Here is a 62,551-nt window from a genome sequence, read left to right on the forward strand (position 1 = left end):
GTTAGGTTTTGTTATTTATTTATTTTTGTAAGACAAACGGACAAAATTCATAAGCCAGCAAGCAGTGATTTTGATTTCACATTTGGTTCCTTTGATTCTCATTTTTTGTTTTTTTGTTTTTTGTATTTTATGCATTTCATTATTATTAAAAATAATTATTTTATTTAACATGTATATAATATAATGATTAATCATATTTAATTTATTATATTTTTTTTGTAGTATTTATGTTTATATCTTTTATTTTTATTATTTAATTATGACATCATAAGTTGTCCTATTTGACCCAATTTATTGATCTGCTGATATGTCACACATATAAAAAAGCGATTCTCTTTCCAGCTCAGTTTTAAGAACACTATCAATAGAAGCCACCGACCTGCAAGAGCCTTACTTCACGCCTTTTGCTTCTACAATCCATTGCCAATATATGATTTTATTTATATTGCAGTTGTTTTCGTTTAAAAATAAATAAAATCATATATTGACAAACACTTTAATTCGATTTAGAGCAAATTCTTTACACGGTGAGTAGTTAAAATCATGAAGGAGTCCAATAGTTTAATTTGGAGATATTGAGTATTTTCATGTATTTTTTTTCTATATTTCACTAAATATTAACCATAGTGTGTATATATATATGTATGTGTGTGTATGTAGGTATGTATGTATGTATGTATATACTTAATTATGAAATGAGTTGAATTTTTTTATAATATAAGCAATGGTTTTTCCTTGGCAGCTTTCTCTATTAGAGAAAGAAAACACTAAAACTGTAATTGATAATTGTCAAAATTTATAATTATTTTGATAAATTTCATAAGTTATTTCAATAGAATTCTATTGCATTTGGATTTTCAAGTTATACCAAAATTATTTTAATTGATAAAAGATAAAAATACTTCAAAAATCAATATATCTATATTTATACTACTTATAAAAGAGCAAATTCTCATTTTTTCTGGAATTTTCATTGGACATTTTCTACCCCTCTTCTCTAAGCACACAACGGGCATAAAGAGGGCATATATGTCATTTACTCTCATTTCAAAATCTGCCCACTTATAACTGTTCATAAACTACCCACTTATAAGTTATAACTGTTCAGAAACTGCCCATGAATTATAAACAGATTCGTCTTAGAGATACTGCCACGTGCAAATGCACGTACACGTTTACTAGTTATAGGAAGGGGTAGACTAGTTATCTAGCAAAGATAATTGGGTAACCAGAGTTTTTCAAAAGGGTAGTTTAAGTGGTGGTTTGGACTTTGGAAGTGCTCTGCTGCACTATGCAGCCCCAATATCAGTTTCTATTCATGTGGCTAGTTTCAACTAGATGCAACTTGGGTTAGGAATTTGTTGAATTGTCAATGGGCCCAAGCATGAACCTGAGCTCAATGTGGTTGAAATTCTTCAAATTGGGCAACCCCACTTGCACCACTACTACATCCAACCCAGCAGTCCCTCACTCCTGCCAAAACCATGTGCTCAAAAAGAAAGTCTTTATGTTTTCCCTTGATTTCTTTCTTTTTAATTAAGAAAATGTAGACTTAGACTAATTGGGTTAGTCCCAATTTTAAGTCAGATCTAGACTAGACATATTACTGTGAAGGCTTCTTTGGCAATGTTTGGTATCATTTGTGTTCATTGCATTTATACATTATAAATCGAAAAAAAAAAGAAACATTATGGACATGAAGTGTGATGGAACAATTATTTATTGTATTTTATTACATATAAGCATGCATCTTTAGGCACCATTAAGCATCACATAGGCAAAATGAAAACACAATAATAAAAATATCAAAATGATGTTTCCTCTAAAAAGAGTTTCAAATGATTCGAGATAAGAAAAGTACAAAACGTTTGTACTTAATTAGCCTAATAAATAAGATATATGCATCAACGCTTATGTGATGTTGATGTATCACTAAAATAGAATCACAATAAACACACAACACCATAATGGTAAAGACCCACTTTTTCTAGTCAATTGCTTGGACAATTTTCCATGTGAATAGAGACCATTTAAGTAGCAATTTGTTGTTTCCTCTTCTTGAGCACTAATTATGTTGCTGAAAAATTGAAATATCACTAAGTGCAATTTCTGTACAACAACCTCCATTTTGGGGGGTGTTTGAATATGACGCAGTGTGGAAGCAATGAGAATCGAACCTGGCTATGCAAGCACCGGGCGTTCGCTAGCACCTAGCGGAAAACACCGATTTCTCTAGGAGAGATAAAAGGTGGCGAAAATAGGAAGAAGAGAACTTGAAGAAATTCTGAAAATCTAAAGTATGAATTGATTAATAACTTTGGGAAAATAGCAGTATTTATAATAAAAGGACTAGGAAAGAACATGAATCTTGATCTTGATCTTGATCCTCTTGGGCTGTCTTGATAAGGTTGAACCCTCTTGGATTTCTTGGGCTTGATCTTCCATCGTCCGATCTCCCTGGCTCTCCTTATGCATGAATCTGGGAGTCTTGGATTTCTTGATGCTTCTTGGATTCTTTGTTGGATCTTGATTGGAGTCTTGAGTTCTTGCTAATCTTGGAAGAGTCTTGATAATCTTGGATTCTTGATAAGTCTTGGAGTCTTGGATTAAGTCTTGATGGATCTTGAATTATCCTTTCTTGACTTATCTTGGACTCTTGACCTTATCCTAAGAGCTGCTGCCCCTAGGGGTGAGATGGGCCTTGGGATGGGCCTCCCTCATTCTCCCCCACTTAGGAGAACTCGACCCCGAGTCGTGACGATGATAGGCAAGTGTTATCTCTGGCAGGTACCGGTGAAGGTCAACAACGTTGAAGGTCTTGGATATACCCATATGATCTGGTAGGTCCACTATATAGGCATTATCATTAATCTTCTTCAGGATCTTGTATGAACCATACTTCCGAGGCTTCAACTTGTTGTAGGCACCTACGGGAATTCTTTCCTTCCTTAAGAAGACCATAACCTCATCACCTACATCAAACACTTGAGGTCGACGGTGTTTGTTTGCGGCCATCTTGTACTTGGCGTTGGATTGCTCTAGCTTCTGCTTCACGGTGTCTTGGACGGACTGGATTTGTTCTGCCATCTGCTATGTTGAGATACTGGTGCTGGGTACCTTGGGTAGTTTCACTAAATCCAGCGCATGGTTAGGGACCTTCATGTACACGATGGAGAATGGGGATCTACCTGTAGAACTATGCACTGCATTGTTATAGGCGAACTCAACCTGGGCTATGGCGAAGTCCCACTGTTTCGGCCGTTCCCGGCATATGCTGCGAATTAAATTCCCTAAGGTTCGATTTACCACTTCTGTTTGTCCATCTATCTGCAGATGGGTTGTACTGCTGAAATTAAGTGATGAATCAAACAACCTCCACAGGGTCATCCAAAAGTGACTGAGGAACTGTGTGTCACGATCTGAAGTGATGGTCTTGGGTACCCCATGTAAGCGAACAATCTCCCTGAAAAATAATTTGGTTGTTGCGGATGCATCTACTGTTTTCTTGCATGGGAGGAAATGAGCCATTTTTGAGAACCTATCAACCACCACGAAGACGGAGTCCATGTTCCTCTAGGTCTTTGGCAAGCCTAGCACAAAATCCATGGACAAGTCTTCCCATATAGTAGTAGGAACGGGTAGGGGCATGTAGAGACATGTGTTCTAGGTTTGTCCCTTAGTTGTCTGACAAACATAGCACCTGCTTACGATGGTAGACACGTCCCTTCTCAATTTCGGCCAGTAATATCGCCCCTTAACAGCTTATATTGTTTTGTCATTTCCCAAGTGTCTTGCTAGTCCACCCCCATGCAAATCCCTGATGATCTTTTCGCGGAGAGAGGTGCAAGGGATACACAGTTGTTCCCCTTTCATAAGGAACCCGTCATAAATAAAGAAGTCTTCTGCTGACTGCTTATTCACACATTTCTCCCATACCTGTTGGAAGTCTTCATCTTGGGCATATAAGTGTTTTAGGCACTCAAAACCCACAATCTCAACGCTGAGGGTCTTGATGAGAGCTACACGCCTACTAAGTGCATCAGCCACTTTATTTTGCTGTCCTGTCTTACACACAATTTTATATGGGAACTTGTCTAGGAAAGCAGAACATCTGGCATGTAAATCACTTCTTAATTGCTTTTACCCACTAAGATATTTTAGGGCCTGGTGGTCAGTATAGAGAACAAATTCTTTTGCAATTAAATAGTGTTCCCATGTTTTTAAGGTTCTTATCACAACATAAAACTCCTTATCATAAATAGACCACTTTCTCCTGGCTTCACATAATTTTTCACTAAAGAAAGCAATGAGTCTTTTCTCTTGGGACAATACAACCCCTATGCCAACTCCACTGGCGTCACATTCAACTTCAAATAATTTATTGAAATCTGGTAAGGCAAGAACAGGAGTAGTACATAACTTTTCTTTTATGAGAGCAAAACTTTGCTCTTGTTCTTCTCCCCATTGAAATTTTCCCTTTTTCAAGCATTCAGTAATGGGAGCCATGATACTACTAAAATTCTTAATAAAACGCCTATAGAAGGTTGCCAACCCATGAAATCACCTAACATCTGTGATAGTGGATGGGGTCGGCCACTCCCTAATGGCTTTCACCTTTTTCTCATCTACTTTCACACTATCCTTGCTTATAATAAATCCCAGGAATAATAAATTACCATTCATAAAGATGCATTTCTTCAAATTAGCATATAATTTATTTTCCCTCAATGTTTTCAGGACCTCCCTAATATATCCCACATGCTCAGTGATAGATTTGTTGTATATCAAAATATCATCAAAATAGACTACCACAAATTTACCAATGAAGGGGTGCAATACTTGGTTCATCGGCCTCATGAAAGTGCTGGGTGCGTTGGTTAGTCCAAAGGGCATGACCAACCACTCAAACAAGCCATCTCTAGTTTTGAAGGCTGTCTTCCATTCATCTCTGGGACGGATCTTGATTTGATGATATCCACTCTTGAGATCTATTTTTGAGAAAACTACAGCTCCGCTTAGTTGGTCCAGCATGTTGTCCAACCTAGGAATGAGAAATTTGTACCCACTGGTGATCTTGTTAATGGCCCTGCTGTCGATACACATTCTCCAACTGCCATCCTTCTTAGGTGTTAATAAGGCAGGTATTGCACAAGGACTCATGCTGATTTGAATGTGTCCCTTTTTCAATAATTCTTCTACCTTTTCTCATAAAATTTCATTCTCCTTAGGACTCATCCTGTAATGTGGGAGGTTAGGTAGACTAGCACCTGGAACAAAATCAATATGGTACTGTATTTCTCTCATGGGTGGGACTTCATTTGGTAACTCTTCTGAAACTATATCATTAAATTCATCCAATAGTCCTTGTATTTCAGCTGGAATTGTATTTTCATCATTAACATCTTCTCCTTTTACTACTAACAAATGTATCTCATGAGTATCCTTGCATTTTTTAACAAATTCAGCATGATGATGGGTGATGGTAAGGAAATTTTTCTCATGTGCCTTTGGAGTATTTGTAATACTTTTTTCTACTATGGTTAACAAAGTATAACATGTACCTTCTTTTTCAAGTTGATAGGTATTCTTCCTACCCATGTGCCTTGCATCTGTATCAAATTGCCAAGGCCTCCCTAACAAAATATGGCAAGCATCCATATCTACAATATCACAATATGCTTCACCATGGTACTTACCAATTGAAAAAGGTACCTTGCAGCGTTCTTCCACTCGTACGCCGCCTCCTTCCTTGATCCACCCAATTGTGTATGGGTTGGGATGTTTTTCAGGAATCAGCTGTAATTGTTGGATGACATCCCTGCAAATAATATTTTCCTGACTATCACTGTCAATAATTTTCACTTGACAGTACATCTGGTACGAAATAATCTATGCCTTTGAGAAGTATCCTTATTTTTCTGGGACAACATTAATTTTCTTACCACACAAGTATACTCCTCATGTTCATATGGACCCTCTTCATCCTCCCCATCAGGTCCACAATATACTTCTTCCTCAACATCTTCTTCCTCTTCCCTTTCTACCATATTAACTGCCTTCCTCCTAGGACAGTCACTGGATCTATGTCCAACCTCATTACATTTAAAACATTTAATAGGAGCAGGCCTTGCATAAGGGTTACTGGGTTTAGGAGGGTTGGAAGGATTACCTCGAGTATGTCCTCCTGTAGTAGCCTTACCGGCGTTACTTGTACTTGCCAGGTGAGAAGGTTGTACTGTCGGAACTGATTTGTTCCTGTCGACAGTTGCCGGTCTGTTGTCGCTCCCGCTGTACCGGCGATAATTATCATTGCGTGCCTTGTCCTGGAACATTAATTCTGCTTTCAAGGTTAGGTTCCTTGCTTCCTGCACACTAAGAACCATCTGTACACCAATTTTATCTTTGATAGACGGTCTTAAACCGCTTAGATAACGGGTTGCCTGCTAGTTATCACTTTCAGATAATTGATTTCTTTAAGCTAATCTCAAAAATTCAGATGTATATTCATTAGCACTACGAGAACCCTGAGCACACCTCTGATAAGATTCAAACATATATTGTTCATAGTTAGGAGGTAAAAATCTACCTTTGATTAATTATTTCATGCGCCTCCAGGTTCGAACAGGACCCCTTCCTTCTCTCATCCAGGTCTCTCTCATCCGTTCCCACCAAACAGATGTGCCTCCCTTTAATCGGAAAGCTACTAATTTTACCCTTCGTTCCTCTGGTATTTCCATATAATCAAAGAACCTATCGACATCTGTGATCCAATCCAGAAGTCCCTCTATACCAAGATCTCCACTAAAAGTAGGAATATCTACCTTGAGTTTAAATTCATCATTATTCCTACGGGGGTTGAAATTACCTTGATTGTGCCAATTTCTACCGTTTCTGTCGTTGCCGGGAAGAGATGAAGCACCACCAAATTCGAAATCGTCATCACTGTCGTCGTCAAGAACTGGACGTCGGGACACAGTAACGACAGGTGGTCTGTCGTGGTCGTCTCCTGCGATCTGCTGTGGATTTTCCCGGATTCGTGGGACAACCTCCCGTAACAAGGTTTGCAGTTGTTCAGTCACCTCTGCCAACTGTCGTTCGATGTTACGTGTGGTTGTACGCTGCTCTTCGATTGCTCTCCAAACAGCTGGGAACCCCTGATATCCGTCATGGGGTGGGTTGCGACTGCTACCGTCTGGGTTGGACATGACTGGGCGAATTCCTTGCTCTGATACCACCTGACGCAGCGTGGAAGCAATGAGAACCGGAGCTGGTTATGCAAGCACCGGGCGTTCGCTAGCACCTAGCGAAAAACACCGATTTCTCTAGGAGAGATAAAAGGTGGCGAAAATAGGAAGAAGAGAACTTGAAGAAATTCTGAAAATCTGAAGTATGAATTGATTAATAACTTTGGGAAAATAGCAGTATTTATAATACATTTGGAAATTGTAAAAGGACTAGGAAAGAACATGAATCTTGATCTTGATCTTGATCCTCTTGGGTTGTCTTGATAAGGTCGAACCCTCTTGGATTTCTTGGGCTTGTCTTCCACCGTCCGATCTCCCTGACTCTCCTTATGCATGAATCTGGGAGTCTTGGATTTCTTGATGCTTCTTGGAGTCTTTGTTGGATCTTGATTGGAGTCTTGAGTTCTTGCTAATCTTGGAAGAGTCTTGATAATCTTGGATTCTTGGATTAAGTCTTGATGGATCTTGAATTATCCTTTCTTAACTTATCTTGGACTCTTGACCTTATCCTAGGAGCTGCTGCCCCTAGGGGTGAGATGGGCCTTGGGATGGGCCAATATGAATGATTTTGCTGATATGACAGTTGTTTTCTTTTTTATTAATAGATAAATTTTCTAGAAAATAGGTCATGAGATGACTATAGGAAGAAGTTGAATAATACAAATACATACATATATACATAAATTCCACTTTTTAATAAAGAGATAGACTTATGCTTCAATTTTTTCCCTCAAGTCCTTTTCTACTCTTTCATGCTGGAAAGGAGTCATTTAATAATGTCGGTCCTTAGTGGAAATATTTCTACTCAGAACTATTTACTAGTCGATTCCAATCCTCTGAACCTGCCAACAATGATGGAGAGCCAACCTCATGGGCCCATAAAAAAAGAAAAACTCATGGTCCCAAAACTTGAAAATTTTCTGAAATATCAAAAGATGTGGCCAAATTGCTTATTGTAATCTTTGTTTTTCTTTCCAAGTAAAGAAGCAGAAAACAAAGCTTTACTCACAAAAGTGTAAAAAGAGTAATAGACATAACTGAAAACTTTGAATTACAGTGAAACAAACGGATCATTAAAAGAAATTGATGATTCGGATTTCAATGTGCCCTTTGCAAACTCCTTTCCTAACAGTAAAATTCAAACGAGCAAGGAGCAACCAAAACTTTTAGAGAAATCATTTATTCTCTTCTTTTGTTTTTGTTTTACCCAGTAGAGCACCAGTTTTTAGGAGGCCTAGGAAATAGGATGGTTGCAAGTACTACGGTAACCCGTACCCAAACGCACTAAGCTGTGAATAGAAATATGGCATGAACTATGTTTTCTACGGTTCATCCAAACGGTGTACCAAAAAATGAAGAAGAACATCTAGAGGGACGCTTTACCCTTATCCTTAGTGCCATGCTTATGATTGCTCCATCCCAAATTCTCCTTTGTGCCTGTTGGGTCAGCAAAATTGTGAGCCCAAATTGTTGAAAATACACTAGTTGAATTAGGGTTTCCACCCCTTTTTTTCTTTTCAATTTTACATGATAATTGCTCTTGGGTTAATCTAAACCGTCTATGGCGATCGGGTAAATTCAAATTGATCGATGACTAACACCTGTCAACATCTTGATCAACTCACATAGAAGATTCATCTTCTTAAGGGTGATTAACTCTACTGTTCAAGTATAGTAGGTTCATCTCATCCTAGGTAGAAGACCTAAAATGTAATGAACCCATGGAGATGGAGATAAATGCTTATGTCACACAGCCCCAATAAATGCGTCAACATTTGTAAATTCTTAGGACTCTCTAGAGTAGTAGTAAGCATATAGTAAAGGGGGGGGGGATGTGGTGACAAAGTACAGGTGAATCACTTGAGAAGAAAGGCACAAATGGGCTTCTCTCGTTCTCCCTCAAATGCTCACCTTTTCTCACAGATCCACAACCAGAGTGCCCACTTTGGAAATGATAGTTAAACTCACTCATCATTTGCTCTCCACAAAGTGTAAAAAACCTAATTTTATTTTATTTTAATGTATAATAAAAAAATAGGCATTGTGTGTTACTATTATTGTAATGGAATGGGGTTGGGACGAGTACATTACAAGGATAGAAGTAGAGGACATGAGAGCATGTGAGTGCCAAACACCACTACCACCAAAAACAAACTCACACACACACGGACATGCAGATACTCGCTATGAGATGGAACACCCAGCACCACAACAAAGATACACACCCACAACATAAAGGAAGGACTGGCTCAAGAAAATGCTTAGACTTTCTCATGATGACGTCTAATGATGCAATCCACATGAACCCATCATGTAGGCAATAACGTGAAAATGCTTTTTAGTTTTTTCTTTGGAAAATGAAGAGCAAGGGTCAGAATTTGAGTGTTTGTGGTGGTAGCAGGTAGTAGTGCTAAATTCATAATTCTAGTTGATTCTTTATATTGGATTGGATTGGACCTGATCCATTCATAATGAATTTATATTGGATTGGGTTGAATTGAAATAATATCTGGTCTATTGATAGAAGATGAGAATTAATATAGGTGTCAATGGATCAGGTTTGAATTAGAATTAATCTGAATTCAAACAAATTTGAACAGATTGGATGGTTCAGACATTGAATTAGATTGGATCTGGTCCATTTGTAATGAACTCACATAGGGCTAAATCAGATTGGACCAAATCTCGTCGAATTAACACCCCTAACCCATTTTATCCCACTTGTCTCTTAAATGGCACTCTATCACCTCATAAAATTAACAAGTAATTTCCCTTTCTTTTCTTTGGGTCCGTTTGGTTCATGATTGAAATTAGAATCAAAATCTTTGGAATCGGAATTGGAATTGCCTAATGCCCCCCATTGGACCAAATCCCGTCGAATTAACACCCCTAACCCGTTTTATCCGACTTGTCTCTTAAATGGCACTCTATCACCTCATAAAATTAACAAGTAATTTCCCTTTCTTTTCTTTGGGTCTGTTTGGTTCATGATTGAAATTAGAATCAAAATCTCTGGAATCAGAATTGGAATTGCCTAATGCACCCCCCCCCCAGCTTGTTTCACTCCGATGGGAATGGAGCCAGATTTCATAGGATATGCATGACTCCTGAGGAAGGTTGGCATCAGGTAAAGAGAAATAGGGTTTGGGGACTTTTAAGTAGGTGTTTGGCATTGGTACTGCCATATAGGTGCTTTTTGAGAAAACAACACTGGTTTTGTTTTGTACCAGTGCTAGCAATAACGTTTTCAACATTGATCCATATTATCCAACGTCCAAGATGATGCCACATTAATGCCACATCATTGTATCATTGGTAGCAATGCACTGTTTTTTTAGAAAACATTGAATTTGGTATTGCTCTAAACCATACTTTCCCGATTTCTAAGGCATGGTTTGGATCAACGTTTTTTTTTTTTGAAAAAACGGTATCAAATTAACAAAAGGGTATTGTTTGAAACACCATTTTCTCTGAAGTGATGACTACATGACATCGTTTTCTGAGAAATCAGCATTGATGCCAAACATCGCCTAAATTGTCTACATTTTTAGTCGGCTGGAATGAGATTCTCATTCCCAAGGGGAGGATGAAATGGGAAAATATCATTCCACCAAAAATGGGTATAAATCTCATTCTGCCCAAGACTTGAATAAAAAGGATCATTCTTATTCCAATTCCAAACCCCTATCCCTATGAACCAAACAGACCTTTAATTATTATTTCTGATTAATCACCTACCACAGCCGGGTTAGTTAATAACCCCTTTTTTATTGGACAATGTTACCTTAACCGGGTTAGTTAATAGGGCTGTTAACAGTACGATACCTCATTTGACATCCGATCCAATTATTTTTGAATTTCGATAATCCATTTTATTAACAGATCATTCAGGATTGGCCACATAGTCAGATTCTGATCCAAACCCGACCCAATTAAACATCATCAATCATTCAATGCAGAAATGATAGGGTTAGTTAAGCTTCCTTTCAGAAAAGAACCCTTGCCACATGTTCATAACTCTCCTACGTCAGCTCTGTACCTCTCTTTTGTATTAAAGCTTTTCCAATGTGATATTAACGATGTAACTTTTCAATTTTTAATCTAGAGAAACCCAAAATAAATATTATAATTTCAACATGTGGCCATAGTGTTATAAATTGTATTCATTGTCTGAATCTGAAATCAAATCTGATCCAACTATATGGAAATCTGAATGGTTGAATCCAATCACTTTATAATTGGTTCAATAAGGAATCACCTCAATCAGAGATCAATCACATCCAATAACCCAGTAGTTCAGATTGTCACTTACCATGTCTTCCATAGCAAAATGTTGTATATTTATTAAAGAATCATAGGTTCAAAAGAAATTGTTTTGAATCCGTCTTATTAAGCTTATTTTTAACAAGGTTTTAAAAATTGATCCGGAAACGGAACCGTTCTAATTACTGGTGTTTTGATCAACGGTTCGACTGTCCAGATCGAACGGTTCGAACGGTTTGTAATAAGGCAAACTAGCAAGTAGTTATATATATTATATATGAGAAAAGAGAAGTGGAGAAAAGAGTTTTTGTCGGCTAGAAAAAAGAAAAGAAGGAAAGAAAGAAAGGAAGGAGAAAGGAAAAAAAAAAAAAAAAAGAAAGGGGAAGAAAGAAAAGGAAGGAAAGAGGGAAAGAGGGAAGAAGAAGAATAGGAGGAGAATCATTTGATGTTCACTGGCGACGGCAATGACAAGATGGCCATGGCGGTACCAGCATGGATGACAGATTTGAGATCTAAGATATGAGAACTCGAATCTCAGATCTAAGATCGATTTTTCATTTTTTTCTTAGATCTCAAATCTGAGATTTGAGAAAAATCTGCAACTTCTTCTTCTTCTTCTCTCTCTAGATATCAGATCTCAGACTCAGAGAGTTAGAGTCAAATGAATCGACACTTTGATTGCTCGGGTCAGTAGTTTTTTGACGAAGTCGACGGGTTTTGACCTAAGGACGGGTCAAGGGTGAAATGGAACTGGTTGCTTGGACAGTTTCCGTGCCAAACAGTCCGACCGTCCGGGTTAACAACAGTTCAAAAACATTGATTTTTAGTTCATTTTATTGATAATATAACATTCTGGATTTTTTTATATATTTAATATATAATTTTATCTATGAATAAGATTTGATTAAAATTTAAGGATCCATTTGGTTTGTGGTTAGAATTAGAATCAAAATCAAAATCCTTCGAAATCGGAATTGGAATAATCTATTCCCTAGTCTGTTTGGTTCAGACAAGAGTCGGAATGGGAATTGAAATAACCTAAAATGGCATTTCATTCCACTAGGAATAAAGTGGCCCATTCCTATTCTAATTCTAGACCCCTATTTATGCAAGCTAAATGGGACCTAAATATTAGATCACACTCTTTTCGTAGAAAATATTAGAAGACATTTGAATCTAGGCTCATGCATCCCAACCTAAGCAAAATGTTAATATGTGGGAGCATTGTTCATTTTATATGGTACCACAATGAAATGTGACCATACAACTCGCTTGTATTGGTGTGTATGCCACTTTATAACCCTTGATTTTACTTTACCTCAACTCCCAAGAAATGAAAGGCTGGGGTGTTTCTATCAAGGTTCAAAGTATCAGAAACGCTATACATATCGGAAAGGTAAATTTAAGAGATATATTGGGATATGCTTTGGATATACAGAGATACGGACGAAAAATTAAGATACACATGTAAATGCTATAAATACTCCAATAAATCATAAATAAACATCAATATCACTAAATATAAGACATAAATGGGCTATTTATGCATAAAAATAACATGTTTTAATGGATTTTATGAAAAAAACATATTATAATCAATATATGGAAACAAAAACATACTATTTAATAAAGTACTCAATTCAATTCTAATGTATTTGCTTGTTTATTCTAAAAATTAAATTAAAATTAAGAAAAGTAAATATGTAATAGAAAAATTGAATGGATTTATGGACATAATAGATCAACTAATTATTTTGCATGTTTCATTCTAATTTTCTAAAAATTAAATAATTATTTATTTTTATTCAAATAATTATTTTGGATGTTTTATTAATTTATTCTAAAAATTAAATTAAAATTAAGAAAAGTAAATATGTAACAAAAAATTTGAATGGATTTATGGACATAATAGATCAAGTAATTATTTTGCATGTTTCATTCTATTTTTCTAAAAACTGAATAATTATTTATTTTTATTCAAATAATTATTTTGGATGTTTTATTCTAAATATTAAATTAAAATTAAGAAACGTAAATATGTAATAGAAAAATTACATGGATTTATGGACATAATAGATCAAGTAATTATTTTGCATGTTTCATTCTAATTTTCTAAAAATTGGATAATTATTTATTTTTATTCAAATAATTATTTTGGATGTTTTATTCTAAATATTTAATTAAAATTAAAAAATGTAAATATGTAACAGAAAAATTGAATGGATTTATGGACATAATAGATCAAGTAATTATTTTGCATATTTCATTCTAATTTTCTAAAAACTGGATAATTATTTATTTTTATTCAAATAATTATTTTGGATGTTTTATTCTAAATATTAAATTATAATTAAGAAAAGTAAATATGTAAAAGAAAATTGAATGTATTTATGGACATAATATATCAAGTAATTATTTTTCATGTTTCATTCTAATTTTCTAAAAACTGAATAGTTATTTATTTTTATTCAAATAATTATTTTGCTTGTTTTATTCTAAAAATTATATTAAAATTAGGAAAAGTAAATATGTAACAGAAAAATTGAATATATTTATGGACATAATAGATCAAGTAATTATTTTGCATATTTTATCCTAAAATTTAAATTAAAATTAAGAAAAGTAAATATGAACAGAAAAATTCAATGAATTTGATTTATGGACATGGTAGATCATCCATAGATCTACAACATACTCAGCTTATAGGGTTAGATCATATAAAATTAAAGAAATTATATATATATATATATATATATATAATTCCAAAAATTAAAAAAAATCAATTATTTAGAAAAAAATTCAATTGATTTATGGGCATGGTAGATCATCCATAGATCTACAGCATACTCAGCCTATAGGGTTAAATCACATAAAATTAAAGAAATTATATATTTTTTATTTATTCCAAAAATTAAAAAAAAACAATTATTTAGAAAAAATTCAATTGATCTATGAACATGGTAGATCATCAATAAATCTACAACATAATCAATTTCTAGAGGTAGATAAAAGAAAAACCTAAAAATTTCATCTTTATCAGATTTTTTATTATTCTGGAATTTCTTCAAATATTCACAAAGATTTACATATAGCAGCAAAATAAGTGGGATTTTTTTATAAGAATAGCGTATCAACATACATAAAAATGTTTTCAAGCATCCAAACTAAAAAGAAAAAAAAAAAGAAAACCAAAAAACCAAAAAAAACAAAAAAAATGGCTGAAAATGTAAAAAAATTTGAAAAAAAAATCCTATTTTCGCTATTTTTTAAACAATCTTGAGAAACTTGTTGAATATTTCAATTTTGTAGGTGTTTTGATGGATTTTTTTTCTACATTTGAGTCTCTAGGAATGTAAAGAAAGTTTCTAGAGGGTTTGGGGAAGAAAGAGGGCTTCTTAAATGGGTTTAGAAGCCCTCTTTCGAATGTTATCCTATTTGTAAAAGGAATTTGTTGCGTATCTACTCAGCCAAAACATACCGAAACGGGCTGATACCAGCCTGATGCGAAGTCGATACTATTTCAGCACGGCAAAAAGAGAGAAACGGTACCTTCAATTTAGGGTCATCTCTCATGCCAGTAAGTCGAAAAACCGATACGCATCAGGCGATACGGGCTGATAGGCTGATACGTGACGAAATTTTAAACCTTAGTTTCTATAGCCTATAGAATCGACACATTAGTATAACTCGATATATCCTCCACACTCCCACACTCCATAGGGCTAGTCTATCCCCAAACCCATAACACCCTCTCCAGCCTTGGTGAAGGTAAAATTCAATCCCAAGTCTCTGCACCAACTAGCTAGATACCTTATCAATCAAGCTAGATTGCATCTTCATCGCTATTTGGTTAGGGTCAGGTCATCCTTAATTAGAATTGGGTTTGAGTCGAGATGGACTTGTTTTGTATAGATGGATAGATAGGGGCAGAGCTAGGATTTTTTCTTAGAGGGATGAAAACTAATAAACTAGGATTGAGGAGGCCAAAAGCTAACAAAAGATGGATGGAGCCAAAATGCAAGTGGGAACTAAATGGGTATTGTGGAACTTAAGGCATGGGGGGCCACCACCCCTAGCTATATATACAGGTTGGGTCGGATTTGATGTTCTCTTCTCACTTAGCCTGGTTGGATCTGGTTCAGGCTGAACGAAACCCATGCCAAAACCGACAAGTTGACATCCCCAATCCAATCCAATCCGTTTGCAGCCCTATGAGCAAGGGCTTTGGGGCTAAAACCTGCTCCACGAGTAAAGTAAAAAAGTTATGCATTAGGTCTGAATTTGTGATGCATAACTTTTTGGCACCTTAATACTAAAAGTTGGTGAATTCAGAAATGGATGAATTTGAAATTTTCGAATTCCTTAAGACTGTATTTGGTTTGAAGGAAAAAAAATAGTGAAGGGAATCATTTTAGAGTCCTCAGATGAAATCCTCCATGGGGTACAATCGTAGAAGTGATGTGTGAATGGCGCATGTCTCAGCAGAATTCTGAGATATTCTGCTAGGGACTACGAATTTATGAAAATTTCTCGATTTCTGTTAGGGATTTCTAATAAATTTAACATATAAGTATGGGAGATATTCCTGATACACAGTTGAAAATTATACTCTCAAGAGTGCAAAATTTTTGCTTTGAAGAAATCTGGGCTCTTCAACCACACCATTTGGGTGGACAGAGATGAAGATTCAGCTCAACTGGTTCAGCTGCTATGAAGCACTCTAGATAAATTACTTAAAGAGACTGAAGAAGACAGACTTTTAAATGATTTGACTGAGTCGATTTGTCTCTCGAGATTTTTCATCAAACATAGTTTATAGGCTGTTCACGTGGAGTCACCTGGAAAAGCCGCGAGCCACTGCGATTCAGTCCTCCCAAACAGGTTTTGACGCACTAATCGAAGGCTGGCTCGTTGGTGTTTTAATTGGTTTGTTGTAGTGTTGACGTGGAATCGAATCCCGCAATCAGTGATTTGGAGAAAAAGGAATCAAAAAGGGGAAATTATTAATGGTGCATGACACCAAATAAAAAGAAAAAGAAAAAAAAAAGTTCCGGATGCAATGAAAACATTAAACTGGAAATCTGATCTGATGTGTGGGCCTGGGCCCCTTCTAAATTTTAACAAATCATCAAACCCAGGCCCGCCCAAGTTGAAAGAGGTGGGACCCTATAATGTTAGAATTGCACCATGTATAGTGTGGCAATACCAGTGGAAGCTAGAATCCAGCATTGATGTGCACACAAAAAGTTTGTTAGGCATCATTAAAATGGAATCTTCTTCTGATTATAACATTTTCATGACTTCATAGCCTTTTTACAGTGTACGGTCAGAACAGCTTAGTAGTCTCTAAGAAGCAAAGGCAGCCTAGTGCCCAGCATTCTCAATGCTTGGGGTGTCAGAGTCTAGATTGGCAGGACACTTGTTGATACAAAGTTCTATAAACACATCGACAGATAATAGGTATTTTGGTCCATCTTCAGAAGCATTGGAAGCAGTAACTACAGCTTCATTTTGAGTGCGGCAACTGGTCTCTCTCCAACTTGTGAATAATGATGAACATCACTGATTCATCTGTGTCCAGCTGGTTTTGGATCAATGGAGGGTAGAATTTTCAGAAGCCAAGGCATCATAGTCTAGTGGACGATTCACCACCAACAACCGCTGCAAATGGGACTCCCTGTTGCAAGAGCTACTTCTCTTCCCTCATCTCTGCCTTTATTCTAGATATAAAAATAAGAACTTAATAACATTAATTCAATTCAATTCAAGGTTCAAAGTATTGATACATCTTTGAATCATACTCCTTTTATTATTTTTTCTTTTAATTTCTGTTTTGAATATATTTTTATATATATTATTTAAAAAAAAAATAGCTTCCGAAAACACTTATAAACAAATGTATCAAAGACCAAAAGATACAATACAATGCATCTGGTACGAGATATACCATATGGATACTTAAAACCTTGACTTCAATTCATTTGATAAATCTCTAATGATCATACGGGTTTAGCCACAATGTCACATGAATTCTGTCCTCATCTGGAATTTGGGGAGGGTCTTATGCTCATATTGGGCTAAGAAGCTAGAAGCCCAAATGATTCCATACTGAGAATGTTACAATAAATTACTTTCATAGTCGTTTTTGTGTTTGTAAGGATCCATACTAAATGCAATCGTATTCAAGTCTATCATTTTACTAGAGGTGTAAATCAGGCTATCTCAACATCGGGATTAGCCTATTATTATAGCATGTAAGCCATATCAAGGCTTGGATTTTCAGGCCTACAGGCCGGTACAGTACGATACGACACAATACGACAAAGTGTTGTGTAATTTTTTAATTTCATTTTATTCTTTCATATATAAACAACTGTATATATCAAAATTCATATAAAATAAAAATTTAAGACTTTTTTTTATTTTGTTAATTTATTTTAAATTTTTTGTTTTTTCATCTTTTTAAATGACTTGGCCCAAGGCCCAGCCCGTGACATGGTACGGCTCGACCTAGGACCGCATGGGCTTGTTCCATGGGCCATGCTGGGCCTGACCTGTGAAGAATCCCAAAGGAGGCAAACATGGCCCATGGAAGCCTGCCAGCTGGCACAGCATGGCCCACTAAAGCATAGGTGGCCTGCAAAATGGTGTTGTGCCAGCCCGTCACAGCCCGATTTCTACCTCTACATTTTATCAACTCAAGTGCATCCAATTCTACTTGGATATCAATTACTAGCAAGATTGAGAGTTCCATGACACCGAGATGGACCACTTGGCATTCAGCCTCCTAAACTGAATTACAGAAAATACTAGAAGAGACTCGTGCGCTGCACAGACTGGTATTAAAAAGATACCCATGTTACATTGAATTTCTTAACTTGTGGCCTTGCGGGTGAGATTAAATAGCCTTATATTTAAATTCTTATTTTTTAAAATTCAAAAAAAAAAACCCACAAAATTCTAAAAGGATTGAGAAGCAATGTGAGGAATCTGATATAAACAACTGCATTTTAGTAAGAATTGAGTACAGAGATTCTTCCTTTCTGCTTTGACAAGGGCACCCACAGGTGTTAATAAATTCAAGTGTTTTAATTAAATTTTCTTTCGCCTTGTTCGATCCAATCCGGATCTCCTACTTACAAGAATCCTACCCACAAGATGACTGTAGTGATGTGGGGATAGGAGATCCGACACTGTTCGACCATATCTCTATTTGGTCCATTTACTATTGTAATTTCTTGGTTATTTCAGATTTGATTTATAGTAATAGTTTATTATTTAAACCAAATTCTACTCTCCTATCTCCAACAGAGGGTGCTCAGATTGCACGCCTCCATAGATGGATGGTTCAAAACCTAGTCACAGTTGCACTTAGAGTTGGAGAGGGGGGAGACCAATGGGTCTGAAGCCTGTGAGTTGTTTACTTCAGTTTGTGGTAGATCCATGGAGCTGAAGAAAAGATCCAGTCCCAGGTTAGCTAGACAGTAGGAGACCACTTGGGTTGCTATCAATATCTCTGAAGTCTGAACACCCAATTTGCTCCTGCACTTCCATTATCTCCCTCTCCCAACATAAAATTAAAAGCATTTAAGGTCAACCATCTCTCCCTTTTGTCAGCCCAGCTCCCACCCAGGGAATTTCGCCACGACACCACCCATCATTGAGCAAAGTAATAAACCTCTGAACTCTGGACATTCACCGAGAGGATATTCAACGGGCAAGATGGCCAAACCGCTCACGAAAAGCCTCACTCCATGAGCATATTTTTTATTTGACACTGAGCTTTGGCAGGTTACTGTCAGTTATCCACATGTCGTTGCTTTTTAAAACTGTTCACGTTTTAGCCCAGAACAAAGTATTAATTGTTATTGTTAAATAAACCTTCCCAGCCAAAAGTTTCATGGAAGCTGGAACATGTGATGTGCTCAGTTCAGAACAGTTCATAAGACCCAACACATAATGTCTGCTACAAAGCTACTTCTCCACCTTGCCAAAGAGAAGGAATCTGTGAATGACAGATTGATCACCTTTGTGTCCTCAAGGCTCCATTGTTTGTAGTGGAAATCCGAATCGGATGCAAAATTTGTATTTTTCCATTCCCATGCATTTAAATAATATAGCTGGACAAACAATAATCCTAATAAAACAGACAATTTGTTCAAGCCATTAAAAAAAAGTTTGGATATGAATACAGTAAACGGGTTATCATCTAATTTATCAGATATTTCCCATTGATTGAATATGTTTATGAGAGAATAACAAAGTGGTTTTTATTATTAGAAGTGATGATCATGATATGGGATTCCTTGTGTGCTTGATAGTTGATACAGTGAATTTCAGACTGCCCGGGGCCGGGATATGTATGCCATGCTTCTGAGCATTCGAAAGCAAAGGTTAAACTCCTGAAAACTGAATATGGAAATCAAGTCTGATTTTCTAGCTGGTTCAAGTTACTGAACTCTTCTACATGAAAGCTGCAACTGAGAAGATTAAGCTCATTTCATGTAACCTTTACTTAATGGTTAACACCCTACTCTGCCTCCCAACATGGGTTTTGTATATACGTATTTAAAAAAGCAATACAGAAAATACATAAAAATATTCCATCACCTTCATGAACTAGTGGTGTTTAATTGAAACAGGGAAAAAAACAAAAAAGGAAACTTGATCTATACAACCATATCACACAAAAATACATCATAGCAGTAGGCTGAGAGCCTGAGACCATAAGCAGTCAATGTAATTTGATCTATATATAGACGGTTCTTAAATGGAATGAATGGACTTCACCCTCTGTATTGCTTGTTTCACTTTAGCCAACGGTTCCTCATATAATATGGCTGGGTCATCAAACTGGGAAGCTGAGCTTGGTTCACCGAGAAATGCCCGGAAAGAGTCTGCCACAGAATATGAGAGAGACTGGAGGTTGTATCCTCCTTCAAGAAAGAATATGCAGCGGCCCCCACACAACTCTTTAGCTAGTTGCTTGATGTTTGATGCAAGCATGTAGTATGTACCGGTTGTAAATTGCAGGTTGGCAAGCGGATCCAACACATGGGCATCATAACTGAGAAGAAAAAAAAATACCAAAACCAACTTAAGTGGGTGAAAAGAGGATCAGGAACTATAAGGCTGATTCAACTACTTATAATTGCATATGCAGAACAATTATAGTAATTTGGAATTTTTTTTTCCTTTTGCAAATTATTTTGCCTGACCAGATGGGTTAGTCTTAGATATCGAGTCACTATAATCAGAATACTGTTCATTTCATCATGTAGTTATAGAAAAGCAAGGATACAAGAATTTCAATTAATTTTTTAAGCATACAAATATATTAGGGAAGAAGTAACTCACCCTGCTGAGACAAGAATGATATCTGGTTTGAACCTTTGGGCACATGGCACTATGACTTCTTCAAAAACAGATCTCATTGTAGCATCACCAGAGCCTCCTGGTAAAGGTAGATTCAATGTTGTTCCTTCACCACGCCCAAGACCCACCTCATCAATCTTACCGGTACCAGGGTAACTTCCATCCTACATCAACAAATAAGTTGCATACTCTGTTTTAAAACATTGATATTTATCTTTATACTTATGCTTTAGACATATTTGAAGCCATTTAAGGTATTATTTAGCATTTATGGCTTCTTAATAAGTATTAAATGGTTTTCAAGGATGTGATGGCTACCTCTAAAGCTCCTGGTATTCATAAATTACAATTATGTAATCATCTATTCATTTATATGCTTTTTCTACATAAAGATATACTCTTATATTTGTACTTCATTTTGGTTTAATTAATGTGGTAGCTCATGAGGCTTAGGCCTCACATCTTGAGGCTTACACCTCACACGTCCAAAGGCTCTGGCACCTTGCCTCGTGCCTCTGCATTTTTAAATATTGGTCATACAACAATCAGTAAAGAAATTTCCATTTTAGGGAAGTACTGGAGCCGCGACTTTCAAACTGCCTTAACCTGAATTTGGGTTTGAGACCAACTGAATTGGTGCCATCTAGACCAACTGGATTGAGACCAACTGAATTTGTAATTAAGTCAACTTCTTGTCCAGCGGATCAAGAGAAAACCAAATATTGATGATAACACCTCAAAATCTTTTAACAAAGTATTGCTGTAGCAGTGTTCTATAGTTTCTGTTATATTGACAACAAATATCTATGCTATAGGACATCAATTTGCAATATTGCACTTCTTGGACTACAAGAAGCACGACCAGTTGCCTACACTCTGGCTATAACAAAAGAGAAATAAAAAGATAGATAAATTATTCCATGGTGTATGAATTAAGATATAGGCAGAATAAACACTACTAAGAAATAGATCCAGCAAATGGAAATCATAATTAATAGGTGTGATTTGTAGATTATGGGTGACCAATAATTAATGGATCTATCAATTGTTCTCTACTAATCTCAAGCCTGAAGTTTTTGAACTTGTGTATATGTTGAGTTTAACATAAGTTGGCTTGCTACCCTAAGTTGGGACTCTCTGAAACCGAGCTGAAGATTCCACAATTCAAAATGAAAATTATCATCTAGAATGTTTAGACAGGTATGGACTATCGAATTAACAATAAGATGAAATGCATGCTTTACCCAATAATTCAGCATAACATGGAAATAATATACACTAAATAATTTAACCAAGCAATACCTTACCTGATGAGTAGAAAGGAAGAATATATCTGGGTCATCATAGAATGTATCATTTGTTCCGTTCCCATGGTGGACATCAAAATCAATGATAAAAACCCGCTTTAAACCATGTGCACGTTGAGCATGACGAGCAGCAATAGCAATATTTCCAAAGACACAGAATCCCATAGGACCTTTTGGAATAGCATGATGACCTGGAGGCCTTATCAAAGCAAAACCGACAGGTGGATTATTGCCAATCCTTGATGCTGCTACCTGAAAAACAATACAAAAGCTTCTGGTAGATAGGTATTCCAAACTAATATAGAACATATTCATAGTTATCTGCAAAATAATAATGCAAACATCAATCCTTGAAACGTATTTAAGAAAATTACAGAAAGAAACTACAGTGAAAAAACACTAAAAAAGGCCATTACCCAAGATCAGTCCCATTTATCTGGGTGTTGGGAGGGGTGGACTGGGTACAGACCTAAACATTGAAATTTTTACTTTCTCGCATGAAGTGGCCACTCTCAGACACACACCCATGTTCTCACACTTGTCAGCCCGGTATTTTACCACCATCATCATCTAAGCTGTGTCCCAATTATATGGAGTTGGCTACATTCAGCCCAAGATTTTATGATTACCCCAAAAAACTAAAAGTATTACACAAAAAATAGGTTTGCACGGAACAGGAATAAAATAATTAACATTGGGACATCACCACTGAATTGATTAAAGAAATCCCTGCACCTGCTGCAATTAGTGACTCTTGAAATGTCTGCACCATTAAAGATACCTTCCATTAGTATGGATAATGAACAAAAAATTTGATTGTGTATAGATCCCATAGACCTAAACTACCAAGTATTGCTAAATGTCAGGTGTGCACAACCACACATATGGTTGCAAAAGAAAACATATTAGCATGGTTTTAAAATGAATATACTGCTTTGATAGCCATCATAGTACTTTGCTAACAAAATCTTTGATACTCTATGCTAAGTTGCTAAACACACATTCATCATAAAGAGTAAATGCCATTGGCTGACAGGTCATTATAACATATGTCTAAGGACATGCACCTCAGCTGCATGTGGTGTTTTCAAGGCTGTGACCTCTTACGAACACCAGAGGTGGAACAGAGACGTGTTGTAAATGACTTTGACACATACACCATGGTGTCAACCAGACCATGAATCAGAAAGAAACTGATTCGATTTCTTGGCTTAACCAGATGGTTGCACCTTAAAACCACCAAAACCAGCTGGTTTTCATTCAAACAAATAGGGGTCTGACTCCAGATAAACTGGCAGATAACAGTTTCAAAACATCGAGTAAATGTAATAAATAAATAAATAAATAACAAGTAAAATGAGCAACTATCAACAGACAAGGGTTGTAGTTGTAAATTCTCTGTTGCTATCTTATTATAAAACAGGGTTGAATGGACAGGCACAGTAGTCAGAATCCAATGTGTGCCCAAGAGTCTGACTGCAAGATAAGAAAACATGGACTCGTAGACATCTATGGAAAAGTATATACTATTAATATAGGTTTTTTTTTAAATTCTAACATTATATAATCTGTTGCCTTGGTTCAAGTAACATTTGATATGGAAAGTGGCATTCATCTTGTACATTCGCTGATCATTTATGTCAAATAAGCTAGGAGATAAAAAGAAAAAAAGAAAAAAAAAAGAAAAAGGAAATGCTAATAGAAGTGTTCCCAGGAACCTGTGGACTATTGAATTCTGATGCATGCCTGACACAAACAAGACGTCCATTTATGAATCCATGAAACACTCATAAAAATAGGGTGTTGCACTCATTCTCACATTTCATTCTAATGCACTTTTTTCTAGTCCCTTCCTCTAATCTGCTCAGGCACTCTTGATAGAGCTTGATGCAAATGAACCGCCTATCAGACTATCTTGGAACTTTAATTATCCAAATTGGATAAAATGCACAGAATAGGTAAGAAGCTATTTGAAAAAAAAAGTCTTTAATTCAGGACCTTTGTCAAAGCCTTCACTATGATCAATGACAAAATGGCTGACAAGTTGATCTGGAATATGACCAGGTCAATCCCTAGGGTTGTATACCATACATTGAAACGGGTTAGATTTGTAGTAGCACAAAAGAGATTTTAAAAAGTGCCTTCCTATGTTCCGCCATGGGATCTATTGAAAAGTTAAGTGCCTGGGTGGTTTGGCTGGAAGTTTAGTTGGGAACTTCCGTTTTTTACCAACTCCCCCTTAATTCTCTAATGGCATAATATTCATTCACAAAGAGAGCCAAATACTACTTACAAAAAAGTTGAATTTTATTGACAGTCAAACATGTTTAAGACGGGTTAAAAGTTAGAAGCCAACCCAGACTGTTAAGGACAAAAAATAATGCCAATGGAAATCAAAATCTGTGATCATTTGCAGCTCTCATAATAAAAAGAAGCCTTAAACAGAAGGGAAAATCAATTTTGTTCAATAAAAGAATAAAAATGTCAACTGCTTTGAAGAGAGCTAGTGGATTTCTGTCTTAAAAAGAAAAGGAAGAAAAGAACTAGATTTGAAGAGAAGAAGGGAAGAGAGAGAGAGGAGAAGAGAGGAGAAGAAAGGGGTTCGGTTGATTAATTCTGCTGCCCCATACACTTCATTATATATAGTTTTGGTTCCTTACAAGAATAGGAGATAAAAGATAAGACTCTAGTCCTAATAAAATAAAACATAACATGGATAATACCAACCGGCCCAACTTAAAAAGAATTAAAATAACTAGGTGTGGGTATGGAACCACACACACTAGAGCCTAAGTGTGGGTATGCAACCCCACACTCATGGCTTACTAACTATTTCTACACTCCCCCTCAAGTTGGGAGTAGATATTTGTCATGCCCAACTTGCGTAAATCTGTCTCCAATTTGATTTCCATGACTGCTTTGGTGAAGAGATCAGCTAATTGCATGTCCGAGGCAATGTAAGGAAGGCATACTTCTTGAAATGTGACTCGCTCTCAGATAAAATGTATGTCAACTCTCAATATGCTTAGTCCTATCATGCTGTATTGGGTTGTGGGCAATATTAATTGCAGCTTGATTATCGCAATACAGCATCAGAGGCTTCTCATAATCAATTTCCAATTCATTAAGCAAGGATCTCATCCATAACACTTCTGCAACACCATCAGCCATTGATCTATATTATGTATCTGCACTGGATCGAGCTACAACATTCTGCTTCTCACTTCTCCAGGAAACAAGATTTCCCCCCACAAATGCACAATATTTAGAGGTGGACCTCCTGTCATCAACACATCCAGCCCAATCCGCATCTATATACACTTCTATTTTCATGTGACCATTATTCTTGAAGAGCATACCTCTCCCTGGACATCTCTTTCAATAGGAAAATATCCTTTCTATTGCAAGGAGGTGGGTGGTCTTAGGGGAATGCATGTATTAACTAACAACACTGACAGCATAAGAAATATTTGGCCGAGTTAGATAGAGATAAAGAAGTTTCCCAACCAGCCTTGTCCTCAAGAAGTTCTCCATTTTCTGCACTTATTTTATGGTTAAGCTCAATAGGTGTGTCAGCAGGTTTCACTCCTAACTTTCCAGTTTCTTCCAATAAGTCCAGAACATACTTCCTTTGAGAGAGAAAAATCCCATGCTTAGATCGAGCCACCTCAATTCCTAGGAAATAGTGCAATTCCCCTAGGTCTTTCACTTCAAATTCCTTGTGAAGATGTTGTTTAAGAGTTTCAATTTCACTAATATCACTCCCTGTTATCACAATGTCATCTACATAGACTGCAAGTAGAGTCAGGAAATGACCTGTCTTCTTAAAGAAGAGAGGGCGATCTGACTGAGCCTGTATGTATCTGAATTTGTCCAAAGCCAATCTAAACCTATCAAACGAAGCTCCCAAAGATTGTTTCAGCCCATACAAGGCCATCTTCAAAAGGCAAACTTTCTTTCCTACTTTTGCACTATAAAAACCAAGGGGTAACTCCATGTATACTTCCTCTTGCAAGTCTCTGTTGAGGAAGGCATTCTTAACATCCAACTGAAATAGTAGCCCTGAGAAGCTCACAGCAATGGATAATAAAACTCTAATAGTGTTCATTTTTGCAACATGTGCAAAGGTTTCTGTATAGTCTATGCCATAAGTTTGTATGAATCCCTTTGCAATCAATCTGGCCTTATACCTCTCTACAGTACCATCAGCATTATATTTCACAATAAACACCCATCTACATCCAATAGGTTTCTTCCCTTCAGGCTGGTTAACTAGTTCCCATGTGTTGTTCTTAACAAGAGCATCCATCTCTACTTGTATTGCTTCCTTCCATTCAGGTATCAAAAGGGCTTCTTGCACTTTTCTAGGTATAGGAATAGTAGCAATAGATGCCGAGTAAGATCTATAGAATTTTGAGAGACAGTCATAGGAAAGGAGCTTGGAGATGTAATGGGCAGTGGATAAAGTGTAACAACGCTTTCCTTTACGAATTGCAATTGAAAGATCAAGGTCATCTGATGGTGAGGGCTGAGCATCTGTAATAGTGGGATCAACTATGGAAGCAGTAGTAGTGTCTAGATTTGGGGCTGTAGAAGATGTTGGAATTGACCTAGATTGCTGTTGAGCATGAGAATCAACCTACCTCCACCACTTCCTGTGATACACTCTCAACTCTCTACATGTTTGACAACCCTCACCCTCTTCACATCTCTCCCCTTCAGTAACTAGGATAGGTAAAGGAACTTTTCGGGTTGAAACTGAAATCCCTTCCTCACTACTCTCCCCTTGAGGAGAGGCCCTATAATAGTAGGGCATATCCTCAAAAAAGGTGGCACCCATGGACACAAAACGCTTCCCTGAAGCAGCCTCATAACAGCAATATCCCTTTTGATTTTGTGCATACCCAAGGAAAATACATTTAGTAGCTTTGGGATCAAACTTGGAGCGATGAGGTCCAAGGATTTGAACAAAACAATTACACCCAAAAGTTTTGAGGGGAATAGTGAATAGGTCCTTATCTGGATATAGAAGACTGAACGGGGTTTGCATGTTTAGAACCCATGAAGGAACCCTGTTAATAAGGTACACAGCTGTACGAATTGCATCCCCCCAGAAGCGTATGGGAACATTAGAGTTGAGCATGATGCTTTTGGCTAAGTGGGTAAACGATATTCGAAAATTCAAGTTCGAATTCAAGATTCGACATAATCAAATCGAATTTGAATTATTCGAATGTCATTAACGGCCGAATTCGAATGAAGTATTTTTATCAATTAATTAATCGAATTGAATTCGAATAGGAGTCGATTCAATTCGATAATATATATTAATACCATACGTACACATCGATATTAGTGATGCAATTATATTCATATTAAATAAATATATTTATATATTATTTTGTTAGAGTACAAATGTACAATGAATGATGACTTTTGAAAATTTCTTTTATAATATTATTTTAATAATAAAGAACTGAATGAAGAAAGAGATGCTATGATGACTTTTCGGTCAAATAAAGTAATATTTTAATACTTATTATATTTTAATAATTGTAGAGAACACTGATGTGGGCCCCACAGCTGTGGTCCCACTCTGTCCGTAGGGTAGAATGTGCCCTAGTCATCCTAGAGTTAGCTGATGGTCAATCTGTTATTCCAGTTGTTATTTATATTTCAGTTTTATATTGTTTTATGTGTTATGTAAATACCAAGGGCAGATTTGTCCTTTCATGTAACTAGCATAACCTATAAATACTAAATAGAGGTGGCGGCGGCAGAACATTCAGATTCTGTCCTTCCTTTCAATTCTTGTGTTCTACTGCTCTCTCTCTACTCTTTCTCCTCTCTCCTCTATACCTTTTTCTCCTTTTTCAAACCTGAAATCTATTAGGGTTCAAGGCTGATAGCAGTCTTGAACATCTACTTGGTGGTATCAGAGCAAGGTTAGGGTTTCTCATGTGAGTCTAGTCCAGTCGACCACATGAGAATCCCCCAGGGCTGGAAGCTGAGAAAGTGGAGTTCGTGGACTGATTCTTGGAGATCGCCAGAGGGTTTAGCAGTTGTTAAAGACTTGTCACGGTTGCAGAGTGTAGGTGTTCAAGACTGCTATCAGTCTTGATCACTAAGAAAACTCAGGTTCGAAGAGAAGAGAAAGTGAAGAAGAAAGAGGAGAAAGAGTGGTGAGAGAGCAGTAGAACACAGGTTTTGAGTAGAGGAACAAAATCTCAATATTTTGCCTCCGCCACTTCAATTTAATATTTATATGTTATGCTAGTTACATGAAAGGACACATCTGCCCTTAGTGTTTACATCATAACACATAACAATATAAAACTGAAAAGTAAATGACAACTAGAATAACAGAATAATAAATTGACCATCAGCTATGACTAGATACATCCTACCCTACGGACAAAGTGGGACCACAGCTGTGGGGTGGGGCCCACATCAATGTTCTCTACACTCCCCCTCAAGTTGGGAGTAAATGTTCATCATTCCCAACTTGGATAGATCCGCTTCTAGCTTCTTTATTGATACGGCTTTAGTGAGGATGTCTACTAGTTGCATACTGGATGTGATGAAAAGGAGGCATACTTCTTGAGATGAGACCCTCTCTCGTACAAAATGGCGGTCAACTTCAATGTGTTTGGTTCTGTCATGCTGCACTGGATTATGTGCTATATTAATGGCTACTTGATTATCACAATACAGCATCAGGGGCTTCTCATACTCAATACCCAACTCCTCAAGTAGAGATCTTAGCCATAGGATTTCAGCCACTCCGTTGGCCATGGAACTGTATTCTACTTCAACACTTGACCGGGAGACAACGCTTTGTTTCTTACTTCTCTAGGAGAAAAGGTTTCCTCCCGCAAGAGCACAATATCCTGAGGCAGACCTTCTGTCATCAACACTCCCAGCCCAATCAGCACCCGTATAGACCTCCACCTTCAAGTGGTTGTTGTTCTTGAACAGTATACCCCTACCCGGGCATCTCTTCAAGTAGGCTAAGATTCTTTCTGCCGCAAGAAGATGTGTGGTTCTAGGAGCATGCATGTACTGGCTGACAACACTAACAGCATAAGTAATATCTGGCCGAGTGAGGCAGAGATATAGGAGCCTTCCTACCAATTGCTGGAACATAACTTTGTCTTCAAGAAACTCCCCACTCTCTGCACTAATCCTGTGGTTCTGTTCAATTGGTGTATCTGCAAGCTTGACACCTTACTTTCCAATTTCTGCCAACAGGTCTAGGACATATTTCCTCTGAGAGATAAAAATCTCCTGTTTGGATCTAGCAACCTCAATACCCAAAAAATATTGAAGTACACCAAGGTCTTTCACCTCAAATTCTTGATGAAGGAGCTGTTTAAGGGACTCAATCTCATGGCTATCATTCCCTGTGACCACAACATCATCAACATATACTGCCAATAGTGTCAAGGAGGACTCCACCCTCTTGATGAATAGAGTATGATCTGACTAGGCCTGGACATAACCAAACTTACAAGGGCTAGTCTGAATCTATCGAACCAAACCCTAGGTAACTGTTTCAAACCATACAAAGCCTTGTTGAGCCAGTAGACCTTCTTACCTGTTTCTGCATCATAAAATCCAGGAGGCAAACGCATGTAAACTTCTTCCTGCAGATCTCCATTTAGAAAAGCATTTTTCACGTCCATTTGGTATAAAGGCCAAGTGTGATTTGCTGCAAGGGATAATAGGACCCAAATAGTGGTCATCTTGGCTACTGGAGCAAAGGTCTCCAAGTAATCTATGCCATAAGTCTGTGTAAACCCTCTTGCAACTAACCGAGCTTTATAACTCTCAATAGATCCATCTGCATTATGCTTCACCGTAAATACCCATCTGCATCCAACTGGTTTCTTTCCTTTGGGCAGATCAACTACCTCCCAGGTGTTGTTTTTCAATAGGGTATCCATCTCAACTTGCATTGCATCTTTCCATTCCGGGGCAGATAGGGCTTCTTGCACTGTTTTGGAATAGGGACATTGGAAATTGAACTAAGGTAGGACTTGTAGGTAGGAGATAGGCGACCATAGGATAAAAAATGGGAAATACAGTGGGTTGTAGATGTGGTACAATGTCGTTTCCCTTTACGGACTGCAATCGGAAGGTCAAGATCATCTGTAGGAGGTGAAATGGCAACAATAGAGGAAGTCTGTGGGCCCTGGGACTGTAGTACCTGGACCTGGAGGCATGATAGGCTGAAGCTCGAGTACCTGAATGTGCGAAGGCAGATGTGGCAGGGGCTGATGGTGACTGCGGTGGCTGAGCTGAATGTCCAACTTCCTTTTGTATGTTTGGGCTTCTTACAATGTTCACATACCACATCCTTCTTGTCTTCCTTCCTCCTGTCCTTCTCTGAATCACCCCCTGATTTGGGTGTGACCACTACAAAGGCTGGTGTGGGAGGCTGAGGTTGCATCATAACTTTCCTTCTGGTCTCTTCACTGTGCACAAATGAGTATAGCTGAGAGAGTCACACTATCTCTAGTCAAAATATGTTGCCATACAATATCATACTCTGAATTTAGGCCTGCCAGAAACTCAAATACTCGGTTTGTCTCAACCTGCTTTCTATATATCTGTGCATCTTTGGGACTTTCCCACTCAAGAGTCTCTAAGTGATCAATCTCACGCCACAGGGACTGCAAGGTAGAGAAATATACCGAAACCGGTCTCTCTCCTTATTTAAGATTTTTCACTTCACATTTCAATTCATATGCTTTGGCAACATTAAAGGATTGGGAATAAGTTTATTTCATAACATCCCATATCTCCTTAGCTGTCTTTGTCCACAAGTAATTCCGGCTAATATGAGGCTGCATAGAATTACACAGCCATGTCATAACCAAGTAGTTTTCTTGGATCCACTTGGTATATGTCGGATCTCCCTTGGGAGGTTCTTTCATGTCTCCCAAGAGGTACCCTAATTTACCTCTTCCACCAATAGCCATCATGGCTGATTGGGCCCATTCCAAATAGTTTGATCCATTAAACCTTATGGTTGTAATCTGACCACCCATCTCAGAAACACCACCATAACTGATGTTTCCAAGGCTGCCTTCTGCCTGATTTTTAAAATTCATTTCTGTCAAGTCTCAAAACAGCACTTAGACTACCAATCACAATCAAAAACAGTATAGGCCTGATCTGTATTCATAGTGTATGTGCACAAAACTGGGATAATTCTGATCTGAAACCAACTAGCCAACACAACAGTAGCTGTCCGTAGAGCTCTAACCCCTTAGGACTCTGAAAAACAGCTTAAAAATAGGTCTGATATGCTTGGCAGAGTTAGGGTTTTAAACAGTCCTTAAAGTGAACAATTCAGTTGCACAATCCAATCAGTACCGTATAGATAGACTTGCAGTAGGGTTAATAAGAAACCCTAGAATCTTATCAATGCTAACAATAAACTTGAGGGCAACTCTAGGTAGATCACAAGGTTCAGTCTAACACTAGGGCTTGCTGCAAGATCACTTTCAAACCCTAGAGCAGAGAGAAACAAATTTGAGACAGTTCGGCCTAGGGTTTGCTGTAAAACCCTAGTGAATTGAAGAGAGAAAACCCTAGAATGGTTCGGCCTCCCCCATAGGTCCAACCTATCTTCTCTATAGAACTTCTCTTAGAAAGTAAATAACTTACAAGGAAAAAATGTCCGCTGCCTTCTAGGGTTACCCGAACCCTAGTCTTCTCTGATCCTTCCTGACCACCAACACTCTGCAACCCTAACAAGCTTCCAATAGCTGCTAGCACTTCTGGCGATCTCCAAGAATCAGTCTGCGAACTCCTCCTTTTCAACTTCCAGTCCTAGGAGATTCTCATGTGGTCGGCTGGTAATAGGCTCACATGAGAAACCCTAATTAGGCTCTGATACCATGTAGGTGTTCAAGACTGCTATCAGTCTTGATCACTAAGAAAACTCAGGTTCGAAGAGAAGAGAAAGTGAAGAAGAAAGAGGAGAAAGAGTGGTGAGAGAGCAGTAGAACACAGGTTTTGAGTAGAGGAACAGAATCTCAATATTCTGCCGCCGCCACTTCAATTTAATATTTATATGTTATGCTAGTTACGTGAAAGGACACATCTGCCCTTGGTGTTTACATCATAACACAACAATATAAAACTGAAAAGTAAATGACAACTAGAATAACAGAATAATAAATTGACCATCAGCTATGACTAGATACATCCTACCCTATGGACAGAGTGGGACCACAGCTGTGGGGTGGGGCCCACATCAATGTTCTCTACACAGAGTGTTGGTGATCAAGAAGAATCAGAGAAGACTAGGGTTCGGGTAACCTTGGAAGGCAGCGAACAGTTTTTTTCTTGTAAGTTATCTATTTTCAAAGAGAAGTACTATCAGAGAGGATAGGTTGGACCTATCTGGAAAGGGCGGCCAAACCATTCTAGGGTTTTCTCCCTTCTATTCTCTAGGGTTTTATAGCAAACCCTACTGTTGGGCCGAACTGCCTTAGGGTTCTTTTCTCCTACTCTAGGGTTTGAAAGTGATCTTGCGACAAACCCTAATAAGCTTGCGGCAAGCCCTAATGTTAGACTGAACCTTGCGATTTACCTGGAGCTGTCCTCAAGTTTTGTTAGCATTGATCAGCTTTTAGGGTTTCATATTAACTCTACTGCAAGTCTATCTGTACGGTACTGATTGGAATGTGCAACTGAAATGTTTTCTTTAAGGATCGATTAAAACCCTAATTCTGCCAAGCATATCAGACCTACTTCTAAGCTGATTTTTCAGATCCTTTTGGGGTTTTTGAACTCTCTTAAGGGGTGGGAACTGTACGGACTGCTGCTGTTGTGTTTTCTAGTTGGTTTCAGATCAGATTTATACCTGTTTTGTGCACATACACTATGAATACAGATTGGTCCTACACTGTTTTGATTGTGATTGGTAGTCCAAGTGCTGTTTTTGAGACTTGACCGAGATGGAGTTTAAAAATCAGGCAGAAGGCAGTTTTGGGAACAATAGTTATGGTAGTGTTTTTGAGATAGGTGGTCAGATTACAACCGTAAGTTTGATGGATCAAACTATTTGAAATTGGCCCAATCAGCCGTGATGGCTATTGGAGGAAGAGGTAAATTAGGGTACATCTTGGGAGACGTGAAAGAACCCCCAAGGGAGACCCTACGTATACCAAGTGGATCCAAGAAAACTACTTGGTTATGACATGGCTATGTAATTCTATGCAGCCTCATATTAGCCGAAATTACTTGTGGGTAAAGACATCTAAGGAGATATGGGATGTTATGAAAGAAACTTATTCCCAACCCCTTAATGTTGCCAGAGCATATGAATTGAAATGTGAAGTGAAAAACCTTAAACAAGGAGAGAAACCGATTTCAATATACTTCTCTACCTTGCAGTCTCTGTGGTGTGAGATTGATCACTTAGAGACTCTTGAGTGGGAGAGTCCCAAAGATGCACAGATATATAGAAAGCAGGTCGAGACAAACTGGGTGTTTGAGTTTCTGGCGGGCCTAAATTCAGAGTATGATATTGTGCGGCAACAGATTTTGACTAGAGACAATGTGACTCTCTCTCGGGCATACTCCTTAGTACATAGTGAAGAGACCAAAAGGAAAGTTATGATACAACCTCAGCCTCTCACACCAGCCTTTATAGCTGTCAAACCCAAATCAGGGGGTGATTCAGAGAAGGACAGGAGGAAGGAAGACAAAAAGGATGTGGTATGTGAACATTGTAGGAAACCCAAACATACAAAAGAAACATGTTGGAAACTGCACCCTCACTTGGTTCCGGCAAAGTTGAGAAGCAAGAAGGGCAATGCTCATGTGACCGTGAACACTGATTCAGCATCCTCATCTAGAACAAGAGGAACACATTTAGAGACCTTAGCTGCAGTTCGAGCTGCCCTAATACAGTTAGAAAAGGAAGTTGGAAGTTCAGCTCAGCCACCGCAGTCACCATCAGCTCCTACCACATTTGCCTTCACACATTCAGGTACTCAAGCTTCAGCCTACCATGCCTCAGCTTCAGGTACTACTGAACCTTGTTGGGTAATAGATTCAAGTGCATCCGACCACATGACTAACTTGCCTTCACTGTTTACCACTTACCATTTATCTTCGGGTAGGGATAAAGTATCTATTGTTGATGGCTCCCTGGTCCCTATTTCTGGGAAGGGTAATATCAAGTTATCAGATACTATCTCTCTGTCATCTGTTTTGCATGTTCCTAAGCTTGATACTAATCTTCACTCAGTCAGTAGTATTACCAAGCATATGAATTGCTCAATAACCTTCTTCCCTGACGATGTGTTTTTCAGGACTTGGAGACGAAGAAGGTGATTAGGACTGGCCGTGAGACGAATGGGATCTATTTGCTCAGGGAAAGGTCTCGTCAGGAAGAGTCAATAGAGAAAGGGTTCACCCAGATAGATCCATTGAGAGGTATTTACCATTGAGAGGTATTTACCGTGAAGCACAATGCAGATGGATCCATTGAGAGGTATAAAGCTCGGTTAGTTGCAAAAGGGTTCACCCAGACTTATGGTATAGATTACTTTGAGACTTTTGCCCCGGTAAGATGACCACCATTCGAGTCTTATTATCCCTTGCAGCAAGTCACACTTGGCCTTTATACCAAATGGATGTGAAAAATGCTTTTTTGAATGGAGACCTGCAGGAAGAGGTTTACATGCATTTGCCTCCTGGATTCTATGATGCAGAAACAGGAAAAGGTTTACATGCGTTTGCCTCCTGGATTCTACAGGCCCAGTCAGATCATACTCTATTCATCAAGAGGGTAGAGTCCTCCTTGACACTACTTGCAGTATATGTTGATGATATTGTGGTGGCATGGAATGATAGCCATGAGGTTGTGTCCCTTAAACAGCTCCTTCATCAAGAATTTGAGGTGAAAGACCTTGGTGTACTTCGGTATTTTTTGGGTATTGAGGTTGCTAGATCCAAACAAGGGATCTTTATCTCTCAGAGGAAATATGTCTTAGATCTGCTGGCAGAAACTAGAAAGTTAGGTGTCAAGCCTGCGGATACACCCATTAAACAGAACCACAGGATTAGTGCAGAGAGTGGGGAGCCTTTTGAAGACAAGGTTATGTTCCAACGGTTGGTAGGAAAGCTCCTATATTACTTATATTGTTAGTGTTGTCAACCAGTACATGCATTCTCCTAGAACTACACATCTTCTTGCGGCAGAAAGGATATTAGCATACTTGAAGAGATGCTCGGGTAGGGGTATACTGTTCAAGAACAATAACCACATGAAGGTGGAGGTCTATACGGATGCCGATTGGGTTGGGAGTGTTGATGACAGAAGGTCTACCTCAGGATATTTTGCTCTTGTGAGTGGCTGAAATCCTATGGCTGAGATCTCTACTTGAGGAGTTGGGTATTGAGTATGAGAAGCCCCTGATGTTGTATTGTGATAATCAAGCAGCTATTAATATAGCACATAATCCAGTGCAGCATGACAGAACCAAACACATTGAAGTTGACCGACATTTTGTACGAGACAGGGTCTCATCTCAAGAAGTATGCCTCCCTTACATCATATCCAGTATGCAACTACCAGATATCCTCACTAAAGTCGTATCAAGAAAGAAGCTAGAGGCAGATCTATCCAAGTTAAGAATGATAAACATTTATTCCCAACTTGAGGGGGAGTATAGAGAACACTGATGTGGGCCCCACAGCTGTGGTCCCACTCTGTCCGTAGGGTAGAATGTGCCCTAGTCATCCTAGGGTTAGCTGATGGTCAATCTGTTATTCCAGTTGTTATTTATATTTCAGTTTTATATTGTTTTATGTGTTATGTAAATACCAAGGGCAGATTTGTCCTTTCATGTAACTAGCATAACCTATAAATACTAAATAGAGGTGGCAGCGGCAGAACATTCAGATTCTGTCCTTCCTTTCAATTCTTGTGTTCTACTGCTCTCTCTCTACTCTTTCTCCTCTCTCCTCTATACCTTTTTCTCCTTTTCGAACTTGAAATCTATTAGGGTTCAAGGCTGATAGCAGTCTTGAACATCTACTATAATAAAACAATTGAATGAATACAGATGTCATGATGATTTTGGAACAAACAAATTAATATTTTAATATTTTTTTATCAAAAGGCCTCTATCTCATTAATTACATTGTACTTTACATTTCAACCACTTTTAATTTACTATTCTTCCTTCTTCTTCCTCGTTCTTACTCTTTCATCCTTCTTCTTCCATCCTTACTCTGCAACATTTCTTTTTCGCAGCTTCTCTTATTCTTTTTCTTAACTCGGTTCTTACTCTGCAACATTTCTTACTCTTACTCTTTCTTTTTATTAATCGCTTTCTCTCTCTCTTCCTATTTCTCTCTCTTGCTCTCTTTCCCTCTTGATGTTGCAAAGCACATGAACATGGTGGACAATCTCTTTGTTGTAGACCACACTAATGGTGATGCTTGTTGCAGCGACATCAAATAGATGGCTATGGTTCAAAAAAAAATTTAATTGCTTTTTTTTTCTTTGCTTTTTGAAAATTTGATCGACAAGGAATAAAAAAAAGAAAAAACTTCAAACCAGGTTTCTTGTTCCTTCCCTGGACCTACACCCTCACCTGCTGGATGCTCAGTTTGGAAAGGAATTGAGAAGGTTTATCCTCTTTTTATCCAAGGGATTAGGCTAAATTTAGGGGATGGCAAGAGCATTAGTTTCTGGCAAGACACCTGGTGCAATGGTGTTCCCCTAATGGAGACCGCCCCGTTGCTATTCCTTATAGCAGAAGACAGGAATGTGGTGGTGGCAGATCGGTTTGAGTGGCGGGGAAATATAGGATACTGGTGTCCAAAATTTAGGGAGGCATCTCAACGATTGGGAATTCTCTGATCTGTTAGAGCTGCTACAAGCGATTCAGGAATATCAACTGAACCCAAATCAGAAAGATACCAGAATTTGGAAATGGACTAAGGATGGGATTTTCTCAGTGAAGTCATTTTATTCAAATCTGAGTGCTGGTTCGGATCAGGCTTTTCCTTGGAAAGAGATTTGGCTTCCTCAAATTCCTACTATAGTCTCCTTCTTGGTCTGGACTGCAGTGCATGGTAAATGTCTCTCCAAGGAGCAGTTAATCAGGAGGGGTCTGGTGCTGCCCTCCACAAGTGGTGTGTTGTGCAATGGAGAAGTTGAATCGGTAGATCACCTATTTATTCATTGTGAGGTTGCCCATCTGCTGCTCTGTCATTTCTGCTCCCTGCTAAATGTGAGGTGGTGCTGCCCCAAGTCTTTAGGTGAACTGCTTTTCTCTTGGAAGTTGACAGGCTTAAGTAATAGGGGTAAGGTGTTATGGTGTACGATCCCTCATATAGTGTGTTGGGTCCTGTGGAAAGAAAGAAATAGTAGGATTTTTGAAGGTCAAAGGTGCTCCTTAGATGAGTTGGTGGTTCGGGCATTGGCTACTTTACATTCCTGGCTGTCAGCCAAGGACTCGTTTAAGCATATCCCCCACCATCAATACTTTGATTTGGATTTTTTGTTTACTTGATTTAGTTGGGGGTCTCTTGTATGTATTTGGGAGAGACTGGTTTTTTGGTAACTTTTTGTATAGTTGCTGGCTGTACATGGAGTTTTGTGGACCAAAGGCTGTAATATGCTACAATTATATGCATTAGTACAATTACCTTACTTTTTCTAAAAAAAAATGCATTTCGAATTCGAATCAAATTCAAATATTTGATTATTTAGACAAATTCGAATTCAAAGTATTGCTTTAAGAAACCGCCGCATATCGAATCAAATTTGAATATTCATCTATTTAATCAGTTTCGAATTCGAAGTCGATTCGAATTCGCTCCGTTTACACCCCTACTTCTAGCTACCTCCAAGATATGTTTGTTTTTTCTCTCAACAACCCCGTTTTGCTAAGGTGTATGACGACAGGTGCTTTGATGAATGACCCCATATCATGGAGATAGGATGCCAAGGGTTTTACAAAGTATTCCTTGGCATAATCAGATCTAAGAGTTTTGATCTTAGATTCAAACTGGGTTAGAACCATCTAATGGAAAGCCTGTGTCAGAGAAGGGACCTCATCTCGAGAGTGCATAAGGTAGACCCATGAAAAACGGGTATAATCATCAACAAATAATAAGAAATATCTATACCCCCCATGGTGGGGGTATGATATGGCCCCCAAACATCGGTATGCACAATTTCAAAAGGAAGGTTGCTTATTTTATTACTTAAAGGATAAGATGATCTACTGTGTTTGCAAGCTCACAACTTTCACACTTTAAACTAGACACTTCTACTGACTCAAATAAGTTTGGAAAAAGACTCTTCAAAGACCCAAAAGATAAATGACCTAAGCGATTGTCCCAAAGCATAATCTTACTACAAGACTGAGAGAGACAAACTATTTCCCCATTTTACTCTGCTCCCCTTGTGAATGTTCAAGCAGGTAGACTCCATTCATTTCACGGCCAATCCCAATCACCTTCTTTGTTTCCAAATCCTGAAAAACACACCGATCAGGGAAAAAAGGTTAGAACAGTTTTGATTGTTAGTAATACTACTAACTGAAAGTAAGTTAGCACTAAGCTTGGGAACATGCAAAACTGAGGATAGGGTGATGGCATCAGACAATCCGATGTCTCCCTTACCAGAAATTGGCACAATGGAGCCATCAGCAAATAGAAACTTTGTCTCTCCCAGAGGATAAACAATAGGTGCTAAACAAAGTAGATAAGCTAGTCATATGGTAAAGCACCTGAATCTATTACCCATAGTGTTACCTGGGACAGAAGCATGACATGCAGTAGCTCTTATACCTGTATGAGCAAGGGCTGATGTAGGTTGAGCAGGTGTAGTAGCTGAAGACTGGGATGTAGATCCAGAAATACCAACTTCTTTCTCTAGCTATGTCAATGCAGCCCGGACAGCTGCTAAGGTATCCAAGGATGTAGTCCTTGTGCTAGAAGAGGATGTACTGTCAGTAGAAATTGCTGCATTAGCACTGCCCTTCTTATTTCTAAGTCTATCTGGCATTAGGTGAGGATGCAACTTCAAACAGGTGTCCCTAGTGTGTTTGAGCTTCTTGCAATGATCACAAAAAATATCTCTTTTGTCTTTCTTCTTAACTTCCTTTTCATTTTTCCCTCCAGCCTTGAATTTTGTTGCTGCCAAGGCTGCTTCTGTGGTCTGAAAAGATAGCATTACCTTCCTTCTACTCTCTTCACTGTAGACTAATGAGTAGGCCTGAGATAGAGTCACACTCTCCCTAGTGAGAAGTTGTTGTCTTGTAATATCAAAATCTGAGTTTAGACTGGCTAAGAACTCAAAAACCCTATTTGTTTCAATCAGTCTTCTATATATTGCTGCATCCTTCTGTCTTTCTCATTCAATAGCTTCCAAGTGATCAATTTCATGCCAAAGGGATTTTAGAGTAGCAAAATATACTAAGACTAGCTTCTCTCCTTTCTTGAGGTTTTTCGCCTCACATTTCATCTCATAAGCTCTAGCAACATTGAAGGGTTGGGAATAGGTTTCCTTCATGTTGTCCCAAACCTCCTTGGTTGTTTTGCCCAAAGATAGTTTCGGCTGATGTGGGGCTGTATAGAGTTGCATAGCCAGGTCATCACCAAATAGTTCTCTTGAACCCATCTTGGATGAGATAATATCCTCCTTGGTTGGTTCTTTTGTGTCTCCCGTTACATACCCTAATTTCCCTCTGCCCCCAATGGCCATCATTGCCGATTGGGCCCATTCCAAGTAATTTGTTCCATCAAACCTATTAGTGGTAATCTGGAATGAATTTTCTGTCATATCACCAGTCCCAAAAGCTTACCCTTGAGTTTTCACCTCACTTCCGACCTTTTCCATACTAAGTAGATCACAATACTCCAAGAAAAAATCTAGTTTTCTACTAAAATACCAATAATCCAGAAACTGATCTCAGCAAAGAATAAAACCCAGAACTTAATTTGAGTCAACAGTTCCTTCTCAAAACTGTAACTTTAATCAAGAATACCAGAGAATAACAGTCTAGAAACTGACTTCAGCAAAGAATAAGAACCAGAACTGTAACTTTAATCAAAACATCAGAGAATAACAGCCCAGAAACTGATTTCAGCAGGGAACAGGTCTTGATTTTTTTAAAAGGAGCAAGGTGATCTAAGATTTATTATGCTGCTGCTAAAAGAAAGTTACCTAAGATCGAACAACCTTTAAGGTTGCACCTTTATCAGAAAAGAAAGCTGATCATAAAAGAAATCTAGATAACTTTTATCGAGTTACCTTAAAGGTTGTACCTTTCTCAGCAACAAGAACTCTGATTGACTTTTTGGTTTGAAACCTTAACCTTGGTCGAATCTGAACGCTTTCTCAGAATTCTGATCGTCCTCTTGGTTTAAAATCCTATCTTGATTGAAACTGATCTCTGATTCTTCCTGGTCACCGGATCATTCTCCAAGAATCTTTTCACTTTCTTGGGCAGTCTTCAGTACTCCAGTAACCTCCAAGAACCAGGCGGTTGTTCACTTTCTCTAGTGGATTTTCATGTAGCCGACCAGATCAGGCTTACATGAGAAACCTAGTTTTTCTCACCAATAGCTCTGATACCGACTTGAAGAGAGCTAGTGGGTTTCTGTCATAAAAAGAAAAGGAAGAAAAGAACTAGATTTGAAGAGAAGGGATGAGAGAGAGAGAGAGAGAGAAGAGAGGAGAAGAAAGGGGTTCGGTTGATTAATTCTGCCGCCCCATACACTTCATTATATATAGTTTTGCTTCCTTACAAGAATAGGAGATAAAAGATAAAATTCTAGTCCTAATAAAACAAAAGATAACATGGATAAGGCCAGCCAGCCCAACTTAAAAAGAATTAAAATAACTAGGTGTGGGTATGGAACCACACACACTAGAGCCTAAGTGTGGGTATGGAACCCCACACTCGTGGCTTACTAACTATTTCTACAGCTTTGATTGGTTTATCATATATTTATATAATTTGAGGTTTTACTATCCTAAAAAAAACTCCTGATTGCCAAGGGGTTACCTAAAGAAATTTGAACTCAAAGTAAGATTTCAAAAATGCATTGTCCTGTCAGAAACTCATAAATTCCTTCTAACCTTCTCCATAATCCACAAAAATAGAAGAGATATTTGAGTTGTGATGACTTTGGATAAATTTTCTTATATTCAACATAAATATGGAAAATAAGATATAAGATAAATAGAAAAATCTTTAAAGTAACCAAATATTTTGGAGAAATATTTGATCTTGATGAATGAGGATATACATGAATATCATTTTTTTCATTTGTATCCAAAGAAACAGTCTGCAGTCTTCTCATGTTCTCATAATCCAAATAACTATAGATGAAGGTACAGCATCCACCATGCTCCAGATTCATTATTAGACGTAGAAATTATCCAGATACAGGACATGTGTAAATTGGTTTTCTCAAGAAAAAGAGAGAGCATATAAGGCATAGTACATACAGTTGAAGTAGCATAAGTTGGTCCAGATCCATCAATGAATATAATACCTTCTTGAGAAGCTTGATCCATGGCCTAAGGAACAAAACAAATGATAAAACAATTTTTTGTAATATAATGACTGCAATGCTTTTCAAAAAAAAACAAAGTTAGTGTATTCATAATAGAAAGAACAACAGTTAGAAGAATTGGATTGAAATAACAAATTATGAAAAAACAAGAAACATAGAAGAAAATTCTTCATGAAGGTACCAACTGGCTTGCTGGTAATGTCTCCTGCTGGTTGTAGCCTAGACCAGGGAGCTATTCTTACTTTCATCAGGGCTGTAGGGCTTTTGTTTTTTGCAAGATTGGACACCCTACATTGCATAGCCCATTTATCTAGTGATAAAAAAGAACAAAATTCTCCTTAAATCACTCTTATTCAGGCCATTTTCTTTTTCCCAAGTGGAAGAAGAACTCTCTACCCTTCATCATAATCATACTTGGGACCTCACTGCTCTTCCTCCTGGGAAGCAAGCTGTTGGTTGTAAATGGGTTTATACGGTTAAGTATCTGCCTGATGGTAGTGTTGAACACCTGAAAGCACGATTGGTTGCCAAAGGGTACTCCCAAACCTATTGTATTGACTACACAGAGACCTTCTCACCGGTTGCTAAGATAGGGTCAGTTCGTGTTATGATATCTCTTGCAGCCATGTATGATTGGCCACTATATCAGCTTGATATCAAGAATGCCTTTTTGCATGGTGACTTACTCGAAGAGGTCTACATGGAGCAACCTCCAGGGTTTGTTGCTCAGGGGGAGGATGGTAAGGTGTGCAGACTAAGGAAGGCTATATATGGGCTTAAGCAATCTCCTCGAGCATGGTTTGGTAGGTTCAGTGAGGTAGTAAAGAAGTTTGGTATGAAACAGTGCAAAGTTGATCATTCTGTATTTAGTCATGACTCTCCGGGAGGAAAAATACTGTTGGTGGTGTATGTAGATGATATTGTTATTACTGGGAATGATATGGGTATTGACAGGCTGAAGACTTATCTGCAGGATCATTTTCAAACAAAGGATCTTGGTAAACTGAAATATTTCTTGGGGATAGAGGTAGCAAGATCCAAGTATGGTATTAATCTGTGCCTGAGGAAATATGTGCTTGATTTGCTGGAAGAAACAGGCTTGTTGGGTGCTAAACCAACTGAAACACCTATGGACACAAATACCAGGCTAAGCAGTGATATGGGTGAAGTGCTTGAAGACCCTGGCAGATATCAACGACTTGTGGATAAACTGAACTACCTAACCATTACTAGACCAGACATCTCATTTGCGGTTAGTGTGGTAAGCCAGTTCATGCAAAAACCTATGATTCCTCATTGGAATGCGGTTCTGAGAATTGTGAGGTATTTGAAAGGGGCTTCGGGTCGCGGTCTGATATACAACAGTGGCAGCAAACTTGAAATAGAAGGGTATTCTGATGCTGACTGGGCCGGTTCTATGTCTGATAGGCGGTCTACCACAGGCTATTGCACTTTCCTGGGAGGTAACCTGGTAACATGGAAAAGTAAGAAGCAGACGGTTGTGGCAAGAAGTAGTGCAGAAGCAGAATATAGGGCTATGGCGCACACCGCTTTTGAATTAGTATGGCTAAGGAACCTTCTACAGGAAATAGGGTACAACATCAACACTCCAATGAAGCTCTATTGTGAAAATCAGGCTGCAGTGCATATCTCCTCTAATCCGGTGTTTCATGAAAGAACCAAGCACATTGAAGTTGATTGTCACTTTGTGAGGGAGAAGGTGCTGAATGGAGAGCTAGACACTACATATGTTAATACAGGAAACCAGTGGGCAGACTTATTTACAAAAGGCTTGAGTTGGGGAAGAGTGGACTACATATGTAACAAGCTGGGAGTATATGATATATACTCACCAGCTTGAGGGGGAGTGTTAGCGTAGGGGTATTTCTGTCTTTATACCTAGATTAATGTTGTTGATTTGTAATGTTGTGTCAGAACCAGTGCTCCTTACTTATATAAGGGCACATATGTCTTTTCAATTATTTTTTAATAATAAAAGTACTGTCTGACCAACTGGGAGAACTGACTTGAGACTTCCAGTTCGAACCAGATTTTCTCCTTTCTCTCTTTCTTCCACCTTTCTACCTCTTTCTACATAACCGATCTCAGACAGATAGAACTCCAAGGCAGGCCGAATCATAATAGCATTAAAGAAGAAAATCAAAGAGTCTTGGTAAAAGGTGAGGAAATAAAACAAGAATAGAAAAACTATTTTGAAAAATTATTAAATAGGTGGCAGGGAGAAAGGGCTAATGGAGGAAAATCTAGCAATACTAGTAGTGTTAAAAATAATATGTACCTTCGTAGAGTTAGACTTACTAAAGTAAAAGAGGTGTTAGGACCTAATGGGATTCCAATAGAAGTTTGGAAAGGTATGGGAGAGGTAGGCTTGCTATGGCTAAACAATCTATTTGATAAGATAGTGAAAGCAAAGAAGGTGCTTAATGATTGGAGAAACGGCAACATGGTGCATATATTTAAGAACAAAGGTGATATACAAAGTTGTAATATCGGGGGACTAAACTTATGAACCACACCACGAAACTCTGGGAGACAATAATTAAGCAAATATTACAACTTGAAACAAGTGTACCAAAGAACCAATTTGGTTTTATGCTAGGGAGATCAACCATGGAAGCTATGTTTCTTTTGATACGATTGATAGAAAAGTTCAGAGAGAAGAAGAAAGACCTCTTATATGGTGTTTATTAATCTAGAAAAGGCATATGATAAAGTTTTTAGAGAGATAATATGGTTGATCTTGAAAAAAGGGGTTCAAAATAGGTATATAGACCTAATTAAAGAAATGTATGAGAGGGCAACAACCAATATTAGAACACCAGTGGGAAAACTTCAGATTTTACAACTACTATGGGTTTTCACCAAGGTTCAACACATAGCCCTTATCTATTTGCACTGATCCTAGATGAATTGACTAAACATGTACAAGAGGAAGTTCCATGGTGCATGTTGTTTGCAAATGACATTGTTTTAATTGATGAAACTAATGAAGGATTAAATGCAAAATTAAGCTTACGAACAAATGCCTTAGAAACAAGAGGTTTTAAAATAAGTAGGACTAAAACAGAGTATATGACATGATGTAATTTTAATAATAATAGGAGTGTAAATCAAGATAAACTTAGGATTGGAGACCAAGAGATAACTCAATGCGACCATTTATAGTACCTTGGTTCAATAATTCATAAGGGAGAGATTGAGAAGGAAATGTGAATGCTAAGATGGATGAGTAGAAAAACTAGAAATGATAGGATTAGGAGTGAAGTTATTTGTAGGAACCTAGGAGTAGCTCCAATAGGTGATAAAACGAGAGAGTTGACTAAGATGGTTTGGGCACGTGCATAGAAGACCACCAACTACATCGGTTAGAAGAAGTGATTTGTTACACACTGAAGGGGCTAGAAGAGCTCAAGGTAGACCAAAAGGGCATGAGTAGAAGTAGTAAGAAATGCTTTAAGCACTAATAATTTAACAATGGATATGGCTTTAAAAAGAACGGACTGGTGAAACAAGATTCATGTAGCTGACCCCATAGTTGGGATAAGGCATGGATTATGATGATAATGATGATTCGGTATCACATGTTTCATCCTACTCAATAAGTTGATGTGTTGGGAGATTAAAAGTGCTCTTAAATTGACCCCATTTCACTGATTTGGGAGAACAGATAAATTACATATACCAATAATATAAGAGATTTGTTCCCAAGTAAAAGAGACTGCCCATTTGACCTAACTAATTGTTTTGAAACAATCCCAAACCAACTCCTACAGTCCTACTATCACAAGTTTCTGATTAAAATGGCATGATAGGTTTTCCATGAAATGTCATCCACATTAAATTGTGTTGAACATCTTAACAACAATAAGCATACCGCAACGTCAGTGAAATAGAGTGGATTTAGTAAATCAAAATTCTCTAAACAAATGGAGGACAGGATGGAAATTTTAAAACTTCCTCTCGGGCTACAAAATTTTGACTATTTTTATAGTAATAAAAATATGAAATACAACAATAAAATAATTATAAGAAATATAATTACATCTAAATCAAATGAAAAGGCATCTCCTTTAGCATGAAAATGGATGTCTAATAGAAGGTAAAATAGGAACATAAATGGTAAGGAAGAGCTACCTTCTCAAGACCAGATACATAAGCTCTTGCATGAACATTTGCAATATCATCTACAGAAGCAGGCCTAAAATTTTGAAGTTCAAAGACCTCTGACCCACGATACTGAGATTAAAAAAAAAATGAAGAAATAATTAGAAAAATGGGAATATCTCAAAAGAAAATAGAAAACATTGCTATAAGCAATATGTACTTTTCATCAGAAAAAAAAAATCAATTTTTAGGACACCAAGAATCCCAAAAAAAATAGCATAAGACAAACAATTTCATGACATTTTCAACTTAAGGAGACAGAAGGGCAAGAGATGTACTTTGATGACTGGAAAGGAGGCAAAATTGCTAGCAAATAGCAACCTAGATGTTAAAATGTTTGAGCACATGAGAATTGTGGACACCATTTGAATAGGTTGCATGCTTCTTTTTGTTTTTTTTTTTTTACTTTTCTTTTCTTTTTGTTTTTTTCCTTTTCTTTTCTTTTTTTTTTTTTTTGAAGAGGTAAGATATTAAACTATTTGAAAAGTTTATTGTCTTGTTGACTGACTCCACATCCTAAATTCTCTCCTACATTAGCATGAAATCATTTTAATAGGAATTAGTCATTGTTCAACATAACAAAGTAGAAAACTAGCTAGAAGATGTTCAATTAACTTAAGAGAGAAGCTGAAAGAGCAAGGTAGGCAATAAATGGAATCTGAGTAATAAAGAATATTTTACATGATCTTTTAGAAGAAATGTAACAATGGATCAGTGATATGTTTCTTTAATCATTGGCTTGCAATGCATCTCAAAAGTAAAAATAATGAAAACGCAAAACAATGATAGATATGGAATTATTGAAGGAGAATATCTGTGTTTCATGATTCCATACCTTTGAAGTGAGTTCCATCTTTTCCAAAGCATTTATGATTGCAGGAACTCTCAAATGAGATTCTGGATGTGACTCCTGTTAATGATAATCAACCCAAATTTTCATGAAAAAATATACCAAAAATAGAAGACTCCATACTACACAAGGAAATCACAAATATATGAACTGAAAATCAAGATAAAAAACAATGAAATGTGATCATTACAAGAACAAATTATCAATCTACAGAGAATTAAGTCTTTATGAAGTTTCTACTATATTAATGTACAAAATATGTAATATTTACAATTGGTAATGTTAAGAATCACAAATACACTTAAGAAGACTATGCTACAGTGCTACCTAATCCCTTTACACCTTAGGATGTATAGAATCTATCACCCATATTCCCTACTAATCAAATCATGTACACCTATTGAGTTTTTTGTATTCAAAACTGTATACTTCATTAATGTACAAAATGTGTATATAGAAGCCATCACCCTTTTTTTGAAAGGTAAGAACTTTCATTAAAGGAGAGAAGGAGAGATTCCCTCACATACAAAGAAACCTAGATAATAAAACAAAGAGAAAAACAGATTACATATTGATAACTTCTTCCCTGATCAGGTTGCTCCACTGAGAAACAAAATGAGAGAACTTCAAACCCAAAAACTCCTTGTAGATGGAAGCCCAACTAACCAGACCCCTTTCAATTCTAGCAAAAACATTTTCAACAGAAGAAGAGGCATTTTGGAGGGACCTGTTATTCATCACCCATATTCCCTACTAATCATCCCCTCAATACAAATATACAATTAATCTATCTGACCCTTGTTTGGCTAAAGCATCTGCTAGTCCACTTGCTTCCCTTCTAGTCCACTGGAACTGATCTCTTAATTATTGTTCCAAATTTCTGATTTCCCTCATGATAATGACAATGTTGCCATGGACCTGGATTGTTTTTTATTAAACAGATGAACACAATACTCAAATCAACCTTCACCAAGATACCTCTGAAATTTTGTAATTTACAAGTCTGAGCCCTTGGTGTAAAGATAACAGTTCAGCCCTAAAATAGTCAACTTGCTGTATAGGTCCTGAAACCTTATCCCAATTCCCAACCATATGGGGTTGGATAATAGCACCATTTTGACCCTTATATGCTACGAGTAACTACTTAGTTAATGCAAATATGTACATATATACATACATATATATATATACAAAACTTAACTTGAAAATAAGCATAATTGACATTAGTGATCCTTTAGTATGTTGACCATCCTGTTGAGACTCCTATTTGGACTGTCAGTCCATGAAACCTTTCCTAAGAAGATAATAAATGTAAAAAATATGATACAGTGCACATGACATTTACACCATCCGACCACCAATGAATGAAGTCAACATAGCAGGGTCTAAAAGAAACTCGAGGAACTACATTTGATATGTTAAGTCCATATTCTGTGCAATACAACTGGAGCCACAAATAGTTTGATGATTATTCATGAAATAACAAGTATGAATAGAAAAGAAAAAGAAAAAAAAAGTGTATTTTTAGTTCATTCAGTACCCAGTTATGTTGATCTTAATAAAAGAAAATAATTTTCTGAAAGTCAAAAAATTATAAGGGTAAAATCAGGAAGAGCACAGATCAATATTAGTTTACCTGGTTATGACCCATGGCAGGAGCTACAGAGTACATTACGTGTGCAGTAGAAGGAGGTAAATATAGATCCTCATGAACATTACTTGAACTAAAATTGGAAGCACAAATGCTTTTGGATGAATGCTTCATTGCTGACTTCAATTGGTTGTGGAAGGATCTAACACCTACCAAGTTGTTCTCTAAACCAAACTTGTAATGATTTTTTAGCTTACATAGTTGATGGCTCACTGAGAGGTACAAATACCCTGCAACAAATGTCAATTTCATTCTAAAAATTATATACTAAAATTGGCATAAAATGACAAAAATTGAGAATCGAAACTATATGAAAACAAAGATAATGAAATGAACATTACCTTATGAACAGTAATCAACAAATGTTATCCCAAAAAGGAGGAAAACTAAAAATTGTATAGCCTGGCCTCCATTTCATCTAGATATCCTTTTGTATGATAATATATGACATGGATATACATATCTATAGATATATAGCATAGTTGTCAAGGCATCACCTAGGCGACTAGGCACCCTTGGCTGGGAACCTCACCCAAACGCCTTGACTTTTAGCAACTAGGCGGCCTTCTAGGCGACTAGGCGCTGACCTAGGTGACTAGGCGCCCACCTAGGCAACTAAGCGCCTGCCTAGGCAACAAAAATGACAAGGCAGACGCCTTTTATCATATCATTTATATTGTTGTACCTTATTAATGTATGTGTTAATACATTTTATTATATGCTATATATATCAATGTACTTTGTTTTAATGTTTTACTATTGAAATTTAAAAGATCAAAGGGTTTTGAGGAGAGAAAAAGAAAGAAAGAAAGAATGAAAGAGGAAAAGAGGAAAAGAAAGAATAGAATTATAAAGAGGTTCTGTTTTTTTCTATTCTCTCTCTAATTAAATAAAACAGAAATTCCATCCTTGTTTTTTTCTATTTTACTTTCCATCTTGAATACTTATGATATAAAGTTGACCTTCTTTAGCTGCTAATTGATAAAAAATTCTCTACTAAATCCTTATTATAACAGTATTATTTTTTAAAATAATTAAATTAATATATGTAAAAGATTTTTATCTTCTAGATGTGATGATTTGCCACATTTTTAGAAGAAATTTAATGTTCTTAATAAAGAGAATTGCTATTTTTTCAATCAATATACATGCTGAATGGTATATAAAACTAGGGAACCAGCCAAAAGTTAGATTTTTATATTATAAAATTTTTACTGCCTAGGCACCCCCAATGTCACCTAGCATCACCTAGGCGCCTTGAAAACTATGATATATAGAGAAAACAATACAACTAATATGAAGCTACAACGAGCTAGGCAAGCCATTCCCTGCACATTGGACTGTGGACATCATGACATAAATAAAGTGCTCATGAATAACAGAGCTCAAAATAGTGTAATATGTGATTTCTTTGCCCACCTTTAAGGTTAGTGCACTAAGGCTTAATGTTTTTATTTTATCCCACTAAGCTTTTTATTTTCACTAAACCACTGAGGCCAATTGGTTGATGTCAAAATCAACATTATATTCAATAATGCACTTCTTGCACTTCTTCAAAACTTTACTACAAATTGTCAAGGACAAAAGTTTCATTTTTGGGGGAAAAACAATGAAAAAAACTGTATGATACATAACTGACAAGGTTATTTTGTATTTTTGAGAAATTGACATTTTGGATGGAGTGACAGCACTTACCAATGTATCACATCATAGGAGGCATTCACTCGCCATTGGAGAAACATCAATTTGATGATTCATGCAAAAATATAACGATGACCATTGCATTGGTGTTTCTGAATAAATAGGCATACCAGATATAATTTTTTTGTCCATTTATGTAGAAACACTGATAATAACAACCTAATTCAACACTCATGCTACCAAAATCCCTCTAGGATTGAGAAAACACCCAAAGCCTACAAAAGTAAAACGCTTGTACCTGCGGAGGGAAGTGAATTCTACAAAAACAAATGAAACCATTAGGAAATTCTATCTCTTTATTCAACGACCTCAATGGAGAAGATAGTTTTTTTTCGGTAGAGGAAAAGATAATAATTTAAAGATGCAAAAATGTCTTTCAGTTCCCTTTAAGTTGAATATATTTATATCAAACAGGAAAATTTTGTCTTGCCCTTACCTCAATTGAACATCTAATTTAATGGGTCCTATGACCATCTATAAAATTGAAAAGTTGCATTCTGTGCACACAAGAATATTCGTCCAGTAGCTCAGCTAAGTTACCTCATTTAAAACTAAAAGAAGATTATCCAATAACCTCACATAAGTTCAACACACATTTCTAGCTAAGCAAGGGTTCAGAGACAGAGGGCTCAGCTGTAATATGTTTGGGGGGTCTAGACACTTGGTGTCTGTTGTAGTTTCCACAATATCTTGTTTCTCTGCTTTCTTTTAAAATTAATAAATTCCTCTTGTGAGTTACTGATCAAAAAAAAAAAAAAGTTCAATACTAAACATTCATCAATGCAATACTGGCTACCCCATCAGAAATAAATAAATAACCAAAGAAGACCTCATCAGCAACCAGAGAGCAAACCCCGCTAGTATAAATCAAAAATTGCATCCACTATAGCATATGCAGCTCCTTTCATCAACTGAAGTTAATATTATATTCACTGAATTCACAGAACAAATTAAGAACATAAGAGAAATCTGAAGTTGCGTAAGTTATGGTAGCTTAATAGCTTAATTGAATAGAATTGCGAGGTCAAAATCATCTGTTCATGGCTTTGCCCTGTGTGTGTGTGTGTGTGAGAGAGAGAGAGAGAGAGAGGTTAATGACATTGTGGTTCGTGGTTTTTGAGCCGAGCAATTTCCGAAGGACATACCAGTGAAAGCAGAACGAGATATCGATTGGAGCTCCATGCAGTCCACAGCCACACACCCCGACTTGCTGCTGGTGCCAAACGAGAATCAGAGAAAAGCAGAACAAATGAAAAAAGAAAGAATAAACAAGGGATTAGCTCCGGTCCGGGGACACAGTCCGGCTTGTTGCGGTCTAGGACTCTCGTAACTTACAACGTGGCAGTATCAGAAAACGGAACTCATCCATATTAGTCCGAATCACCTGTCAATAAAATGCGTTCAACACCCTACCAAATACCAACAAAATCCGACACCGCACATCAAATTCATGGCGGGTCTCACTTATATGGTGGGCCTCAGTTTTATAACGAAATGTACGGTGCCGGATCAAGTTGGTAGTTAGGTGTACAGGCCCCAGTTGTGTTTTTTATTGGACTTATTATCCAATACAGGGGAAGATTAGATCGAAAATATGCACAAACATACTATATATTCAGGCTTAGGTTGAGCCGGGCCAGATTGAAATCGGACTTTAATTATCTGAGATCTCAACCCAAGTCAAATCCAAATTTAGGTGAGGCTCAAGTTTTCTGGCCAGCAGGCCAGCTTAAAGCCCAAAAGTTAGAACCAACCCATATGAATGCTCAGATTGGGTTGGATTGGGCTAAGGTTGGGTCCACCCAACTTCCAGTAATTTGCTTTCAGATTCAAGCTTTTCCCAATGGTATGTCAGGTGTTTGATATCTTTGCGTTTCATGTGCACGTTCTGTTTCATGTAGGGTGTCTGATACTTATACTTATGGTGCAATTCGGGCTGGCCCAACTTGAGCCTTCAAACCTAGCTAGAAAATTTTAGACAGGCTGAACTTAGATTTTTGGGCATTGGATTAGGCTCAGTTCCAGGATTTTGAGTTTTTCTTTATCTTTTAGGCTCGATCCTGACTTAGCCTTTAGGTATCCCAAATCCGGCTCAATCTTATTCCAACCTGAGTTTGACCCAATTATATACGTTCATACACATATATAGATCTGATGTGCATCAAATTACAATGTGGACTAGGGATAAATAGGAAAAATCGGGCTTGATCTAGGGCTCGGTAAAGGTTCAAGCCTTAGACCCAAATCTTAGGGTTGGGCCTAGGTTGACATAAACCCAATCCAGCCCACCCAAGTTGCAAACCCTATTGATACCTTTTGGCAAAGAAATGAAGAGTTATTTTTAATGACTATTACTAGCGGGGACCCATGCGATGCACGAGATTTATTAAGTTAAAGATAAAAAATAATAATAATTAATTTTAGATAGGGTTGTTTATCAAATTTAGGGATGGCAATTTTCTCCATTTCCATGATCCCTATAGGGATCTTCCCTAAATGAGGTGGGATGGGGATGATCCCCCCCCCCCTCCCATGGGGATGGAGATGGGGAAATTTTCATCCCCGTTGTCGAGATCGGGGAGAGCACTCCCTAACCCATGTGGACCTAAATCCATGCCCCATGGGATCCTTGCTAATATATATGTTATATATGTATATATGTACACATACGTCTATATGTCAATACTTTTAAAAATATGTTTGAATATTTTCTAATAGGATTGTAAATTTTAATTATTTTATTTTTATTTTTTAAATAAAATAAAAAACACATAATGGTTGACATTATAAAGAATCACGAGGAGTGGGGAGCCTTGTGGAGATGAGGATGGGGATAGATTTGTCCCTATTAGCAAGGATGGGGACAGGGGCGTAGGTGGGGATTTTCGCAGGGATGGGGATGGGGAGAGGCACCTTGTCCTTGCCCCGCCCCGTTGTCATTCCAAATCAAGAAAATGAAACTGACCAACATAATTTTTAGTATTTCCAATTGGCTTTGGTTCAACAATTTCTCAACCAGACTAGATTGGATTAATTTTGCTTTGGCCATTTGTAAACTGACTAAAATCAAAATGACCTGACCATAGATATATATTAATACTTTATATTTTCAATATATTTTTTAATATGGGAAAGTGGAAAACTCCAATATTTCTTAAGCTAAAATAGTTTATATCATTAATTTAATTTTTAAATAATGCCATTGTAATTTTTTTGAAAATTTAAACTTAATTTTTAAATTTAATTATTTAAGTTTAAATCTTTTGAACAACCTGACCAGGCCGATTTGTTTGGCCAAACAACTTACAACTAAACCAAACCAACCCGTAAATAATAGTTTAATCTCCAATAAAATTAAAAAACATACACAACAAATTAAATTTTAAAAATAAATTATAGTAGTTTAAACTCCAATAATTATTGAAAATATATTTATCTCAAATAACAATAAATAATTACTGAAATACAATAAATATTAATTTTACTATAGATAAATATATAATAATAAAGATTAAGTTTTTAAAATTATTATTAATAAACGATATTTTTTTGAAAGTTATTTTCTAGAATTATTAATTGGTATAAACGAAATTAGTTATTTACAATATTATTTATTTGTTAAAATAATATAATTATTTAAATTTTAAAATATTAATTACTTGTTGAATTTAATAATCCATAAAATTATAGTACTATTAATACATAATTTTGTTATTTTAACTATTTAAAATCTAGTTATGTTAAATATTTTGTTATTTAAAATATTTAGTTATTTAACTAAATATTAAAAACCTTAATCTATTTATTATAATTAAAAGTTATTTAGTAACTATTTAAAATATATTATTAATTGATTTAAAATATTTATTTTAGTATTTTGTTATTTAAGATATTTAGTTATTAAAATATTTAAATAATATTTCATTTTTTATGTTAGATTTTTATTATTTGAATCAAGGTTCAAAATATCAATACACCCAATTCGCCAGTAGAGGCATATCTGGTTCAGAGGGGTCAGTTTAGTTATTGATAGCTTTTTTTTTTTTTTTTTGTTTTAGTTCTTTGCTCAAATCTGGTTTAAAGGGGCTAGTTTAAGGTTCGTCCATCCCTGTTTTGAATAACATTTAGATTGAATAATCCAGAAAATCATAATTTATATTGTTTGTACATAATTTCATGATGAATTTTGTAAAAATATATAATTATTAATAATATGAATATTATTATGTTTATTATATTTGTTTTTTGTCTTTTTAGTAAATATTAAAGTTATTATATAATTTTATTAGAATATTTAAATAATTCTTAATTTTTTTTTAATTCAAACTTTCTTTAAATAGAGCTAGATAAAAAGTGGTGGAGAAGATAGATAAGAATTGGAGATAATTTAGGTTATTAGAACGTGTATGTGGGAGGTTGTATAGCAGAAATTTTAGGATACTATATTATTTAGGTTATTAGAACGTGTGTGTGGGAGAGAGAGAGAGAGAGAGAGAGAGGGAGGGAGGGAGATTTTAGGAAGGTAGAATTTCTAATTGGTAGTTTCAAAAATGACATGAATTAAAAAAATTAAAATTTTCAAAGAAAAGGAGAACATTTTTAGAGAGATTTTATGAATTAGGATGCCTCAAGGTAAGATAAGGACCTTAATTCTTCATTTCTTTGCCATTCATATAATAGTCATCGACTCATTCCAATTCGTGGCAAGTTACCATAGAAACACTTTCCTCACTAACCTAAGCATTGAAATCCCTATATTCATTGACTATACCTAGACCTTTACAATCAACCATCAGAGAAATTATCATTTTGTTATATATATATATATATATATATATGCAGGGAAAGAAGGAAAAAGGTGGGGAAACCTTTTACAAACATTGTATAGGTTTTCCCATCTTTCCCTTCCTTTTCCTTCAAACCAAACATAACCTTAGTGTTAGAACTTTAATTTAAAAGGAACCATGATGAAGGGAAAATTACAAAAATGTCCATATTCTAATTCTCTTTTATTCACTATTCATATTCTTTTACCTTTAAACTTTATGTGCAAACTAGTAGTGGCATTTTGATAATTTACAGTCAAAGCACTCTTTGTGTTGAGCCTTTATCAACTCTGCTTTGCATTCAAAATCCAAAAGTAGAAGAAGATGAACCATGAAAAATAGAGAACTAGAACATGAACATTTTCACAATTTTACTCCTCACCATAACAATGTGTTATGGTTTAAAAGAGTTAGACTTATATATATATATATTCATATGCTAAAATGGCACATTTGAAATTTCAGGCCCTAAAGTGAGACTACCCCAAAGTATAGGATATCTATCTACGGTTTATCATTTTTTGTCTCCTAACTGATCCACCTCATACATCCCTGAAGACAACCACAACAAAAGAAAATACTAAAATAGAGAGAAACATAGTGGAAAATAAAGATTTTTATATAATTTGACCTTTCACCTAGATCAGGGATTTGCTGCCAACACAAATGTGTGAACTGGCCTAGTAACCAATCATGAGTGAAGAAGCCAGTATTTGCAGCAGATTCTGTGTCTCTGACCCATGCCAACAATAGAAGGAAATAAACGCTACATGATTTTCAAACCCAAACTAAGCCTCGTGGGCCTTGTATACACACTCTTCCTTTCCTCTCAAGAACCAAAAAGAAAATAAACAATCCCCCGTCTTGATACACTAAAACCACATCTTATTTAGGCTGTATTTGTCATTTCTTATTTTAAGGATTTATCTCCTTTTTACTATTAAAATGCACCTATAAACACTAAATTTTTAACTAAAAAAGAAGATAAAACCTTAAAATAAGAAATGTCAAATGCAACTTTAGACATTTAAACTGCGAAGCAACCTTCTCTCTCCAACCCACCAAAGAACAAATTCAGTTTATGTTTTTGTGGTTCCACACTCATCCCATCAGTTTTTGGTTTTCCGTTATATATGATAAAAGTCCCCACACAATATTACTTAGTAAAACCAACTCTTAAATTGGGTATTTAAAATATGCATTCTTTATTTTTATTATAATTAAGACTGTTTATTTTTACATAAAATGGAAAGAATATATCTCAGGATGAAATGTTTGAACCAATGTTTTAAAAAAAATGACTCAGAATCAAAATCGTTCTAACCACTAGTTTCAGAGTCAACGGTTTAACCGTTTGATCCAAACAGACAGGCCGTTCTAGCAAAATAAATTATAAAAAATAAAAATAATCAAAATTTAAAAAGGTCAAAAACCGTTGAGTGGGTTGAATGAATCGATGATTTGATTACCCGAGTCAAAGGGTGATTGACCGATTCAACGGTTTTTGGTTAGAGACCAAGTTTGGAGTAAACAGAATCGATTGCCTAGACGGTTCCCAAGCTAAACGGTCCAACTGTCCAAACAGTGTTTTTTTCTTCTTTTAATAAAAGGGAAGAAATAACAGCTGAAATATTTCAGTCTTAAAGGTCTTACGTGCATTATAGAGAGATACAGACACAGCTTCAATTTTTTTTTTTCCTGCCAAATTGGATGTTCAGTGATCTACATCAATCCTCCTCAAGGATGTGTTTGTTTCATAAAGAAAGCAAAGTTCTGGTCAGAAAAGGAATAAAAACATGACTCAAAATTCATAGATTGAGTAATATTATATTCCACCCCTTTTATAGTAAAATAGAACCCTAATAAACTCTCCACATTCTCTTGGTGGATTTGAAAGGACAATGGGTACATTAAGTGTCTATTCTTCTAATAATATATCCTTGCAGATCCATTGTTCACAGAAGTCATTCTTCTATTTTTTCCTCTGAAAATTTTGGTTGTTCGGTAAAAGGAAAAATCTTTGCTGCTAGAAAGATCGGTTTATCATAGTCAAAGTCTTGGGAAAAAGAGCCCAAGAGCTTTTGTGCATGTCACGCTATATGGTTATGGAGTAAAAGAGTGTTTATAACTGGAGTTCAACTACTGGAGTTCATCACTTTAAAGATATCACATGTTCAGTTTTATTTATCATTAAAAACTTTAACAATATTAAAAATGTTAATTGTGATGTATTACTTTTTTTTAATTAGGGTTTTTGGACTGCAATTTCTTTCTATCAAAATCTGAATTGCAGCCCCTCTTAGTGTATTAATAGCCCCCCCTCCCTCCCTCTTAAATCACATCCTGTTCGTAAATTTGACATCAATCCATGGTTAGAATTCAGTCTACCCTTAGAAGGGAATTCTAGATTTGTAAGGGTGGACTGACCTATAAAAACCCCTTTTTAAGCCTTAGAAAAAACAAACAATAATAATAACAACATGTCGTGTGCATGAATATCCAAAACAGTCCAGATTGTTTATGGAGTATTCTCACGTCTAATACTAATTTATTGAATTACATTTTTACCCCTGTTTTTGGAAAGCTCATTGATATCCCCAAATTTAGGAGTTGGGAGTTAGAAATCATGATCATTCTCTCCAATGTCCATGTAGTATAACCCCATGACCAATACAATAAAGGGCTTCCATTGCCTTAACATGTGCTAAGGGCATTATGGGGTTTTGAAATATTTCAAAAATCTCATGATCAGGTATTGTTGGCTTTATCTAGCAGCATCCTAACAGCCTAATAGGAGGTAGGCTACAAGAAAAATAATTATGATAAATGGGTTGGTGTAATTTACCCTTAGTAGAAAGGATGTTGGTGTAATTTACCCTTAGTAGTTCATCAAAATGCATTGAATTTTTCTATATTCAGTTTGAAGCAATATGGAGAGAGAAGTTCCATATCATTCTTTTGTTTTTTTTTTGGTATTACATAATTACATATTATTACAGACAAGGGTGGAGATAGAATAGGATTGGCATATGACCCATTGGGCCCATGGGCCATACCACGGGGGCCTAAACCTTCCATTTTGGAGGGATGCCAACAGACCATCTCAATTCTCAACTGGCTTATAGCAGATATACAAGGTTATTAACCTTTGGCTTACTTAAACTTTTCAAGTCCCCCAAAGTCTCAGTTTAGAAAGAGTACAAATGTAAATATGTACAGCATAAATACATACAAAATATAAGGTTTTGCACTCTACATATTTACATTTGTACTCCTTCCAAACTCAGCCAAAGGAACAACTAGTTGATGCTAAAAGCCATGCTATAGAATGTTTCCAAAGAACAAATGACTCCAATTGAATGATATTCTAGGGGTAACATTACCCATTTTTTATAAGCCCCCAAAGTTAAAATATCAAATGAGCAAGGTTTAGCTGAGCACTTTAACTGTTCAGCGGGCTGTGGAACCAATGATAAGGTTCCACACCAGTATTAAATATATGGCACCTGCATCTTTTACATTGGGGGCATGGTTTTATTTGTGACGTAGAACTTTATCATTGGTTTCATAGCCCTCTGAACAGCTAGAGCATTTAATTAATCCAAATTTATATCAAACTGGGTTAACCATGTGCTCCCTCCCTGGTGAAACAGATATGCCTGCTTACACCCATGAAAGTCTCATAGTTTAGAAGCAAACAAAGCTAAGGTTAAGTTTCATGCTAAATGCAATGAAAACTAAATCAAAATAAAGAAGGCTAATCAGATAATGATAAAGCAAATCATCTCCATATGCCGAGAAAAACTACACTCTTGAAAAAAAAATTGTAGAATGCCTTAACCAAGTGGAGTTGTGAGAAAAGTCATGACATACAGGAGAGATAAGATTAGTTGAATACAATAGCTACTCAGCAGGCTGTGGGACTAATGATAATACTTTTTTCATATAAGCATATTTAATTTGGAGTTTTGATGGGATTTGATGCATTAATAAAAGATTTTCCTACTCTGCATAATACCAAGATGAGACTAATGATAATGACCCACACGGGTCCTTTAATAAATGGGGCCTGTAACTATTCAACCTCTTTACTGTGGATCCCATGTATTTTATCACTGGCATGGGATGTTGTTATGATTGATTCCACAGCCTACTACACAGCCAATTAATTCACCTAATCAGACCTATGCAATACAATAAAATTTTTGAAATTATATGGCATACCCACCTTATGGATGTCTTCTTTGGTAGGGGTGTACGGTTTGGTTGGGAGAAAGTACCGAACCATTTTATTATAGAAACTAGACTAGATTAGACTATTTCTTTTATGGTTGGATCCAGCTTTTGATACGGTTTGAGTCATTCTATTTAACTTAATGCAATTAAAACGCCCAAACAATATAAACACCTACATAAATAATAAATATAATTCAATATCATAATAATCGGTTTGTGGTTTGATCTAGTTTCTAAAATTCAGAAAGCTGGACTGAGTCTGAAACTTTGTGGTTTGGTCCAAAGGGGCTTATGCTCCCTATCTCCTGGGCCAAAGCTGAACTGCCTCTCTCTCTCACACATACAGATACAGTAGTCTCTCCTATAAAGGAGAATAGCACATCATAAGCGCGTTTACACGCTTGGACGTATGCATCTGCCACCAAAAAAGCAAGCACCCTCTACCTGTACGCATCATAAGTGGACTGAGGGAAGGAACACAGGACAAGACAGGGCCTTACTCCACCTAATTGTCCATGTTCATTGACCTTTTACCAAAAGGAAAAGATGGAAGCCTCCATGAGCTCCAAAGTATTTCCTGCAATTGGGAGCGAGCTTTGGGTCCATGAGTCCATCCTTGATTTAGAATTGAAAAAAGCTAGCCTGCAATGGAAAGGTCTGTAAAAGAAAGAAAACATCACAATACAGAACTGGAACCAACAAGCCTTTCAGTTCAACTGTTGAAGAACTATTTTTATTATTATTATTATTTTTTTGATGGGTTAGACAGACTTACAGAGATGTTGAGCTCTCGTGAACTGCACAACTGTAATGACAGGCTAGTCATTGTTTCTAACCTGGATCCACTAATATTTTAAAAGCTAAGGGAGCTCAAATCAGGACTCTGGAGTGGAGGATTGGATTATTGGAAGAAGCCCTGTTCCCTGTTTGTTCATGTGACAACAATGAAGAGCTTGGAAAGTTGGACTACTATCTTGTGTGGGGTTGCACCTAGAACTAGAAGATCTATGTGCCAACAAATTTGCCTATTTGGATTTTGTCAAAATATTTCTGCTTTTTCATACTTTATTGGGTGGTTAGAGATGATCCATTGATCTAGCTCTTTATATAAAATTAAAAGAATGAAATAAAGTATTGACACTTATCAATTCATGTGGTAGCAATGGACAATTAGCACAATTTGGAATATTGAGGCCATTCAATTCAATGGTGTTCCTAGTTTGTGGGGGGTGGTTTCAAGGGATTTAGGGTTAGGTGCCACCATTTCGCCATCTGTGTTCAACAGTTTCAGTCATCCATCTGTGTTTTAACCTGCTCTTCACAGTCAATCTGTGGGCCACCTCCTCACAGAAAGGGGACAAAAGGCAAACTTGAGAAATGGGTCGTATCCCAGGTAAACTGGGTCGGGTCAGGTTGGAGGTGCCCGGGTTGACAAGACCAAGGCATATGTGCAACCCGGAAACCCAGAAGAGAAAGTTAAAGCACAAAGGAATAAAAATGGGTTGGTTGCAGAATATGTTTTTCCTTAAGACAGATAAGGGCAAAATAGTGGTTACTGGAAGCCTGTAATGTTTAGTGCGGATTAATGCCAATCTATATCCAGACCAAACAGCTGCACAAGAGAAGCAGTTAAGGATCTAATTCTCTTAATCCGAACCTTAGGCTCAGTTTGGAAAGAGTACAAATATAAATATATATAGTGTAAATACATATAAATTATAAGATTTTGCACTCTATATATTTGCATTTGTACTCCTTTCAAACTGAGTCCTACTAACTAGTAAGTAGTGGTATTCATTAAAAAGCCAAAAAATGAATGAAAACCAGGATTTAGTTCCGATTAAACTAAAAGAAAAATCAGTAGTTAACCTAACCAATTGATATATTATAAATGTAAAAACCCATAAATTGAATTGATCAAAATCCAAACCGATCAATCACCTGGCCGATTGATTCAGTTCAATGTCAGTTTGAAATATTACCAAAAAAATTGGAGACCGATTTGATTTCAAAAATATACCCATAATTTGATTATGCCAATCCTCATTGTCATTGAAGCGGGTTAACCAGATTAAGTTGATCCATAATCCTAGGGGTGTCTACTGTTTGGTTAACTGAATCATGGGCAATTTTTGCAAACTGAATTGGTCCTACCAGTTAATCATTTTATTGGTTTTTGATCGGTTTGATTCTTCCATTTTTTGATTTTTTATATTTATAATATATATTATATAAATATATGTATAATATTATATTATAAATAATAAACGATATATAATATATTATAAATACTATAAAAATATATAATATATAAAAAACATGTGACATATATTTAATAATATAAAAAATATACATAACCAAAAACTAAACCAATCTTTCGATTTTTTAAAAATACCCAATTAAAACCAAACCAATCGATTCGATTAATCACATTTTCCAATTCGATTTTCTCGATTCAATAGACTATAATACTTTTACTTAACATCAATCAATCCAGATTAGTGGATTAATAACTCCTATTTCCTCTTCCACTATCGTCCTCTAATAGCGACATTCTAATTACAAGATGTCCTCCAGACAGACCGAACCTCATCACCGACGTCACCAACCGCATGCTGATGTACGGCAAGATGTCCTCCACGGGCGGGGCCCACAGGACGAAAGTACGTACAAAACACACGAAATCAAATTCTCGGGAGAATACGAGAGATAGGAAAATATATAAAAAAAGAAGGGATTGTCTGGGATGGGATCACGGGTTGGAAAGGGGTTCGAGAGAGTAATTAATGAATGTTCTTCGGTTCTTTTCCAAGGGGTGGGACCCACGCAGTGCGACTGTGGGAAAAAACTTGACGAGGGATCACGGGAGCTACATGTCAGATGCTGACAAAAAAGGACACATAATTCCAGCTGCCACGTCATACGTCAAAGAGAAAGCCTGCACCACTAAAATATCTCCTTCCTCCCCAAACATAGTCCACAGAAAAGTAAAAACCCACACCACTCAATGACATTTTGCCCCTCTGCTCTGGTTCATTAAAACGGGTTGGGTTAGAATTCAACATGTTTAGGCCTATTCGTGGGCCGGATAATCAGATTGATTGGCCTGGACCGGTCCATTATTTATCATGTTTGGACAAAATTTTAGACCCATAATTCAACCTCTCAGATAGAGTCAAGCTTTCTTAAATAAGTTAATATATAACATATATTAACTTATTATATTATAGATTGGATTTTTTTAGGTTCAGACTAGGTTTTGGGTTTATATAAGGGTCGGGTTTCAATTCAAGACCTAGGCCTGATAGCGGATCAGAATCAGGCACAGGCTTGGACATTTT

The 62,551-nt window shown here is 36.7% G+C and overlaps 1 protein-coding gene across 5 annotated transcripts; it reads right to left on the reverse strand.

The window, feature by feature from the left end:
* Positions 1–20,043: 20,043 nt before the first annotated feature.
* On the reverse strand, positions 20,044–51,603 carry HDA14 (histone deacetylase 14). 5 transcript variants are annotated; one of them, XM_088945368.1, is made up of 10 exons: positions 51,294–51,393; positions 50,978–51,080; positions 48,433–48,677; positions 46,782–46,856; positions 45,917–46,018; positions 41,694–41,765; positions 22,896–22,952; positions 22,190–22,510; positions 20,865–21,046; positions 20,044–20,574 (listed from the first exon to the last, which is right to left on the reverse strand). In XM_088945368.1, exons 3-10 carry the CDS (start codon positions 48,559–48,561, stop codon positions 20,274–20,276), a joined length of 1,239 nt encoding a protein of 412 aa, XP_088801494.1. In that variant the 5' UTR covers positions 48,562–48,677; positions 50,978–51,080; positions 51,294–51,393; the 3' UTR covers positions 20,044–20,273. The 5 variants fall into 5 exon arrangements, with proteins under 5 accessions (XP_088801494.1, XP_088801495.1, XP_088801492.1 ...); XM_088945369.1 differs by having other exon boundaries at positions 22,190–22,441; positions 51,294–51,390; XM_088945366.1 differs by lacking the exon at positions 50,978–51,080 and having other exon boundaries at positions 22,190–22,441; positions 51,294–51,603.
* Positions 51,604–62,551: the final 10,948 nt, after the last annotated feature.

The sequence above is a fragment of the Nelumbo lutea genome, chromosome 5, assembly GCF_056320005.1.
Source record: "Nelumbo lutea isolate HS-2025 chromosome 5, American lotus-T2T, whole genome shotgun sequence".
Lineage (NCBI taxonomy): Eukaryota > Viridiplantae > Streptophyta > Magnoliopsida > Proteales > Nelumbonaceae > Nelumbo > Nelumbo lutea.

What these genes read in the sequence shown, in the direction of transcription:
- HDA14 (XM_088945365.1), bottom strand. Translation starts at nt 51,330, where the DNA reads ATGGAGCTCCAATCGATATCTCGTTCTGCTTTCACTG. An exon ending in CTGCCATGGGTCATAACCAG is followed by an intron (nt 46,857 to 48,432) that starts GTAAACTAATAT and finishes TATCATTAACAG; the next exon opens with GAGTCACATCCAGAATCTCA. An exon ending in ATCATTCTTGTCTCAGCAGG is followed by an intron (nt 20,575 to 20,864) that starts GTGAGTTACTTC and finishes TTTTCTTCTCAG; the next exon opens with TTATGATGCCCATGTGTTGG.